At 49.2% G+C, this 72,089-nt stretch overlaps 1 protein-coding gene across 2 annotated transcripts; it reads left to right on the forward strand.

Moving 5' to 3' along the window:
• Positions 1 to 24,569: 24,569 nt before the first annotated feature.
• On the forward strand, positions 24,570 to 56,320 carry LOC134929532 (uncharacterized). 2 transcript variants are annotated; one of them, XM_063925129.1, is made up of 6 exons: positions 24,570 to 24,859; positions 26,918 to 27,040; positions 47,178 to 47,248; positions 54,329 to 54,482; positions 54,616 to 54,670; positions 55,272 to 56,320. In XM_063925129.1, exons 5-6 carry the CDS (start codon positions 54,632 to 54,634, stop codon positions 56,103 to 56,105), a joined length of 873 nt encoding a protein of 290 aa, XP_063781199.1. In that variant the 5' UTR covers positions 24,570 to 24,859; positions 26,918 to 27,040; positions 47,178 to 47,248; positions 54,329 to 54,482; positions 54,616 to 54,631; the 3' UTR covers positions 56,106 to 56,320. The 2 variants fall into 2 exon arrangements, with proteins under 2 accessions (XP_063781199.1, XP_063781198.1); XM_063925128.1 differs by lacking the exon at positions 54,329 to 54,482 and having other exon boundaries at positions 24,571 to 24,859.
• Positions 56,321 to 72,089: the final 15,769 nt, after the last annotated feature.

The following is a 72,089-nucleotide window of genomic DNA, read 5'->3' on the forward strand; positions in this document are numbered from 1 at the left end:
AGCACACTGAATGAGCCGACATTCACATTGTAGCACACTGAATGAGACAAAATTCACATTGTAGCACACTGAATGAGCCGACATTCACTTTGTAGAACACTGAATGAGCCAAAATTCACATTGTAGCACACTGACTGAGCCTAAATTCACATTATAGCACACTGAATGAGCCTAAATTCACATTGTAGCACACTGAATGAGCCGAAATTCACATTGTAGGACACTGAATGAGCTGAAATTGTGAAAGCAGGGACAGCCATAGTGACGACAGGGAGAGAAAGACAGTGACGACAGGGAGAGAGAGAGTGACGACAGGGAGAGAGACAGTGACGACAGGGAGAGAGAGACAGTGACAACAGGGAGAGAGAGAGTGACAACAGGGAGAGAGAGAGTGACGACAGGGAGAGAGACAGTGACAACAGGGAGAGAGAGAGTGACGACAGGGAGAGAGACAGTGACGACAGGGAGAGAGAGACAGTGACAACAGGGAGAGAGAGAGTGACAACAGGGAGAGAGAGAGTGACGACAGGGAGAGAGACAGTGACAACAGGGAGAGAGAGAGTGACGACAGGGAGAGAGACAGTGACGACAGGGAGAGAAAGACAGTGACGACAGGGAGAGAGAGAGTGACGACAGGGAGAGAGACAGTGACGACAGGGAGAGAGAGACAGTGACAACAGGGAGAGAGAGACAGTGACGACAGGGAGAGAGAGAGTGATGACAGGGAGAGAGAGAGTGATGACAGGGAGAGAGAGACAGTGACAACAGGGAGAGAGAGACAGTGACGACAGGGAGAGAGAGACAGTGACGACAGGGAGAGAGAGACAGTGACGACAGGGAGAGAGAGAGTGATGACAGGGAGAGAGAGACAGTGACAACAGGGAGAGAGAGACAGTGACGACAGGGAGAGAGAGAGTGATGACAGGGAGAGAGAGACAGTGACGACAGGGAGAGTGTTGACAGGGAGAGAGAGACAGTGACAACAGGGAGAGAGAGAGACGACAGGGACGACACGGAGAGTGACGACACGGAGAGTGACGACAGGGAGAGTGACGACAGTTACAGTGTGTGTGTTTGTAGGCAAAATACACAGACTATACATACACTCCACACACAAACATACATAACACAAACACAACACACACATACTGCACATATATGTACCTGGGTTGGAGAGGAGAGACACTGCCAGCCACAGAACAGCCACTGGAATGATGAGGACACACCACAGCATTGCACAGTAGCTCCCAGTATCTGCAGGTCACTATGCCGGCAATAGATCCCTCATCCCCGCAGAGGCAGCTGCGATCGCGGCTTTCTAAAATAAGGAATGCAGTCCATCAGGAGGAATTTCTGGGTGCCCATAACACCCCCCCTGCGTGTGCTACGGGGTATGGTGCATGGGGGGGCGGCAGTGAGAGAGTCGCGGCAGGCTGTGGAGGGGGGGGGGTAATATGGTTACTCTGATGAGTAACACATTGGAGGCTGCACTCGTAGCAGGGGGGGGCAGCAGGTAAACTGCCGGAATATGTCACTGGGGGGCTGGCTGGAATTCGCATATGGGCGCCGGAACTGAACCTGCACTCGTGGCAACAGGGGTAGGGGGACAGCCGTCCGCAATCACGGGGGGTGGGGTGGGGGGACACTCGCGGGAGCATAACCTCTGAGCCTGTGGAGGGGAGGGGGGGTGGCTAGAAGTAATATGCTGCACCCCCCAGTCCGCAATTCGCCATGGGAACAGGGGGGGGGGGTAGGGGGGAGACAAGACACATGCCAGAGCCGGCAATTGGTGGGAGGGGGAGAGATGGGTGCAGGCATCATGCTCGAGATCGGAGGGGCAGGGGGTGCAGGGATCAGTTTGAGAATGTTGTAATGGAGCGGGGGCCAGGTCAGGATTATGCAAGGCAAGGTGCTATCACTGGGGGGGGGGGGGGGGGGCGGCAGCAACTGAGCAGCTACAACATTTCTGCTCCTCATCTCTTACGGAAGAGCAGGAGAGAATAAAGAAAGCATGTTCTAATCATCTTATAGTGCCGCCCTCCAGCTGCCTAAAGCTGCCTAATGGTAGCGCCGGCCCTGCCTGTATACAGAGAGCACCAAGCGCGGCCCTGACCACACACATGTCCGTAGTACTGTCCTGTATACAGAGAGCACCAAGCGCAGCCCTGACCACACACACAATGCCACAGTGGCCCCTTTGTATCAGTAATCTCACACACAGATTCTTCATTCCCAGCTTACCTGCGATCCCCAGCTTCATTCACAGCTTTATCTGCGAACCCCAGCTTCATTCACAGCTTACCTGTGATCCCCAGCTTCATTCACAGCTTTATCTGCGAACCCCAGCTTCATTCACAGCTTACCTGTGATCCCCAGCTTCATTCACAGCTTACCTGCGATCCCCAGTTTCATTCACAGCTTACCTGCAATCCCCAGCTTCATTCACAGCTTTATCTGCTAACCCCAGCTTCATTCACAGCTTACCTGCAATCCCCAGCTTCATTCCCAGCTTTACCTGCGATCCCCAGCTTTATTCACAGCTTTACCTGCGATCCCCAGCTTTATTCACAGCTTTATCTGCGATCCCCAGCTTTATTCACAGCTTTATCTGCGATCCCCAGCTTCATTCACAGCTTACCTGCGATCCCCAGCTTCATTCACAGCTTTATCTGCGAACCCCAGCATCATTCACATCTTTATCTGCGATCCCCAGCTTCATTCACAGCTTACTTGTGATCCCCAGCTTCATTCACAGCTTACCTGTGATCCCCAGCTTCATTCACAGCTTTATCTGCGAACCCCAGCTTCATTCACAGCTTACCTGTGATCCCCAGCTTCATTCACAGCTTACCTGCGATCCCCAGTTTCATTCACAGCTTACCTGCAATCCCCAGCTTCATTCACAGCTTTATCTGCGAACCCCAGCTTCATTCACAGCTTACCTGCAATCCCCAGCTTCATTCACAGCTTTATCTGCGAACCCCAGCATCATTCACATCTTTATCTGCGATCCCCAGCTTCATTCACAGCTTACTTGTGATCCCCAGCTTCATTCACAGCTTACCTGCGATCCCCAGTTTCATTCACAGCTTACCTGCAATCCCCAGCTTCATTCACAGCTTTACCTGCGAACCCCAGCTTCATTCACAGCTTATCTGCGAACCCTAGCTTCATTCACAGCTTACCTGCGAACCCCAGCTTCATTCACAGCCTTACCTGCGATCCCCAGCTTCATTCACAGCTTTACCTGCAATCCCCAGCTTCATTCACAGCCTTACCTGCGATCCCCAGCATCATTCACAGCTTACCGGCGATCCCCAGCATCATTCACAGCTTTACCTGCGATCCCCAGCTTCATTCACAGCTTTACCTGCGAACCCCAGCTTCATTCACAGCCTTACCAGCAATCCCCAGCTTCATTCACAGCTTTACCTGCAATCCGCAGCTTCATTCACAGCTTTACCTGCGAACCCCAGCTTCATTCACAGCCTTACCTGCAATCCCCAGCTTCATTTACAGCCTTACCTGCGAACCCCAGCATCATTCACAGCTTTATCTGCGGTCCCCAGCTTCATTCACAGATTACCTGCGATCCCCAGCTTCATTCACAGCCTTACCTGCGATCCCCAGCTTCATTCACAGCCTTACCTACGATCCCCAGCATCATTCACAGCTTTATCTGTGATCCCCAGCTTCATTCACAGCCTTACCTGCAAACCCCAGCTTCATTCACAGCTTACCTGCGATCCCCAGCTTCATTCACAGCCTTACCTGCGAACCCCAGCTTCATTCACAGCTTTATCTGCAATCCCCAGCTTCATTCACAGCTTTATCTGCAAACCCCAGCTTCATTCACAGTTTACCTGCGATCCCCAGCTTCATTCACAGCCTTACCTGCAATCCCCATTATCATTCACAGCTTTACCTGCAATCCCCAGCTTCATTCACAGCTTTATCTGCGATCCCCAGCTTCATTCACAGCTTTATCTGCAAACCCCAGCTTCATTCACAGCTTTATCTGCAAACCCCAGCTTCATTCACAGTTTACCTGCGATCCCCAGCTTCATTCACAGCTTTATCTGCGATCCCCAGCTTCATTCACAGCTTTATCTGCAAACCCCAGCTTCATTCACAGTTTACCTGCGATCCCCAGCTTCATTCACAGCCTTACCTGCCATCCCCATTATCATTCACAGCTTTACCTGCAATCCCCAGCTTCATTCACAGCTTTATCTGCAATCCCCAGCTTCATTCACAGCTTTATCTGCAAACCCCAGCTTCATTCACAGTTTACCTGCGATCCCCAGCTTCATTCACAGCTTTATCTGCGATCCCCAGCTTCATTCACAGCTTTATCTGCAAACCCCAGCTTCATTCACAGTTTACCTGCGATCCCCAGCTTCATTCACAGCTTACCTGCCATCCCCATTATCATTCACAGCTTTACCTGCAATCCCCAGCTTCATTCACAGCTTTATCTGCGATCCCCTGCTTTATTCACAGCCTTACATGCGATCCCCAGCTTCATTCACAGCTTTACCTGCGATCCCCAGCATCATTCACACCTTACCTGCGAACCCCAGCTTCATTCATTCACAGCTTTACCTGCGATCCCCAGCTTCATTCACAGCTTTATCTGCGATCCCCAGCATCATTCACAGCTTTACCTCTGAACCCCAGCTTCATTCACAGCTTTATCTGCGATCCCCAGCGTCATTCACAGCTTTACCTGCAATCCCCATTATCATTCACAGCTTTACCTGCAATCCCCAGCTTCATTCACAGCTTTATCTGCGATCCCCAGCTTCATTCACAGTTTACCTGCGATCCCCAGCTTCATTCACAGCTTTATCTGCGATCCCCAGCTTCATTCACAGTTTACCTGCGATCCCCAGCTTCATTCACAGCTTTATCTGCGATCCCCAGCTTCATTCACAGCTTTATCTGCAAACCCCAGCTTCATTCACAGCCTTACCTGCCATCCCCATTATCATTCACAGCTTTACCTGCGATCCCCAGCTTTATTCACAGCTTTACCTGCGATCCCCAGCTTTATTCACAGCTTTATCTGCGATCCCCAGCTTTATTCACAGCTTTACCTGCGATCCCCAGCTTCATTCACAGCTTTACCTGCGATCCCCAGCTTTATTCACAGCTTTACCTGCGATCCCCAGCTTCATTCACAGCTTTACCTGCGATCCCCAGCTTCATTCACAGCCTTACCTGCGAACCCCAGCATCATTCACAGCTTACCTGTGATCCCCAGCATCATTCACAGCTTTACCTGCGATCCCCAGCTTCATTCACAGCTTTACCTGCGAACCCCAGCTTCATTCACAGCCTTACCAGCAATCCCCAGCTTCATTCACAGCTTTACCTGCAATCCCCAGCATCATTCACAGCTTTACCTGCAATCCCCAGCTTCATTTACAGCCTTACCTGCGGTCCCCAGCTTCATTCACAGCTTTACCTGCGAACCCCAGCTTCATTCACAGCCTTACCTGCAATCCCCAGCTTCATTTACAGCCTTACCTGCGGTCCCCAGCTTCATTCACAGATTTACCTGCGATCCCCAGCATCATTCACAGCTTTACCTGCGATCCCCAGCTTCATTCACAGCTTTACCTCTGAACCCCAGCTTCATTCACAGCTTTCCTGCGATCCCCATCATCATTCACAGCTTACCTGCGAACCCCAGCTTCATTCACAGCTTTACCTGCGATCCCCAGCTTAATTCACAGCTTTATCTGCGAACCCCAGCTTCATTCACAGCTTACCTGTGATCCCCAGCTTCATTCACAGCTTACCTGCGATCCCCAGCTTCATTCACAGCTTACCTGCGATCCCCAGCTTCATTCACAGCCTTACCTGCGAACCCCAGCTTCATTCACAGCTTTATCTGTGAACCCCAGCATCATTCACAGCATTATCTGCGAATCCCAGCATCATTCACAGCTTTATCTGCGAACCCCAGCATCATTCACAGCCTTATCTGCGAACACCAGCTTCATTCACAGCTTTACCTGCAATCCCCAGCTTCATTCACAGCTTTATCTGCGATCCCCAGCTTCATTCACAGCTTTACCTGCGATCCCCAGCTTCATTCACAGCCTTACCTGTGATCCCCAGCTTCATTCACAGCTTTACCTGCGAACACCAGCTTCATTCACAGCTTTACCTGCGATCCCCAGCTTCATTCACAGCTTTACCTGCAAACCCCAGCATCATTCACAGCTTTACCTGCGATCCCCAGCTTCATTCACAGCCTTACCTGCGATCCCCAGCATCATTCACAGTTTTACCTGCGATCCCCAGCTTCATTCACAGCTTTACCTGCGATCCCCAGCTTAATTCTCAGCTTTACCTGCGATCCCCAGCTTCATTCACAGCTTACCTGCGATCCCCAGCTTCATTCACAGCTTTACCTGCGAACCCCAGCTTCATTCACAACTTTACCTGCGAACCTCAGCTTCATTCACAGCTTACCTGCAAGCCCCAGCTTCATTCACAGCCTTACCTGCGATCCTTAGCTTCATTCACAGCTTACTTGCGATTCCCAGCTTCATTCACAGCCTTACCTTCAATCCCCAGCTTCATTCACAGCTTACCTGCGATCCCCAGCTTCATTCACAGCTTACCTGCAATCCCCAGCTTCATTCACAGCCTTACCTGCGATCCCCAGCTTCATTCCCAGCTTACCTGCGATCCCCAGCTTCATTCACAGCCTTACCTGCAATCCCCAGCTTCATTCACAGCCTTACCTGCGATCCTTAGCTTCATTCACAGCTTACCTGCAATCCCCAGCTTCATTCACAGCCTTACCTGCAATCCCCAGCTTCATTCACAGCTTACCTGCAATCCCCAGCTTCATTCACAGCTTACCTGCGATCCCCAGCTTCATTCACAGCTTACCTGCAATCCCCAGCTTCATTCACAGCTTACCTGCGATCCCCAGTTTCATTCACAGCTTACCTGCAATCCCCAGCTTCATTCACAGCTTACCTGCAATCCCCAGCTTCATTCACAGCTTACCTGCGATCCCCAGTTTCATTCACAGCTTACCTGCAGTCCCCAGCTTCATTCACAGCCTTACCTGCAATCCCCAGCTTCATTCACAGCTTACCTGCGATCCTTAGCTTCATTCACAGCTTACCTGCAATCCCCAGCTTCATTCACAGCCTTACCTGCGATCCCCAGCTTCATTCACAGCTTACCTGCAATCCCCAGCTTCATTCACAGCCTTACCTGCAATCCCCAGCTTCATTCACAGCTTACCTGCGATCCCCAGCTTCATTCACAGCTTTATTTGCAATCCCCAGTTTCATTCACAGCCTTACCTGCGATCCCCAGCTTCATTCACAGCTTACCTGCAATCCCCAGCTTCATTCACAGCTTACCTGCAATCCCCAGCATCAATTCACAGCTTACCTGCGATCCCCAGCTTCATTCACAGCTTACCTGCAATCCCCAGCATCACTCTCAGTTTCACCTGCGAACCCCAGCTTCATTTAAAGATTCACCTGCGATCCCCAGCATCACCTTATACCTCACGTGGGTCCCCAAGTATTATACAGCACTTCCATTCATATTTCATAGGCCCTCATTCCGAGTTGTTCGCTCGCTAGCTGCTTTTAGCAGCATTGCACACGCTAAGCCGCTGCCTACTGGGAGTGAATCTTAGCTTAGCAGAATTGCGAACAAAAGATTCGCAGAATTGCGAAAATAAATTTCTTTGCAGTTTCTGAGTAGCTCAAGACTTACTCTGCCACTGCGATCAGCTCAGTCAGTTTCGTTCCGGGTTTGACGTCACAAACACACCCAGCGTTCGCCCAGACAGTCCCCAATTTCTCCAGCCACTCCCGCGTTTTTCCCAGAAACGGCAGCGTTTTTTCGCACACACCCATAAAACGGCCAGTTTCCGCCCAGAAACACCCACTTCCTGTCAATCACACTCCGATCACCAGAACCAAGAAATTTCTTCGTTAAGCCGTGAGTAAAATACCAACTTTTTTGCAAATTTACTTGGCGCAGACGCACTGCGAATATTGCGCATGCGCAGTTTGCGACTAATCGCTCCGTTGCGAAAAAAAACTAACAAGCGAACAACTCGGAATGAGGGCCATAGTCCGGATTACTGGTTGTAACCAGTTGTGTACTTAATATTCACTTGTACAGAAAAGAGAAAGATCTTTCTTGCGCTTTACTAACAAATGTCAGCCTCTTAACCCACACAGAAAACCTTCACCGTGGTTTCACTTCAAGACCATACACCAATAAACGTGTGGAAAAGATGGCGCCACTTGTCACCCTTATAGACACACAGAAATGCTTACATCAAAAATGTTCCTACAGCAGTAAGAAGGTTGTATGAATTATAATCCACCTTCCATAAAGAGGATTCTCTAAATATAGTAAAAAGAGACAACAAACATAGTGTATTCCAATAAAATTGATTGATGTGTCTTTAATACTTCTTGGTCTCACTCACATGGTGGAATTTTTTCAATTCACATATAGAAATCCATAAATGTGATGAATCAACTTCATAGGTATGCAGGAAGCATAAACTCCATATGGTACATAAAAGAGAGAAATAGGAAAATAGTGCAATCCTGTCTGTGTATATTTCAAAGGGTATTTATTAAGGAAAACACTCACAAAACACAGACTTGACAATAGCATATAATAAATAGGAATTGCTTGGACATCAGGGTAAGGGAAAAGCAGCCACCGGCAGCATGGATTATAGTCACCACAAAGTCCCGGTTTACTCGAGGTGTCTCCGTGCCGTCAGGTCCGTTCTCCAAAGTTCCAGTCAGTCCAGCAAGAAAAACAAGAGTCCCCCGCTTAAGCGCTTTCGGATCAGATATCCTTCTTCAGAAGCGTAGGGGACAAACGCTATTACCTGCTTTAAATAGTGTCCTAATCCTGATCACTAAAAACAGCTGTTCACTGAATCCGCCCACGGAACAGATCAGTGTTGTGAAGGGTGACGTGTGCGTCTCAATGGACGGAAGTCGCGTCACCGGAAGTGACGCATGCGGAACTCAAATCGTGCAGTGTGCGTTCCATTTCAGCCCGTTTTCGTATATGGCTCATTTATAATGCATTATTCCATTCAGCGCTCCGTTAGTCACCCAAAATACAAAACAAATATAACAGGAGTAACTTATAACATACAATAACTTTAAACAGCCATTATTTCTTATAAAATAAATTTTTTTAAAAAATATTATTTGATAAAAGGTATCATCCAAAAAAACCAACAATTTTTAAAAACATGTAAGGTACATATATCCAGCCACAAACCACTTAAAAACCGCTAAAAGAGATTTAGAAATTCATCATAAAAACCATTTAAGTTCGAAATCACTGTTTAGTCCTGATGGAACTAAGGTTTTTAATTTGTATATCCATTTCATTTCTGTTTTGGATAATAAAATATCAGTTTGTTTATTCCTGGGGGTAGAATTAATCGTTTGGATACCCCAAAAAGATTTAAAGTGACAAGGTTTACAGGCATGTGTCAATTTAAAATGCTTTGAGACTGTGTGGGTATCTAAACCCTTTTTCACATTGCGGATGTGTTCGGATAATCTTATCTTTAAATTTCTACTTGTCTTTCCGACATATATCAATCCGCAATCACACTCTAGAGCGTAAATAACGTTACTAGAGTTAACATGTGATAAAATTCTTAATGGGATATGTATTCCCACCTACCGTGAACTCCTTAATTTTACTTGCACCTTTCGTGCATTTGCACATGGCGCAAAGTCCACATCGGTAGAACCCAGTACTTCTGATACTAGTTCTCTTAGACACCTCAATTGAACTATGGACTAACTTGTCCTTAATGGACTTGGATCTTCTATAGATAAACCTAGGTTTTGGGGGTAATATCGGGCCCAAAACTGGATCTTTCGTGAGTATCGTCCAGTGTTTTTTCATGATGAATTCTATTTCTCTGTGTTGTGAATTAAAATTAGTAATAAAAGACCACTGAGAGTCATTGTCTCTCGATATCTTCTGATTGTTCCCTTGTATAAGATCTTTCCTATCGATAGTTTTTATCCTCTCTTGAGCTTTTGTTAAAATTCACAACACAGAGAAATAGAATTCATCATGAAAAAACACTGGACGATACTCACGAAAGATCCAGTTTTGGGCCCGATATTACCCCCAAAACCTAGGTTTATCTATAGAAGATCCAAGTCCATTAAGGACAAGTTAGTCCATAGTTCAATTGAGGTGTCTAAGAGAACTAGTATCAGAAGTACTGGGTTCTACCGATGTGGACTTTGCGCCATGTGCAAATGCACGAAAGGTGCAAGTAAAATTAAGGAGTTCACGGTAGGTGGGAATACATATCCCATTAAGAATTTTATCACATGTAACTCTAGTAACGTTATTTACGCTCTAGAGTGTGATTGCGGATTGATATATGTCGGAAAGACAAGTAGAAATTTAAAGATAAGATTATCCGAACACATCCGCAATGTGAAAAAGGGTTTAGATACCCACACAGTCTCAAAGCATTTTAAATTGACACATGCCTGTAAACCTTGTCACTTTAAATCTTTTTGGGGTATCCAAACGATTAATTCTACCCCCAGGAATAAACAAACTGATATTTTATTATCCAAAACAGAAATGAAATGGATATACAAATTAAAAACCTTAGTTCCATCAGGACTAAACAGTGATTTCGAACTTAAATGGTTTTTATGATGAATTTCTAAATCTCTTTTAGCGGTTTTTAAGTGGTTTGTGGCTGAATATATGTACCTTACATGTTTTTAAAAATTGTTGGTTTTTTTGGATGATACCTTTTATCAAATAATATTTTTTTTAAAAAATTTATTTTATAAGAAATAATGGCTGTTTAAAGTTATTGTATGTTATAAGTTACTCCTGTTATATTTGTTTTGTATTTTGGGTGACTAACGGAGCGCTGAATGGAATAATGCATTATAAATGAGCCATATACGAAAACGGGCTGAAATGGAACGCACACTGCACGATTTGAGTTCCGCATGCGTCACTTCCGGTGACGCGACTTCCGTCCATTGAGACGCACACGTCACCCTTCACAACACTGATCTGTTCCGTGGGCGGATTCAGTGAACAGCTGTTTTTAGTGATCAGGATTAGGACACTATTTAAAGCAGGTAATAGCGTTTGTCCCCTACGCTTCTGAAGAAGGATATCTGATCCGAAAGCGCTTAAGCGGGGGACTCTTGTTTTTCTTGCTGGACTGACTGGAACTTTGGAGAACGGACCTGACGGCACGGAGACACCTCGAGTAAACCGGGACTTTGTGGTGACTATAATCCATGCTGCCGGTGGCTGCTTTTCCCTTACCCTGATGTCCAAGCAATTCCTATTTATTATATGCTATTGTCAAGTCTGTGTTTTGTGAGTGTTTTCCTTAATAAATACCCTTTGAAATATACACAGACAGGATTGCACTATTTTCCTATTTCTCTCTTTTATGTACCATATGGAGTTTATGCTTCCTGCATACCTATGAAGTTGATTCATCACATTTATGGATTTCTATATGTGAATTGAAAAAATTCCACCATGTGAGTGAGACCAAGAAGTATTAAAGACACATCAATCAATTTTATTGGAATACACTATGTTTGTTGTCTCTTTTTACTATATTTAGAGAATCCTCTTTATGGAAGGTGGATTATAATTCATACAACCTTCTTACTGCTGTAGGAACATTTTTGATGTAAGCATTTCTGTGTGTCTATAAGGGTGACAAGTGGCGCCATCTTTTCCACACGTTTATTGGTGTATTAATATTCACTTGTGACATTTATTGTTGGGTTGCACATTATTTGACTCTTATGATTTAATATAAACCCTCAAAGACATCTTCTGTTGTTGTGGTCACGCCCTCGGGCATCTGGTACTACTGCCTAGCGCACGTCTAGGAGTCCTCTCACCTCCTACATTCCGGTACCCATCAGCCCCTACAACTGAGGCTTCCAGTTACCGACACCAGCTCTCAGTTTTGACAGTTTGATTCTTTCACCAGTGGGAGTGGTGCCCAAGAAGGCTCCCATGGCCTTCTGCTGTCACCCACTGTCTTCTGCTGTCACCCACTGTCTCTGCCTGTCACCTTCTGCCTTCCACTGCCATCCTCTTCCTTCCCCTCTCCCCACCACCCTTTGCATCCCCATGTCACACACTGCCTTCTGCTGTCACCCACTGTCTTCTGCTGTCACCCACTGTCTCTGCCTGTCACCTTCTGCCTTCCACTGCCATCCTCTTCCTTCCCCTCTCCCCACCACCCTTTGCCTCCCCCTGTCACACACTGTCTTCTGTTGTCACCCACTACTTTCCTCTTTTGTCCACTACCTATCCCTGTCACCCACTTCCTTTCCTGTCTGCCACTGCCTGCCGCTGTCACCCTCTGCCTTCTGCTGTCAACCACTGCTTTTCCCTGTCTCCCTCTACCTTCTGCTGTCAACCACTTCTTTTCTCCCACTCCCTCTGCCTCTCCATCACCCACTGCCTTCCGCTACTCCCCACTGCCTTTCACTGTCTCTCTCTGCCTTTCGCTGTCTCTCTCTGCTTTCACTGTCACCCTCTGCCTATTGCTGTCATCCTCTGCCTTTTGCTGTCACCCTCTGCCTTCTGCTGTCTCCTCCTGCCTCTCCTTGTCACCCTCTACATCTACACCCCTTGCCTCTCCTTGTCACCCTCTACATCTACCTGTCACCCACTGCCTCTCCCTAGTGCACAGAGTTGGGGGGGGCATATTTTTGCAGCTGGGCCCACCATTCGCAAGTTCCACCACAGTGGTGAAGTAGAGTCCTATTAGAAGAAAGGGCTATGTAAATAACATTTATTGGGGGATACTTTTAATATTATTTCTACATGAAACATGGGAGTGGGGTGATGTAGATTCCTGGGGTACATGAAATGGGTTGGGTATGGGTGACCGGTGATTGGTATCCCGCTGGTCACCATACTAATGCTGGGATCCGGGGGTTTAGAATGCAGGCGTGGGGGGCAAGCGCAACGAAGCCCCTTGCGGGCTCAGTGGTGAGCTATGCTCGCCACAGGCTCTATTCCCACTGTATGGGAGGACACCCTAGAGTGGGAATAGTCACTGTTTGTTGGCATGCCGACTGTTGGGATTTTGAGGGGTCATGATGCATGCGTCGGTATTGTGACCGGCAGTCTCCGGACCACCAGTCACATAACTACATCCCATGAAACATGGAAGTTGGGTGATGTAGATTCCTGGGGGAACGGTAGTCGGCAGACTAAGTTCGTCAGCAAGATGGTGAAGCTGGAATTCAATGCAGGAACAAGGCAAAACCCACTGGACAGATGAACTGAGACCAGAGAGGAACCAGAGAGCAGAACACCGTATGGAGTAGCTATAACTGGCAAGGCGTCTTGGAATTGAGAGGCTTAAAAGAACAGGCTGGACCAATCAGCTGTGAGCACCAGACAGGCTCCTAGTAATTGATATATCATGCAGCTGCAGTGCAGACTGAGCAGGCTGACAAGCAGAATAGTAGGTTCCAGGTAACCAGCTGTAATTACAGAATGCAGACACCTGAGGAGTCAGTTGCTGAATGCAGGAGCTGAGGCACTGGGAGACAACTATGAAGGCAAAGGTAAATTATAAGAATAACTAGCAAAACATGAGTAATATTCTCAGGATTATAACAGCCACTGGTTTGGTTATATATGGAAAGAAGCAGAAATGCGCTTAATCTAATTCTTAACTTTTGAGATGTAACTTGTATTTAATTATATATTTTGTGCGGTAACCTGATTGGTTGGAGAAGACAGGGAGGGCTTACCCCCCTGTGGTACTGTGTGTAGGATTGAGATAAAAAGAGGAGGCCTGTGAGCTTCAGTGTATTATACCAGTTTCATTCTGCTGTAACATCTGCTGTATTGCTGAGCTTTTTTGAAGGCTGTATTTGGAATTAAACATCATCTGCCATCTTGTGACCTGCAGGGCTATGCCAAACCTAGCCCCGTTCTCCAGCTGTCCAGGGTGTAACCAGCGTCTCCAAGCTCCGCCTTCGGCCTGCTACCGTGCTGTGCTTGGGCAAGCAACGTTTGAGGATTCGTCAACACCACACAGGTGTGATAAGGCGGCGTGTCAACGCATACAGAGCAGAACCGTGGTTCCAAATGCCACGGCAGCTTAGGAGTTTGGTGGTGGCAGCGTAAACCCGCCCACTGCACAGTGGGTGGAGTCCGTAACAGGCGGTTGCTGACGGTAAGCGGGAATCCCCTATGTGGCCAGGTCTCGTGTGACCTAAACATCCATTATGTGTACTGGGGACGGGACGTGAAAGCGGTGAGGGCTTTCGTATGGGATCATCCGGTCACAGAAATTGGTGGCATAGCGGTGGGATAATCCCAGGCGGCTTTTCGGTCACCTGATTGGAGAAGCCGAGTTACTCAGGAGAGGAGTAACTGCAGCGCAGGAGAACGCACAAGATGGCGGACTTCAGCGGAATGTCTAAGGGCGATCTGGAGATCGTGTGCCAGGAGAAGGGTGCGGATATCCCTTTGAACACGTCCAGAAACGTCATGAAGGTGGCGATCATGATCTTGGAGGAGTCAAGTCGGGAGGAGGTGGAAAGCGCTGACGGCGTCGGCATCCAAGAGGACAACCCTACAGACAACCTTCTTACGGAACCAGTGAGACCAACAAGCCCCGCCCTCTCTAGCGGCAGCCATGTTTCCCAGCAATCCCTAGCAGGGCCGGAGATCCAACGTCCCAGAGGGGGCGGCACGGATACCCTAGCAGATCAGCTAGCGGAATTGGGGGAAAGGGCAACGGAGCAAGAACGCATACTTGTCATTCGGATGTGGCATGCGGAGCGGGCATCACAGGCCGTGGTGCTCCGGGAGCCGTTGTCAGCTGCTGAACACAGATCGGGACGCATTCAGTTTGCCAAGTTTGCAGACAGTGATGGGGACATTGATGGACATTTACAAGTTTTTGAGAGGACTTGCAAACTACATGAATTACCCAAGTTGGAGTGGGTGAGACACGTTGTGCCCACTCTGCATGGAGAGGCCTTGGAGGCCTATCGAGGAGTGGCCATGGAGGACTGTGGGGATTACGACGAAGTCGCGAAGGCCCTCCTCCAGCGATTCTTCATCACTCCAGAGTCGTACAGGAAGAAATTCTGGGACTTGCACAAGAAACCTAGCAGCACCCATGAGCAGTTCGCCACCCAGCTGTGGCAGTACGTGGTGAAGTGGGTGAAGGATTCTGAAGCCACTACATGGGACGCACTGATCGACCTGATCTGCAGGGAGAAGTTCTATTGCAGGTGCGCCCCAGAAGTGAAGGAGTGGGTTCTAGACCGGGAGCCACCCAGCTTAAAGATGGCTGCCCAGTTAGCCGACTAGTATGTGGCAATTCGGCCGCAGGGGCAGAAGCGCCAAGCCAGCAGCCAGCTCCAAAAGACTGTACCACCAGGGGGAACCCCCCTCTTCAGCTCATCACCCCCCAAAGCAAGCATCTTCCAACCCGGGTGCTCTTGGCCAGCAACCGCACCGCAGCATCCCTGCAACTGATCAGAGATCATCTGTGCCACGACTGGAGAAGAAGTGCTACGGCTGTGGGAAAATCGGACATCTGAGGATGAACTGTCCTGCATCCCAAGCACCCCAGACTCGCATTCCAAATCCGAGTGCTGGAACCCGGCTCGCTTGTTTGACGAGTGGAGATGAGCCTACAGAGACTGTTCCCCCTCCAGTCAGTCCGATGGAGTGTGACGAGAGACAGGTGCACTCTGCGGAGAGAGTCACCTGCATGGCCAAACAGCCCCTACACAATATGTGGAGGCACCTGCAGCCGGTCCATGTGGGACTCCTGCAGGGGGAAGGCCTAAGAGACTCTGGGGCCTCAATCACTGTGGTGAGTCCCCACCTTATAGATCCTGCTGCAGTATTGCAGGGTCGCACTGCCAAGGTCACCCTGGCAGATGGAATGGAGAAAGAGGTTCCCGTGGCAAGAGTCTGCCTGGACTGGGGAGCTGGACCAGAGTTGCGAGAAGTTGCCGTCATGAATGGTCTCCCAACTGATGTGGTCCTAGGAAATGATCTGGGTGGTGGGATCGTCGCTACGTTTGTTGGCGCCATTCCCCGGAGTCAAGTTCCACAACCACCGTTGACATCAGATACTCCAGCATAGCACAGCCCAGAGAAAAAGACTACAGCTGCTAGACATCTGCCACCACAGCCAACCACAGCATCAACCAGCCCAGAGGAAAAGATTACAGCGGCTAGATCGGTATATCGACCCCGCATGCCTTTTGCCTCTGGTATGCCTACGTCCCCTAGCAATGCAGAGGATGTTGGTTCCAGCTTGTTTGATCCTGTAGGGGTGCCCAATGATACTCCTCACCCAAGTGGTTTGCCAACTCCGGCGGTGAGTGTAAGAAACCACACTGACCTTTCCGTGACTGACCCCTACCAGACTGATCCTAGTAGTCCACCCCTAGATCCCCCTGTAGAGTGTCCAAATTTAGGAGAGATTGAGGGCCGCAGACAGGAGTTTAGGGAGGCTCAACTCTCTGACCCATCCCTGAAAGGCATGAGGCACCACTCTGGCAGCGGCCTTGACAGGGTTGGGGCAGGAAGTTTGACCTGTCGGGAAGGGTTAAGGTTCAGGGTAGACAGGAAAGTGGGAGGGGATAGACCAGATAGGGAACATGTCCAACTGGTCCCCCCAGGGAACTTTCCTGTGCAACCGGTGTCGGTTGCCAGTGAAACACCTTGGGACAGCCACTCAGAGATTAACAGTACCCTGAAGTGCTGACCCAGAGCTTACCCTGGTCTGGAATGTCGGATGACGCCCAGACCAACTGTAAGGCTGGTGCCATGTGTTGGCAGCTGGGGCACTCCAGCGGTTGTGTTGTCTCTGGGCCTCTGCCCATAGGGGAACCCTTGCAGCAAGTTGCTGTGGACATAGCAGGTCCCCTGCCTGTGCGCAGTAGATCGGGGAAGACACGCAGCCTCCCTGTAGTGGATGCCACACAGGATCCAGAGGCTGGTGGTCTGGCTGCCATCACTGTGGCACAGGTAGCGGACAAGGAGGAAAGAGCAGACCTAGGTGACAGGGTAGGTTTCCCGAGTCATAGGTCGACAGAGGAGGATTGGAGGGCAGGTCTGACAGTTAGAGCAGACAGTTGCCAGATAGGAATGACAAAGGTGCAGTGCCGTGTGGGAGGAGACAGGGGTAGGCCCAAAGCAGAGGTGACCAGAGGCTGTCCCCGGCCCACATCACCCAGACAGGTACTGACCTTAGAACCTGTAACGCCCTACGGACATGTTGTCACCGATTTTAGTTCTGTAGTGAACCCCTTTACAGAGATGACTAGGAAGGGCATCCCAAAGTCACTGGACTTTGCACCCGCTTGTGAGTTGGCATTCCAGTCATTGGAGGAGGCTCTGGTACCCGCTCCAATGCTGATGGCGCCCATTCTTGACCAGGACGTTGTGGTACGAACTACTGCGCCACTGCATGGACTGGGAGCAGTACTGAACCAGAAAGAGCCATATGGGCAGGAGCACCCTGTGGCCTGTTTGAGCAGAACACTGCTATGGTGGAAGGTGGGGTATGCCACAGTTGGGACACCTTGGGTGGCACTTGTGTGTACGTTGGACCAGTTTTTACTCTGTTCTTATAACTGGCCTCCCACAGTGGTGACTTTCCACCCACCTGTTAGGTGGTTGCAACCTTCCTTAGGGAAATCGGACAGACTTTTGTGGTGGAGCCTTGAACTTGGACTTCAGATGGACTATTTGAACATTGTGCACCCCCGAAGAAAGGCCTACTGCACTATGGATGAACTGTCTAGGCCGGATGTAGATTCCTGGGGTACATGAAATGTGGAAGAGGGGTGATGTAGATTCCTGGGGTACATGAAAGGTGGAAGTGTGGTGATGTAGATTCATGAGGGTACATGAAATGTGGAAGAGGGGTGATGTAGATTCCTGGGGTACATGAAATGTGGAAGAGGGGTGATGTAGATTCCTGGGGTACATGAAAGGTGGAAGTGTGGTGATGTAGATTCATGAGGGTACATGAAATGTGGAAGAGGGGTGATGTAGATTCCTGGGGTACATGAAATGTGGAAGAGGGGTGATGTAGATTCCTGGGGTACATGAAGGGTGGAAGTGGGGTGATGTAGATTCCTGAGGGTACATGAAATGTGGAGGAGGGGTGATGTAGATTCCTGGGGTACATGAAATGTGGAAGAGGGGTGATGTAGATTCCTGGGGTACATGAATGTGGAAGAGGGGTGATGTAGATTCCTGGGGTACATGAAATGTGGAAGAGGGGTGATGTAGATTCCTGGGGTACATGAAATGTGGAAGAGGGGTGATGTAGATTTCTGGGGTACATGAAAGGTGGTAGAGGGATGATGTTACAGTACATCACTGGGGGTACATGAAACTTGAAGAAGGATGATGTAGTTTCTTGGGGGAACATGGAAGAAGGGGGATGTAGATTCCTGGGGGTACATGAAACATGGAAGAAGGGTGTAGATTCCTGGGGTACATGGAAGAGAGATGATGAAGATTGCTGGGGGAACATGGAAGAAGGGTGATGTAGATTCCTGGGATAACATGGAAGAAGGGTGATGTAGATTCCTGGGAGAACATGGAAGAGGGGTGATGTAGATTGCTGGGGGTACATGGAAGAGGGTGATGTAGATTCCTGGGGGTACGTGGAAGAGGGGTGATGTAGATTGCTGGGAGAACATGGAAGAGGGGTGATGTAGGTTCCTGGGGTACATGGAAGGGGGTGATGTAGATTCCTGGGGTACATGGAAGAGGGTGACGTAGATTCCTGGGAGAACATGGAAGAGGGGTGATGTAGATTGCTGGGAGAACATGGAAGAGGGGTGATGTAGATTCCTGGGGGTACATGGAAGAGGGGTGATGTAGATTCCTGCGAGAACATGGAAGAGGGGTGATGTAGGTTCCTGGGGTACATGGAAGAGGGTGATGTAGATTGCTGGGGGTACATGGAAGAGGGGTGATGTAGATTCCTGGGGGTACATGGAAGAGGGGTGATGTAGATTGCTGGGATAACATGGAAGAGGGTGATGTAGATTCTTGGGAGAACATAGAAGAGGGGTGATGTAGATTCCTGGGAGAACATGGAAGAGGGGTGATATAGATTGCTGGGAGAACATGGAAGAGGGGTGATGAAGGTTCCTGGGGTACATGGAAGAGGGGTGATGTAAGTTCCTGGGGTACATGGAAGAGGGTGATGTAGATTCCTGGGGGTACATGGAAGAGGGTGATGTAGATTCCTGGGAGAACATGGAAGAGGGGTGATGTAGATTCCTGGGGGTACATGGAAGAGGGTGATGCAGATTCCTGTGGGTACATGGAAGAGGGGTGATGTAGATTGCTGGGATAACATGGAAGAGGGTGATGTAGATTCTTGGGAGAACATAGAAGAGGGGTGATGTAGGTTCCTGGGGTACATGGAAGAGGGTGATGTAGATTCCTGGGGTACATGGAAGAGGGATGATGTAGATTCCTGGGAGAACATGGAAGAGGGTTATGTAGATTCCTGGGAGAACATGGAAGAGAGGTGATGTACATTGCTGGGAGAACATGGAAGAGGAGTGATGTAGATTGCTGGGAGAACATGGAAGAGGGGTGATGTAGATTGCTGGGAGAACATGGAAGAGGGTGATGTAGATTCTTGGGAGAACATGGAAGAGGGGTGATGTAGGTTCCTGGGGTACATGGAAGAGGGGTGATGTAGGTTCCTGGGGTACATGGAAGGTGGTGATGTAGATTCCTGGGGTACATGGAAAAGGGTGACGTAGATTCCTGGGAGAACATGGAAGAGGGGTGATGTAGATTGCTGGGAGAACATGGAAGAGGGTGATGTAGATTCTTGGGAGAACATGGAAGAGGGGTGATGTAGGTTCCTGGGGTACATGGAAGAGGGTGATGTAGATTCCTGGGGTACATGGAAGAGGGTGATGTAGATTCCTGGGGGTACATGGAAGTGGGTGATGTAGATTCCTGGGAGAACATGGAAGAGGGGTGATATAGATTGCTGGGAGAACATGGAAGAGGGGTGATGAAGGTTCCTGGGGTACATGGAAGAGGGTGATATAGGTCCCTGGGGTACATAGAAGAGGGTGATGTAGATTCCTGGGGGTACATGGAAGAGGGTGATGTAGATTCCTGGGAGAACATGGAAGAGGGGTGATGTAGATTCCTGGGGGTACATGGAAGAGGGTGATGTAGATTCCTGGGGGTACATGGAAGAGGGGTGATGTAGATTCCTGGGAGAACATGGAAGAGGGGTGATGTAGGTTCCTGGGGTACATGGAAGAGGGTGATGTAGATTGCTGGGGGTACATGGAAGAGGGGTGATGTAGATTCCTGGTGGTACATGGAAGAGGGGTGATGTAGATTGCTGGGATAACATGGAAGAAGGTGATGTAGATTCTTGGGAGAACATGTAAGAGGGTGATGTAGATTCCTGGGAGAACATGGAAGAGGGGTGATGTAGATTGCTGGGAGAACATGGAAGAGGGTGATGTAGATTCCTGGGGGTACATGGAAGAGGGGTGATGTAGATTGCTGGGGGTACATGGAAGAGGGTGATGTAGATTCCTGGGAGAACATGGAAGAGGGGTGATGTAGGTTCCTGGGAGAACATGGAAGAGGGTGATGTAGATTCCTGGGAGAACATGGAAGAGGGTAATGTAGATTCCTGGGGGTACATGGAAGAGGGGTTATGAAGATTCCTGGGGGTACATGGAAGAGGGGAGATGTAATTTCCTGGGGTACATGGAAGAGGGTGATGTAAATTCCTGGGAGAACATGGAAGAGGGTGATGTAGATTCCTGGGGGTTCATGGAAGAGGGGTGATGTAGATTCCTGGGGTACATGGAAGAGGGGTGATGTAGATTCCTGGGGTACATGGAAGAGGGGTGATGTAGATCCCTGGGAGAACATGGAAGAGGGTAATGTAGGTTCCTGGGGTACATGGAAGAGGGGTGATATAGATTGCTGGGGGTACATGGAAGAGGGGTGATGTAGATTCCTGGGGGTATATGGAAGAGGGGTGATGTAGATTGCTGGGGGTACATGGAAGAGAGGGGATGTAGATTCCTGGGGGTACATGGAAGAGGGGTGATGTAGATTCCTGGGGGTACATGGAAGAGGGGTGATGTAGATTCGTGGGGTACATGGAAGAGGGGTGATGTAGATTTGTGGGGTACATGGAAGAGGGGTGATGTAGATTCGTGGGGTACATGGAAGAGGGGTGATGTAGATTCCTGGGAGAACATGGAAGAGGGGTGATGTAGATTCCTGGGGGTACATGGAAGAGGGTGATGTAGATTCCTGGGGGTACATGGAAGAGGGGTGATGTAGATTCCTGGGAGAACATGGAAGAGGGGTGATGTAGATTCCTGGGGGTACATGGAAGAGGGGTGATGTAGATTCCTGGGGTACATGGAAGAGGGGTGATGTAGATTGCTGGGAAAACATGGAAGAGGGGTGATGTAGATTGCTGGGGGTACATGGAAGAGGGGTGATGTAGATTCCTGGGGGTACATGGAAGAGGGGTGATGTAGATTCCTGGGGGTACATGGAAGAGGGTGATGTAGATTCCTGGGGGTACATGGAAGAGGGGTGATGTAGATTCCTGGGAGAACATGGAAGAGGGGTGATGTAGATTCCTGGGGGTACATGGAAGAGGGTGATGTAGATTCCTGGGGGTACATGGAAGAGGGGTGATGTAGATTCCTGGGGTACATGGAAGAGGGGTGATGTAGATTGCTGGGAAAACATGGAAGAGGGGTGATGTAGATTGCTGGGGGTACATGGAAGAGGGGTGATGTAGATTCCTGGGGGTACATGGAAGAGGGGTGATGTAGATTCCTGGGGTACATGGAAGAGGGTGATGTAGATTCCTGGGGTACATGGAAGAGGGTGATGTAGATTCATGGGGGTACATGGAAGAGGGGTGATGTAGATTCCTGGGGTACATGGAAGAGGGGTGATGTAGATTCCAGGGGGTACATGGAAGAGGGGTGATGTAGATTGCTGGGAGAACATGGAAGAGGGGTGATGTAGATTGCTGGGGGTACATGGAAGAGGGTGATGTAGATTCCTGGGGGTACATGGAAGAGGGGTGATGTAGATTCCTGGGGGTACATGGAAGAGGGGTGATGTAGATTCCTGGGGTACATGGAAGAGGGGTGATGTAGATTGCTGGGAGAACATGGAAGAGGGTGATGTAGATTCCTGGGGGTACATGGAAGAGGGGTGATGTAGATTGCTGGGGTACATGGAAGAGGGTGATGTAGATTCCTGGGGGTACATGGAAGAGGGGTGATGTAGATTCCTGGGGTACATGGAAGAGGGGTGATGTAGATTGCTGGGAGAACATGGAAGAGGGGTGATGTAGATTGCTGGGAGAACATGGAAGAGGGGTGATGTAGATTGCTGGGGGTACATGGAAGAGGGTGATGTAGATTCCTGGGAGAACATGGAAGAGGGGTGATGTAGATTCCTGGGGGTATATGGAAGAGGGGTGATGTAGATTGCTGGGGGTACATGGAAGAGAGGGGATGTAGATTCCTGGGGGTACATGGAAGAGGGGTGATGTAGATTCCTGGGGGTACATGGAAGAGGGGTGATGTAGATTCGTGGGGTACATGGAAGAGGGGTGATGTAGATTCGTGGGGTACATGGAAGAGGGGTGATGTAGATTCCTGGGAGAACATGGAAGAGGGGTGATGTAGATTCCTGGGGGTACATGGAAGAGGGTGATGTAGATTCCTGGGGGTACATGGAAGAGGGGTGATGTAGATTCCTGGGAGAACATGGAAGAGGGGTGATGTAGATTGCTGGGGGTACATGGAAGAGGGGTGATGTAGATTGCTGGGAGAACATGGAAGAGGGGTGATGTAGATTGCTGGGGGTACATGGAAGAGGGTGATGTAGATTCCTGGGAGAACATGGAAGAGGTGTGATGTAGATTCCTGGGGGTATATGGAAGAGGGGTGATGTAGATTGCTGGGGGTACATGGAAGAGAGGGGATGTAGATTCCTGGGGGTACATGGAAGAGGGGTGATGTAGATTCCTGGGGGTACATGGAAGAGGGGTGATGTAGATTCGTGGGGTACATGGAAGAGGGGTGATGTAGATTTGTGGGGTACATGGAAGAGGGGTGATGTAGATTCGTGGGGTACATGGAAGAGGGGTGATGTAGATTCCTGGGAGAACATGGAAGAGGGGTGATGTAGATTCCTGGGGGTACATGGAAGAGGGTGATGTAGATTCCTGGGGGTACATGGAAGAGGGGTGATGTAGATTCCTGGGGGTACATGGAAGAGGGGTGATGTAGATTCCTGGGAGAACATGGAAGAGGGGTGATGTAGATTCCTGGGGGTACATGGAAGAGGGGTGATGTAGATTGCTGGGAGAACATGGAAGAGGGGTGATGTAGATTGCTGGGGGTACATGGAAGAGGGGTGATGTAGATTGCTGGGAGAACATGGAAGAGGGGTGATGTAGATTGCTGGGGGTACATGGAAGAGGGTGATGTAGATTCCTGGGAGAACATGGAAGAGGGTGATGTACATTCCTGGGAGAACATGGAAGAGGGTGATGTAGATTACTGGGGTACATGGAAGAGGGGTGATGTAGATTCCTGGGGTACATGGAAGAGGGGTGATGTAGATTGCTGGGAGAACATGGAAGAGGGTGATGTAGATTACTGGGGTACATGGAAGAGGGGTGATGTAGATTCCTGGGGTACATGGAAGAGGGGTGATGTAGATTGCAGGGAGAACATGGAAGAGGGGTGATGTAGATTCCTGGGGTACATGGAAGAGGGGTGATGTAGATTGCTGGGAGAACATGGAAGAGGGTGATGTAGATTCCTGGGGGTACATGGAAGAGGGTGATGTAGATTCCTGGGGGTACACGGAAGAGGGGTGATGTAGATTCCTGGGAGAACATGGAAGAGGGGTGATGTAGATTGCTGGGGGTACATGGAAGAGGGGTGATGTAGATTGCTGGGGGTACATGGAAGAGGGTGATGTAGATTCCTGTGAGAACATGGAAGAGGGGTGATGTACATTCCTGGGAGAACATGGAAGAGGGTGATGTAGATTCCTGGGAGAACATGGAAGAGGGGTGATGTAGATTGCTGGGAGAACATGGAAGAGGGTGATGTAGATTCCTGGGGGTACATGGAAGAGGGGTGATGTAGATTGCTGGGGGTACATGGAAGAGGGTGATGTAGATTCCTGGGAGAACATGGAAGAGGGGTGATGTAGATTCCTGGGGTACATGGAAGAGGGTGATGTAGATTCCTGGGAGAACATGGAAGAGGGGTGATGTAGATTGCTGGGAGAACATGGAAGGGGGTGATGTAGATTCCTGGGGGTACATGGAAGGGGGTGATGTAGATTCCTGGGAGAACATGGAAGAGGGTGATGTACATTCCTGGGACACCTATTTTTGGCAGTGGGCAGGCCTCGTGCACCAGCAGCTGGTTCCAGTACCGTGTATTATGTATCACACTGGCCAGGCGCTGCTGGCGAATGTCGGGTTAACCAGTTACCAACCAGCTGCCAGCTCGCTAGCACTGCACGGGGAAGAGGGCAGCTGAGATCTTCACAATCCTCCAAATGAGTTAACAACGCAGTGATTACACATTCATGCTGACAGCAGGACTAAAGCCTCCCATCCCCCATCCTCTCAGCTTTCACCCCTCTCATCTCCTGGCTGCAGACTGCAAGCAGCAGGCACAGGCTGCAGAGGACCTGCTATCTGGGCCAAGGCTGGGTAAATATCCATATCCATATAGATGCCCTTACTGCCCTGGGCCTGTCGCTGAGTGTGAGTGTAGCAGTCCCTGTTAGACTCAGCAGCAAGTGAGCAGCATGGAGGGGGAGGGGGGGGGGGGTGTGCACAGAGGAGAGAGGGGGGGGGGAGAGTGTGCACAGGGGAGGGGGGCTCATCCTTTCCCTCTATTCCTGCTCCTATGATTTGCTGCTCTCCTGTCCTCAGACAACCCCAGATAGCTGGGAAACCAGATCCTGCTGCCTGTGTATGCGACCTGGCGGCACAGCCGTGTTACATGTGTCCTGTCTGTTGTACGGCAGTGTTACATGTGTCCTGTCTGTTGTACGACTGTGTTACATGTGTCCTGTCTGTTGTACGACTGTGTTACATGTGTCCTGTCTGTTGCACGGCAGTGTTACATGTGTCCTGTCTGTTGTACGGCAGTGTTACATGTGTCCTGTCTGTTGTACGACTGTGTTACATGTGTCCTGTCTGTTGCACGGCAGTGTTACATGTGTCCTGTCTGTTGTACGACTGTGTTACATGTGTCCTGTCTGTTGCACGGCAGTGTTACATGTGTCCTGTCTGTTGTACGGCAGTGTTACGTGGGTCCCGTCTGTTGTACGGCAGTGTTACGTGGGTCCCGTCTGTTGTACGGCGGTGTTACGTGGGTCCCGTCTGTTGTACGGCAGTGTTACGTGGGTCCCGTCTGTTGTACGGCAGTGTTACGTGGGTCCCGTCTGTTGTACGGCAGTGTTACGTGGGTCCCGTCTGTTGTACGGCAGTGTTACGTGGGTCCCGTCTGTTGTACGGCAGTGTTACGTGGGTCCCGTCTGTTGTACGGCAGTGTTACGTGGGTCCCGTCTGTTGTACAGCGCTTCACTTTTTCCACATTTTGTTATGTTACAGCCTTATTCCAAAATGGAATAAATTCATTTTTCCCTCAACATTCTACACACAATACCCCATAATGACAAAGTGAAAAAAAGTTTTTTTTTGTGATTTTTGAAAATGTATTAAAAATAAAAAACTAAGAAATCACATGTACATAAGTATTCACAGCCTTTGCAGTGAAGCTCTAAATTGAGCTCAGGTGCATCCTGTTTCCACTGATCATCCTTGAGATGTTCCTACAGCTTAATTGGAGTCCACCTGTTGTAAATTCAGTTGATTGGACATGATTTGGAAAGGCTCACACCTGGCTATATAAGGTCCCACACTTGACAGTGCATGTCTGAGCACTAACCAAGCATGAAGTCAAAGGAATGGTCTGTAGAACACAGAGACAGGATTGTCTTGAGGCACAAATCTGGGGAAGGGTACAGAAAAATATCTGTGCTTTGAAGGTTCCAATGAGGACAGTGGCCTCCATCATCCGTAGATGGAAGAATTTCGGAACCACCAGACTCTTCCTAGAGCTGGCCGGCCGTCTAAATTGAGCAATCGGGGGAGAAGGGCCCTAGTCAGGGAGGTGATCAAGAACCCGATGGGCACTCTGTCAGAGCTACAGCTTTCCAATCTGGAGAGAGCAGAACCTTCCAGAAGGACAAACACCTCTGCAGCAATCCACCAATCAGGGCTGTATGGTAGAGTGGCCAGACAGAAGCCACTCCTTAGTAAAAAATCACATGGCAGCCCACCTGGAGTTTGCCAAAATGCACCGGAAGGACTCTCAGACCATGAGAAACAAAATTCTCTGGTCTGATGAGACAAAGATTGAACTCTTTGGTGTGAATGCCAGGCGTCATATTTGGAGGAAACCAGGCACCGCTCATCACCAGGCCAATACCATCCCTACAGTGAAGTATGATGGTGGCAGCATCATGCTGTGGGGATGTTTCTCAGTGGCAGGAACTGGGAGACTTGTCAGGGTAGAGGGAAATATGAACGCAGCAATGTACAGAGACATCTTGGATGAAAACCTAGGTTTCTACGGGGCTGCTTACGGCAGAATTACCCAAGCTCTGAAATGCGCAGCTGATATACAATGTATATGTAAGAGTGAATTCCCTGGTGACAGTATAACGTGTAATTCCTGTAACCCACCCTCTGTCGCAGCATCACAGATTCCTGTAAGCGACACCTTCTCCTCTTACATGAAAAGCAAAGGACGGACCCCCAGATATGTCAAGTGTCGGAAGAACCCCCCGGAAAAACACCAGTGTAAAGATGGTCATCCAGGTGAGAAAATCCATCTTAGTAACAGTACTTATGTACATAGAGTATCATCAATAGGAACAGAACAACCAGTGTACACCTGAGCCTGCGGCTATTGTGTATGACGGAGATAACCTGCAGGAGACTGTCCTTCCTGCTGCTATTTTTGTATCAGCTTTATGGTCATGCAGAGTAATGTGGTAAAATGGTTTCAGTAGCAAGAGGAGGAATTTTTTTCAGTGTTGGAAGAGTTGGGTGAAGCTAGCAGAAGTGGTAGAGTTGCTTGGAGCTGGTTGGGGCTGAGTGGACCTAGTGGAGCTGGAGGAGATGGGTGGAGCTGGCAGAGATGATTTATTTGGTTGGAGCTGGTTATGGTTGAGTGGAGCTGGTGGAGTTGGTTGGAGCTGGTTAGCGCTGAGTGTACCCGATGTAGCTGGCAGAGATGGTGGAGTTGGTTGGAGATGGTTAGGGCTGAGTGGACCTGGAGGAGATGGCAAAGTTGGTTGAAGCTGGTTAGCGAAGTAGACCTGGCAGAGCTTGAGGATTTGGGAGGAGATGGTGGAGTTGGTTGGAGCTGGTAAGCACGGAGTGGACCTGGAGGAGATGGCGGAGTTTGTTGGAGCTGGCATAGCTGGAGGAGTTGGGGGGAGCTGGAGAAGTTTGGTAGAGCTGGCAGAGATGGTGGAGTTGGTTGGAGCTAGTAAGTGCTTAGTGGATCTGGCAGTGCTGGAAGAGTTGGGATGAACTAGAGGAGATGGAGTTGGTTGTAGCTGGTTAGGACTGAGTGGACCTGGTGAATTGGAGGAGTTGGGAGCTGGATGAGATGGTGGATTTTGTTGGAGCTGTTTAATGCTAAGTGGAGTTAGGGGGAGATTGGGGAGTTTGTTGGAGCTGGTTAGCGCTAAGTGAAAGTGAAGGAGTTTTGGAGAGCTGAAGCAATTAGGGGGAGCTCGAGGAGTTAGGAAAGTTGGAGGAACTGAGGGAGCTCGTGAAAGCCAGATGAATTGGGTGAAGCTGGAAAAGATGATGGAGTTGGTTGGAGCAGGTTAGGGCTAAGTGAAGCTGAAGGATTTTTGGAGAAGTTGGTGGAGGTGGTGGAGCTTGAAGATTTTGGTGGAGTGGTGGAGCTTGAAGAGTTGGGTGGAGCTGGAGGAGTTTTGTGGAGCTGAGGAGATGGGTGGAGGTGGTATAGCTTGAAGAGTTGGGTGGAGCTGGAGGAGTTTTGTGGAGATGAGGAGATGGGTGGAGGTGGTAAAGCTTGAAGAGTTGGGTGGAGATGGAGGAGTTGGATGGAGCTGGTGGAGTTAGGTTGAGCTTTAGGAGTTGGGTGGAGGTAGTCATGTAACTAATACAAAAAAACAGATTGTGTAAGGCCAGTCGGCACATACAACTTCTAATGGGGTTCTGTAGCCATTTGTGAGCCACTTATATGTTTACACCACCTGGCTTTTGGCTATAAGGTCCTATATGTGCCTATGTATTATGTAGGCATATTTCATGGCAAATGTCGCTTAATATTATGGATATAAATCAATTTAAATGATCTCCTAATACGTTTTCAGTTTTACCAACCAACATGCTACGATCTGGAAACTGTGATGTGAGTCTGATGTCTATAGTTTATGTACTTTAAGTTACTAATGGGTACATTACATTATACAGTACTTTCTCTATAGTCTTTAATGCAAAGTTTTCGTTCTTTGAGTTGATTTATTTTTTGGATCTTTTGGAAACAATGGGGTAAATTTACTAAGAATCGTATTTTCCCGTTTGAGGTCAAAGTTCAATCACGAATGACATCGAAAGTGTAAATATGCAACTTTTTGAATTGATTACGACTAATTTACTAAGCTGCCGTATTCTGCATTTTCGGTTTTTCCGATGTCGATGTCATTCGTTTTTTTAGGCAGTGTTTTACGTGAGTGACTTGTAAAACACTGCCGACTTTAATACAATGAATCTCGGCCGGATCTGAGAGATCCGTGCAGGGCTTCATTGTGCACCTTGTAAAAAAAATAAAAAATGTTTAAACTTTAAAAAAAAATTGCGTGGGGTCCCCCCTCCTAAGCCAAACCAGCCTCGGGCTCTTTGAGCCGGCCCTGGTTGCAAAAATATGGGGAAAAAATTGACAGGCTGATAGCCTTTGTTGAAAGTAGAGATGAGCGGGTTCGGTTCCTCGGAATCCGAACCCGCCCGAACTTCAGCTTTTTTTACACGGATCCGAGCGACTCGGATCTTCCCGCCTTGCTCGGTTAACCCGAGCGCGCCCGAACGTCATCATGACGCTGTCGGATTCTCGCGAGGCTCGGATTCTATCGCGAGACTCGGATTCTATATAAGGAGCCGCGCGTCGCCGCCATTTTCACACGTGCATTGAGATTGATAGGGAGAGGACGTGGCTGGCGTCCTCTCCATTTAGATTAGAAGAGAGAGAGTGAGATTGAGACAGAGACACTTGATTTACTGGAGCTTAGTAGTACTAGAGAGTGCAGAGTTTACTAGTGACTGACCACTGACCAGTGACCACCAGTGCAGTTTTATTTAATATAATCCGTTCTCTGCCTGAAAAAAACGATACACAGTGACTCAGTCACATACCATATCTGTGCTCAGCCCAGTGTGCTGCATCATCTATGTATAATATCTGACTGTGCTCACACAGCTTAATTGTGGGGGAGACTGGGGAGCAGTTATAGGTTATAGCAGGAGCCAGGAGTACATATTATTAAAATTAAACAGTGCACACTTTTGCTGCAGGAGTGCCACTGCCAGTGTGACTGACCAGTGACCTGACCACACTGACCACCAGTATAGTATACTATATTGTGATTGCCTGAAAAAGTTAAACACTCGTCGTGTGACTTGTGTGGTGTTTTTTTATTCTATAAAAAACTCATTCTGCTGACAGACAGTGTCCAGCAGGTCCGTCATTATATAATGTATACCTGTCCGGCTGCAGTAGTGATATATATATATTTTTTATATCATTATTTATCATCCAGTCGCAGCAGACACAGTACGGTAGTTCACGGCTGTAGCTACCTCTGTGTCGGCACTCGGCAGTCCATCCATAATTGTATACCACCTACCCGTGGTTTTTTTTTTCTTTCTTCTTTATACATACTACATCTCATTATCATCCAGTCTATATTAGCAGCAGACACAGTACAGTACGGTAGTCCACGGCTGTAGCTACCTCTGTGTCGGCACTCGGCAGTCCATCCATAATTGTATACCACCTACCCGTGGTTTTTTTTTTCTTCTTTATACATACTACATCTCATTATCATCCAGTCTATATTAGCAGCAGACACAGTACAGTACGGTAGTCCACGGCTGTAGCTACCTCTGTGTCGGCACTCGGCAGTCCATCCATAATTGTATACCACCTACCCGTGGTTTTTTTCTCTAACGTCCTAGTGGATGCTGGGGACTCCGTCAGGACCATGGGGAATAGCGGCTCCGCAGGAGACAGGGCACAAAAAGTAAGCTTTTAGGATCACATGGTGTGTACTGGCTCCTCCCCCTATGACCCTCCTCCAAGCCTCAGTTAGGTTTTTGTGCCCGTCCGAGCAGGGTGCAATCTAGGTGGCTCTCTTAAAGAGTTGCTTAGAAAAAGTTTTTAGGTTCTTTATTTTCAGTGAGTCCTGCTGGCAACAGGCTCACTGCATCGAGGGACTTAGGGGAGAGAAGTGAACTCACCTGCGTGCAGGATGGATTGGCTTCTTAGGCTACTGGACACCATTAGCTCCAGAGGGAGTCGGAACACAGGTCTCGCCCTGGGGTTCGTCCCGGAGCCGCGCCGCCGACCCCCCTTGCAGATGCTGAAGATTGAAGAGGTCCGGAACCAGGCGGCAGAAGACTTTCAGTCTTCATCAGGTAGCGCACAGCACTGCAGCTGTGCGCCATTGTTGTCAGCACACTTCACACAGCGGTCACGGAGGGTGCAGGGCGCGGGGGGGGGGCGCCCTGGGCAGCAATGTATAATACCTGTATGGCGAAAAATACATCACATATAGCCCTTGAGGCTATATGGATGTATTTAACCCCTGCCAGATATCACAGACTCCGGAGAAGAAGCCCGCCGAAAAGGGGGCGGGGCCTATTCTCCTCAGCACACAGCGCCATTTTCCCTCACAGAAATGCTGGTGGGAAGGCTCCCATGCTCTCCCCTGCACTGCACTACAGAAACAGGGTTAAAACAGAGAGGGGGGGCACTGATTTGGCGATATGAATATATATTAAAATGCTATAAGGGAGGAACACTTATATAAGGTTATCCCTGTATATATATAGCGCTCTGGTGTGTGCTGGCAAACTCTCCCTCTGTCTCCCCAAAGGGCTAGTGGGTCCTGTCCTCTATCAGAGCATTCCCTATGTGTGTGCTGTATGTCGGTACGTGTGTGTCGACATGTATGAGGAAAATGTTGGTGAGGAGGCGGAGCAAATTGCCTGTAATGGTGATGTCACTCTCTAGGGAGTCGACACCGGAATGGATGGCTTATTTATGGAATTACGTGATAATGTCAACACGCTGCAAGCCGGTTGACGACATGAGACGGCCGGCGAACAAATTAGTACCTGTCCAGGCGTCTCAAACACCGTCAGGGGCTGTAAAACGCCCATTTACCTCAGTCGGTCGACACAGACCCAGACACGGACACTGATTTCAGTGTCGACGGTGAAGAAACAAACGTATTTTCCTTTAGGGCCACACGTTAAGGGCAATGAAGGAGGTGTTACATATTTCTGATACTACAAGTACCACAAAAAAGGGTATTATGTGGGATGTGAAAAAACTACCTGTAGTTTTTTCCTGAATCAGATAAATTAAATGAAGTGTGTGATGATGCGTGGGTTTCCCCCGATAGAAAATTATTGGCGGTATACCCTTTCCCGCCAGAAGTTAGGGCGCGTTGGGAAACACCCCTTAGGGTGGATAAGGCGCTCACATGCTTATCAGAACAAGTGGCGGTACCATCTACAGATAGGGCCGTACTTAAGGAGCCAGCTGATAGGAGGCTGGAAAATATCCTAAAGTATACACACACATGCTGGTGTTATACTGCGACCAGCGATTGCCTCAGCCTGGATGTGCAGAGCTGAGGTGGCTTGGTCGGATTCCCTGACTAAAAATATTGATACCCTTGACAGGGACAGTATTTTATTGACTATAGAGCATTTAAAGGATGCATTTCTATATATGCGAGATGCGCAGAGGGATATTTGCACTCTGGCATCAAGAGTAAATGCGATGTCCATATCTGCAAGAAGATGTTTATGGACACGACAGTGGTCAGGTGATGCAGATTCCAAACGGCACAAAGATGTATTGCCGTATAAAGGGGAGGAATTATTTGGGGTCGGTCCATGGGACCTGGTGGCCACGGCAACTGCTGGAAAATACACCGTTTTTTACCCTAAGTCACATCTCTGCAGAAAAAGACACCGTCTTTTCAGCCTCAGTCCTTTCGTCCCTATAAGAGTCATATCTGCCCAGGGATAGAGGAAAGGGAAGAAGACTGCAGCAGGCAGCCCATTCCCAGGAACAGAAGCCCTCCACCGCTTCTACCAAGTTCTCAGCATGACGCTGGGACCGTACAGGACCCCTGGATCCTACAAGTAGTATCCAAGGGGTACAGATTGGAATGTCGAGACGTTTCCCCCTCGCAGGTTCCTGTAGTCTGCTGTACCAATGTCTCCCTCCGACAGGGAGGCAGTATTGAAAACAATTCACAAGCTGTATTCCCAGCAGGTGATAATAAAATTACCCCTCCTACAACAAGGAAAGGGGTATTATTCCACACTATATGGTGGTACTGAAGCCAGAAGGCTAGGTGAGACCTATTCTAAATCTGAAATATTTGAACACTTACAAAGGTTCAAATCCAGATGCAGTCACTCAGAGCAGTGATAGCGAACCGGGAAGAAGGGGACTATATGGTGTCCCGGGACATCAGGGATGCTTACCTCCATGTCCCAAAATTTGCCTTTCTCACCAAGGGTACCTCAGGTTCGTGGTACAGAACTGTCACTATCAGTTTCAGACGATGCCGTTGGATTGTCCAAGGCACCCCGGGTCCTTACCAAGGTAATGACCGAAATGAGGATTCGTCTTCAAAGAAAATGGACGACCTCCTGATAAGAACAAGGTCCAGAGAACAGTTGGAGGTCGGAGTAGCACTATTTCAAGTAGTTCTACGACAGCACGGGTGGATTCTAAATATTCCAAAACCGCAGTTGTTCCGACGACACGTCTGCTGGTCCTAGGGATGATTCTGGACACAGTCCAGAAAAAGGTGTTTCTCCCAGAGGAGAAAGCCAGGGAGTTATCCGAGCTAATCGGGATCCTCCTAAAACCAGGAAAAGTGTCAGTGCATCATTGCACAAGAGTCCTGGTAAAAATGGTGGCTTATTACGAAGCGATTCCATTCGGCAGATTTCACGCAAGAACTCTTCAGTGGGATCTGCTGGACAAATGGTCCGGATCGCATCTTCAGATGCATCAGCGGATAACCCTATATCCAAGGACAAGGGTGTCTCTCCTGTGGTGATTACAGAGTGCTCATCTTCTAGAGGGCCGCAGATTCGGCATTCAGGATTGGATGCTGGTGACCACGGAGGCCAGCCTGAGAGGCTGGGGAGCAGTCACACAGGGAAAAAAAAAAAAAATTTCCAGGGAGTGTGATCAAGTCTGGAGAATTCTCTCCACATAAATATACTGGAGCTAAGAGCAAATTTATAATGCTCTAAGCTTAGCAAGACCTCTGCTTCAAGGTCAGCCGGTATTGATCCAGTGGGATAACATCACGGCAGTCGCCCACGTAAACAGAAAGGGCGGCACAAGAAGCAGGAGGGCAGTGGCAAGACTGCAAGGATTTTTCGCTAGGCGGAAAATCATGTGATAGCACTGTCAGCAGTGTTCATTCCGGGAGTGGACGATTGGGAAGCAGACTTCCTCAGCAGGCACGACCTCCACCCGGGAGAGTGGGAACTTCATCGGGAAGTTTTCCGCATGATTGTGAACCGTTGGGAAAGACCAAAGGTGGACATGATGGCGTCCCGCCCGAACAAAAAACGGGACAGGTATTGCGCCAGGTCACGAGACCTTAAGGCGATAGCTGTGGACGTCCTGGTAACACCGTGGGTGTAACAGTCGGTGTATGTGTTCCCTCCTCTGCTTCTCATAACCAAGGTATTGAGAATTATAAGACGTAGAGGAGTAAGAACTATACTCGTGGCTCCGGATTGGCCAAGAGGGACTTGGTACCCGGAACTTCAAGAGATGCTCACAGAGGACTAATGGCCTCGGGAGCTAAGAAGGGACTTGCTTCAGCAAGTACCATGTCTGTCCCAAGACTTACCACGGCTGCGTTTGACGGCATGGCGGTTGAACGCCGGATCCTAAGGGAAAAGGCATTTCGGAAGAGGTCATACCTACCCTGGTCAAAGCCAGGAAGGAGGTGACCGCACAACGTTATCACCACATGTGGTGAAAATATGTTGCGTGGGTGAGGCCAGGAAGGCCCCACGAAGAAATTTCAACTAGGTCGATTTCTGCACTTCCTGCAAACAGGAGTGTCTATGAGCCTCAAATTGGGGTCCATTAAGGTTCAAGTTTCGGCCCTGTAGATTTTCTTCCAGAAAGAATTGGCTTCGGTTCCTGAAGTCCAGACGTTTGTCAAGGGAGTATTGCATATACAGCCCCTTTTGTGCCTCCAGTGGCACCGTGGGATCTCAACGTAGTGTTGGGATTCCTCAAATCATATTGGTTTGAACCGCTCAAATCTGTGGATTTGAAATATCTCACATGGAAAGTGACCATGCTGTTGGCCCTGGCCTCGGCCAGGCGATTGTCAGTATTGGCGGCTTTGTCTTACAAAAGCCCATATTTGATTTTCCATTCGCACAGGGCAGAACTGCGGACTTGTCCCCAGTTTCTTCCTAAGGTGGTGTCAGCGTTTCACCTGAAACAACCTATTGTGGTGCCTGCGGCTACTAGGGACTTGGAGGACTCCAGGTTGCTAGATGTTGTCAGGGCCCTGAAAATATATATATATATATATATATATATAATTCCAGGACGGCTGGAGTCAGAAAGTCTGACTTGCTGTTTATATTGTATGCACCCAAAAAGCTGGGTGCTCCTGCTTCTAAGCAGACTATTGCTCGTTGGATTTGTAGTACAATTCAACTTGCACATTCTGTGGCAGGCCTGCCACAGCCAAAATCTGTAAATGCCCATTCCACAAGGAAGGTGGGCTCATCTTGGGCGGCTGCCCGAGGGGTCTCGGCTTTACAACTTTGCCGAGCAGCTACGTGGTCAGGGGGGAACACGTTTGTAAAATTCTACAAATTTGATACCCTGGCTGAGGAGGACCTGGAGTTTCTCTCATTCGGTGCTGCAGAGTCATCCGCACTCTCCCGCCCATTTGGGAGCTTTGGTATAATCCCCATGGTCCTGACGGAGTCCCCAGCATCCACTAGGACGTTAGAGAAAATAAGATTTTACTTACCGATAAATCTATTTCTCGTAGTCCGTAGTGGATGCTGGGCGCCCATCCCAAGTGCGGATTGTCTGCATTACTTGTACATAATTATTGTTACAAAAATCGGGTTGTTATTGTTGTGGGCCATCTTTTCAGAGGCTCCTTCGTTGTTATCATACTGTTAACTGGGTTCAAATCACAGGTTGTACGGTGTGATTGGTGTGGCTGGTATGAGTCTTACCCGGGATTCAAGATCCTTCCTTATTGTGTACGCTCGTCCGGGCACAGTACCTAACTGAGGCTTGGAGGAGGGTCATAGGGGGAGGAGCCAGTACACACCATGTGATCCTAAAAGCTTACTTTTTGTGCCCTGTCTCCTGCGGAGCCGCTATTCCCCATGGTCCTGACGGAGTCCCCAGCATCCACTACGGACTACGAGAAATAGATTTATCGGTAAGTAAAATCTTATTTTTTCTTTCTTCTTTATACATACTACATCTCATTATCATCCAGTCTATATTAGCAGCAGACACAGTACAGTACGGTAGTCCACGGCTGTAGCTACCTCTGTGTCGGCACTCGGCAGTCCGTCCATAATTGTATACCACCTACCCGTGGTTTTTTTTTCTTTCTTCTTTATACATACTACATCTCATTATCATCCAGTCTATATTAGCAGCAGACACAGTACAGTACGGTAGTCCACGGCTGTAGCTACCTCTGTGTCGGCACTCGGCAGTCCATCCATAATTGTATACCACCTACCCGTGGTTTTTTTTTCTTTCTTCTTTATACATACTACATCTCATTATCATCCAGTCTATATTAGCAGCAGACACAGTACAGTACGGTAGTCCACGGCTGTAGCTACCTCTGTGTCGGCACTCGGCAGTCCGTCCATAATTGTATACCACCTACCCGTGGTTTTTTTTTCTTTCTTCTTTATACATACTACATCTCATTATCATCCAGTCTATATTAGCAGCAGACACAGTACAGTACGGTAGTCCACGGCTGTAGCTACCTCTGTGTCGGCACTCGGCAGTCCGTCCATAATTGTATACCACCTACCCGTGGTTTTTTTTTCTTTCTTCTTTATACATACATACTACATCTCATTATCATCCAGTCTATATTAGCAGCAGACACAGTACAGTACGGCAGTCCACGGCTGTAGCTACCTCTGTGTCGGCACTCGGCAGTCCGTCCATAATTGTATACCACATACCCGTGGTTTTTTTTTCTTTCTTCTTTATACATACATACTACATCTCATTATCAACCAGTCTATATTAGCAGCAGACACAGTACAGTACGGTAGTCCACGGCTGTAGCTACCTCTGTGTCGGCACTCGGCAGTCCATCCATAATTGTATACTAGTATCCATCCATCTCCATTGTTTACCTGAGGTGCCTTTTAGTTGTGCCTATTAAAATATGGAGAACAAAAATGTTGAGGTTCCAAAATTAGGGAAAGATCAAGATCCACTTCCACCTCGTGCTGAAGCTGCTGCCACTAGTCATGGCCGAGACGATGAAATGCCAGCAACGTCGTCTGCCAAGGCCGATGCCCAATGTCATAGTACAGAGCATGTCAAATCCAAAACACCAAATATCAGTAAAAAAAGGACTCCAAAACCTAAAATAAAATTGTCGGAGGAGAAGCGTAAACTTGCCAATATGCCATTTACCACACGGAGTGGCAAGGAACGGCTGAGGCCCTGGCCTATGTTCATGGCTAGTGGTTCAGCTTCACATGAGGATGGAAGCACTCAGCCTCTCGCTAGAAAAATGAAAAGACTCAAGCTGGAAAAAGCACAGCAAAGAACTGTGCGTTCTTCGAAATCCCAAATCCACAAGGAGAGTCCAATTGTGTCGGTTGCGATGCCTGACCTTCCCAACACTGGACGTGAAGAGCATGCGCCTTCCACCATTTGCACGCCCCCTGCAAGTGCTGGAAGGAGCACCCGCAGTCCAGTTCCTGATAGTCTGATTGAAGATGTCAGTGTTGAAGTACACCAGGATGAGGAGGATATGGGTGTTGCTGGCGCTGGGGAGGAAATTGACCTGGAGGATTCTGATGGTGAGGTGGTTTGTTTAAGTCAGGCACCCGGGGAGACACCTGTTGTCCGTGGGAGGAATATGGCCGTTGACATGCCTGGTGAAAATACCAAAAAAATCAGCTCTTCGGTGTGGAAGTATTTCACCAGAAATGCGGACAACATTTGTCAAGCCGTGTGTTCCCTTTGTCAAGCTGTAATAAGTAGGGGTAAGGACGTTAACCACCTCGGAACATCCTCCCTTATACGTCACCTGCAGCGCATTCATAATAAGTCAGTGACAAGTTCAAAAACTTTGGCCGACAGCGGAAGCAGTCCACTGACCAGTAAATCCCTTCCTCTTGTAACCAAGCTCACGCAAACCATCCCACCAACTCCCTCAGTGTCAATTTCCTCCTTCCCCAGGAATGCCAATAGTCCTGCAGGCCATGTCACTGGCAATTCTGATGATTCCTCTCCTGCCTGGGATTCCTCCGATGCATCCTTGCGTGTAACGCCTACTGCTGCTGGCGCTGCTGTTGTTGCTGCTGGGAGTCGATGGTCATCCCAGAGGGGAAGTCGTAAGCCCACTTGTACTACTTCCAGTAAGCAATTGACTGTTCAACAGTCCTTTGCGAGGAAGATGAAATATCACAGCAGTCATCCTGCTGCAAAGCGGATAACTGAGGCCTTGACAACTATGTTGGTGTTAGACGTGCATCCGGTATCCGCCGTTAGTTCACAGGGAACTAGACAATTTATTGAGGCAGTGTGCCCCCGTTACCAAATACCATCTAGGTTCCACTTCTCTAGGCAGGCGATACCGAGAATGTACACGGACGTCAGAAAAAGACTCACCAGTGTCCTAAAAAATGCAGTTGTACCCAATGTCCACTTAACCACGGACATGTGGACAAGTGGAGTAGGGCAGGGTCAGGACTATATGACTGTGACAGCCCACTAGGTAGATGTATGGACTCCCGCCGCAAGAACAGCAGCGGCGGCACCAGTAGCAGCATCTCGCAAACGCCAACTCTTTCCTAGGCAGGCTACGCTTTGTATCACCGGTTTCCAGAATACGCACACAGCTGAAAACCTCTTACGGCAACTGAGGAAGATCATCGCGGAATGGCTTACCCCAATTGGACTCTCCTGTGGATTTGTGGCATCGGACAACGCCAGCAATATTGTGTGTGCATTAAATATGGGCAAATTCCAGCACGTCCCATGTTTTGCACATACCTTGAATTTGGTGGTGCAGAATTTTTAAAAAAACGACAGGGGCGTGCAAGAGATGCTGTCGGTGGCCAGAAGAATTGCGGGACACTTTCGGCGTACAGGCACCACGTACAGAAGACTGGAGCACCACCAAAAACTACTGAACCTGCCCTGCCATCATCTGAAGCAAGAAGTGGTAACGAGGTGGAATTCAACCCTCTATATGCTTCAGAGGTTGGAGGAGCAGCAAAAGGCCATTCAAGCCTATACAATTGAGCACGATATAGGAGGTGGAATGCACCTGTCTCAAGCGCAGTGGAGAATGATTTCAACGTTGTGCAAGGTTCTGATGCCCTTTGAACTTGCCACACGTGAAGTCAGTTCAGACACTGCCAGCCTGAGTCAGGTCATTCCCCTCATCAGGCTTTTGCAGAAGAAGCTGGAGACATTGAAGGAGGAGCTAACACGGAGCGATTCCGCTAGGCATGTGGGACTTGTGGATGGAGCCCTTAATTCGCTTAACAAGGATTCACGGGTGGTCAATCTTTTGAAATCAGAGCACTACATTTTGGCCACCGTGCTCGATCCTAGATTTAAAGCCTACCTTGGATCTCTCTTTCCGGCAGACACAAGTCTGCTGGGGTTGAAAGACCTGCTGGTGAGAAAATTGTCAAGTCAAGCGGAACGCGACCTGTCAACATCTCCTCCTTCACATTCTCCCGCAACTGGGGGTGCGAGGAAAAGGCTCAGAATTCCGAGCCCACCCGCTGGCGGTGATGCAGGGCAGTCTGGAGCGACTGCTGATGCTGACATCTGGTCCGGACTGAAGGACCTGACAACGATTACGGATACGAACATGTCGTCTACTGGCACTGCATATGATTCTCTCCCCATTGAAAGAATGGTGGAGGATTATATGAGTGACCGCATCCAAGTAGGCACGTCACACAGTCCGTACTTATACTGGCAGGAAAAAGAGGCAATTTGGAGGCCCTTGCACAAACTGGCTTTATTCTACCTAAGTTGCCCTCCCACAAGTGTGTACTCCGAAAGAGTGTTTAGTGCCGCCGCTCACCTTGTCAGCAATCGGCGTACGAGGTTACATCCAGAAAATGTGGAGAAGATGATGTTCATTAAAATGAATTATAATCAATTCCTCCGCGGAGACATTGACCAGCAGCAATTGCCTCCACAAAGTACACAGGGAGCTGAGATGGTGGATTCCAGTGGGGACGAATTGATAATCTGTGAGGAGGGGGATGTACACGGTGATATATCGGAGGATGATGATGAGGTGGACATCTTGCCTCTGTAGAGCCAGTTTGTGCAAGGAGAGATTAATTGCTTCTTTTTTGGGGGGGGGGTCCAAACCAACCCGTCATATCAGTCACAGTCGTGTGGCAGACCCTGTCACTGAAATGATGGGTTGGTTAAAGTGTGCATGTCCTGTTTATACAACATAAGGGTGGGTGGGAGGGCCCAAGGACAATTCCATCTTGCACCTCTTTTTTCTTTTATTTTTCTTTGCGTCATGTGCTGTTTGGGGAGGGTTTTTTGGAAGGGACATCCTGCGTGACACTGCAGTGCCACTCCTAGATGGGCCCGGTGTTTGTGTCGGCCACTAGGGTCGCTTATCTTACTCACACAGTCAGCTACCTCATTGCGCCTCTTTTTTTCTTTGCGTCATGTGCTGTTTGGGGAGGGTTTTTTGGAAGGGACATCCTGCGTGACACTGCAGTGCCACTCCTAGATGGGCCCGGTGTTTGTGTCGGCCACTAGGGTCGCTTATCTTACTCACACAGTCAGCTACCTCATTGCGCCTCTTTTTTTCTTTGCGTCATGTGCTGTTTGGGGAGGGTTTTTTGGAAGGGACATCCTGCGTGACACTGCAGTGCCACTCCTAGATGGGCCCGGTGTTTGTGTCGGCCACTAGGGTCGCTTATCTTACTCACACAGTCAGCTACCTCATTGCGCCTCTTTTTTTCTTTGCGTCATGTGCTGTTTGGGGAGGGTTTTTTGGAAGGGACATCCTGCGTGACACTGCAGTGCCACTCCTAGATGGGCCCGGTGTTTGTGTCGGCCACTAGGGTCGCTTATCTTACTCACACAGTCAGCTACCTCATTGCGCCTCTTTTTTTCTTTGCGTCATGTGCTGTTTGGGGAGGGTTTTTTGGAAGGGACATCCTGCGTGACACTGCAGTGCCACTCCTAGATGGGCCCGGTGTTTGTGTCGGCCACTAGGGTCGCTTATCTTACTCACACAGTCAGCTACCTCATTGCGCCTCTTTTTTTCTTTGCGTCATGTGCTGTTTGGGGAGGGTTTTTTGGAAGGGACATCCTGCGTGACACTGCAGTGCCACTCCTAGATGGGCCCGGTGTTTGTGTCGGCCACTAGGGTCGCTTATCTTACTCACACAGCTACCTCATTGCGCCTCTTTTTTTCTTTGCGTCATGTGCTGTTTGGGGAGGGTTTTTTGGAAGGGACATCCTGCGTGACACTGCAGTGCCACTCCTAGATGGGCCCGGTGTTTGTGTCGGCCACTAGGGTCGCTTATCTTACTCACACAGCGACCTCGGTGCAAATTTTAGGACTAAAAATAATATTGTGAGGTGTGAGGTATTCAGAATAGACTGAAAATGAGTGGAAATTATGGTTTTTGAGGTTAATAATACTTTGGGATCAAAATGACCCCCAAATTCTATGATTTAAGCTGTTTTTTAGGGTTTTTTGAAAAAAACACCCGAATCCAAAACACACCCGAATCCGACAAAAAAAATTCGGTGAGGTTTTGCCAAAACGCGGTCGAACCCAAAACACGGCCGCGGAACCGAACCCAAAACCAAAACACAAAACCCGAAAAATTTCCGGCGCTCATCTCTAGTTGAAAGTAATTAATATTGTTTTTAGTAGCAGTACTACAAGTCCCAGCAAGCCTCCCCCGCAAGCTGGTACTTGGAGAACCACAAGTACCAGCATGCGGCAGAAAACCGGGCCCGCTGGTACCTGTAGTACTACTACTAAAAAAATACCCCAATAAAGACATTACACACACACCTTGAAAGTATAACTTTAATGCATACATACACACCACCATATACACATACTTACCTTATGTTCACACGAGGGTCGGTCCTCTTCTCCAGTAGAATCCATGGTGTACCTGTTGTAAAAATCCTACTCACCAAATCCAGTGTAGAGGGCTCCTCGGATAATCCATTTGTAATCCACGTACTTGTAAAAATAAAAAAAACGGGACACCCGACCACGAACTGAAAGGGGACCCATGTTTTCACATGGGACCCCTTTCCCCGAATGCCAGAAACCCCCTCTGACTGATGTCTAAGTGGGTTTCTTCAGCCAATCAGGGAGCGCCACGTTGTGGCACCCTCCTGATCGGCTGTGTGCTCCTGTACTGTCTGACAGGCGGCACACGGCAGTGTTACAATGTAGCGCCTATGCGCTCCATTGTAACCAATGGTGGGAACTTTGAGGTCAGCGGTTGACCGAAAGTGACCTCACCGCTGACCACAAAGTTCCCACCATTGGTTACAATGGAGCGCATAGGCGCTACATTGTAACACTGCCGTGTGCCGCCTGTCAGACAGTACAGGAGCACACAGCCGATTAGGAGGGTGCCACAACGTGGCGCTCCCTGATTGGCTGAAGAAACCCACTTAGACATCAGTCAGAGGGGGTTTCTGGCATTCGGGGAAAGGGGTCCCATGTGAAAACATGGGTCCCCTTTCAGTTCGTGGTCGGGTGTCCCGTTTTTTTATTTTTACAAGTACGTGGATTACAAATGGATTATCCGAGGAGCCCTCTACACTGGATTTAGTGAGTAGCATTTTTTCAACAGGTACACCATGGATTCTACTGGAGAAGAGGACCGACCCTCGTGTGAACATAAGGTAAGTATGTGTATATGGTGGTGTGTATGTATGCATTAAAGTTATACTTTCAAGGTGTGTGTGTAATGTCTTTATTTGGGTATTTTTTTAGTAGTAGTACTACAGGTACCAGCGGGCCCGGTTTTCCGCCGCATGCTGGTACTTGTGGTTCTCCAAGTACCAGCTTGCGGAGGAGGCTTGCTGGGACTTGTAGTACTGCTACTAAAAACAATATTCATTACTTTCAACAAAGGCTATCAGCCCCCCATCCGCAGCCCATTGGATGGGGGGGGACAGCCTCGGGCTTCACCCCTAGCCCTTGGGTGGCTGGGGGGGGGGACCCCTTGATTGAAGGGGTCCCCACTCCCCCAGGGTACCCTGGCCAGGGGTGACTAGTTGGATATTTGATGCCACGGCCGCAAGGCACTGTATAAAAGTGACCCCCGGCTGTGGCATTATCTGTCCAGCTAGTGGAGCCCGGTGCTGGTTTCAAAAATACGGGGGACCCCTACGCTTTTTGTCCCCCGTATTTTTGGAACCAGGACCAGGCGCAGAACCCGGTGCTGGTTGTTTAAATATGGGGGAACCCCTGTCAATTTTTTTCCCATATTTTTGCAACCAGGGCCGGTTTAAAGAGCCCGAGGCTGGTTTGGTTTAGGAGGGGGGACCCCACGCATTTTTTTTTTTTAAAAATTAGAACATTTCCCATCCCCTTCCCACTGAAAAACATGCACGGATCTCATGGATCCGTGCATGCCTATACAAACACGGGATAAAAAAGCAGGTCTGTTTTTTTTTAGCACTTTTTCACGATTTGTATTTTTGCACGGCAGTGTTTGGCTATTGTCGGCAGTGTTTGTGTTTTGCACTTTTTAGTAAATGACCGATTTCTACCAAATTGCTGGCGTATTTGACCGATGGTGTATTGATTCGTGATTTTTTCCTAGGACTTCCAAAATATTACGAATGCCCTCATCACTGCCGTGATTTTTGCTTAGTAAATTACCGAGATGACACTTTGAAGAAAAAACGGCATCTCAGTCAAAATCGGGACCTTAGTAAATATACCCCAATGTAGGAAATCCTGATTGTAGTTTTCTTTCAAGGTCAAATCAATATCATTTTGATCCATTGTCGCCGGGCTCATAGGCCGGTGCCTACTCTGTCTATATGGTAAACCGGCAGTTCCTATATGTGCAAAGTTTTTATGTTCTACCCATTAATCACAGGGCTGTTGTTGTTGTTGTTGTTATTATTAGCATTTATTAATGACGCCACAAATTTCTGCAGCACCATACAAAGCGAAAAAATAACAAGGTAAACATAACATATAATGATAGTTACAGTGTAGGCATGAAATAGTGGGCCTATGGGGAGCGATGAAACAAGGAGGAGGGCCCTGCTCACGAGAGCTTACATTCTGTAAGGGAAAGGGAAGGAGTTGCGATATTGGGATTATCGTAAGGAAGACCACATCAGGGGGAAACATAGGTTTTCATGCACCTGGGGCAAAAAGTTCACACACACACACACACACACACACACACACACACACACACACATCTACACACACACACACATCTACACACACACACACACACACACACACACACACACACACACACACACACACACACACACACACACATACACACACACACACACACACACACACACACACATACACACACACACACACACACACACACATACACACACACACACATCTACACACACACACACACACACACACACACACACACACACACACACACACACATCTACACACACACACACACACACACACACATACACACACACACACACACACACACACACACATCCACACACACACACACACACACACACACACACACACCTACACACACACACACACACACACACACCACACACACACACACACACACACACACATACACACACCTACACACACACACATCTACACACACACACACACACACACACACACACACACACACACACACATCTACACACACACACACACACACACACACACACACACACACCTTTCTTCTTAAAGTGGATAAGAAAGTCATTATCATGTCATCAGGTGTTCCGTTATGCCCCACAGACCTCCCCACCCTGTCCCAGATGTCCACCAGGTCTCATCACATGTCATCAGCAAAGCTCTCACCTCACTGCTCTATCTGACCCCTAACGCTGGTGCTGCAGCTGCTATCACTGCTGGGGGCCATTAAACTGGCGAGAAAAAAAATCTTAAATGGCCAACACACTGCTCAGACCTCCTCACATGCCCATCAGACTTCCGCACATATCAATCAGACCCCATCCACATGCCCATCTGCCCCCTAACATGCCCATCAGACCACTTTACATGCCCATCTGCCCCCTAACATGCCCATCAGCCCCCATCCACATGCCACCAGACCTCTTTACATGCCCATCAGACCATCTCACATGCCCATCAGACCTCTTTACATGCCCATCTGCCCCCTTACATGCCCATCAGACCTCTTTACATGCCCATCAGACCATCTCACATGCCCATCAGACCATCTCACATGCCCATCAGCCCCCATCCACATGCCATCAGACCTCCTCACATGCCCATCAGCCCCGCTCACAGGCCCATCAGCCAACTAACATGCCCATCAAACCTCCCACATGCCCATCACACTTCCTCACATGCCCATCAGTCCTCCTTACATGCCCATCACACTTCCTCACATGGCCATCACACTTCCTCACATGCCCATCACACTTCCTCACATGCCCATCACACTTCCTCACATGCCCATCAGTCCTCCCTACATGCCCATCACACTTCCTCACATGCCCATCACACTTCCTCACATGCCCATCACACTTCCTCACATGCCCATCAGTCCTCCCTACATGCCCATCACACTTCCTTACATGCTTATCACACTTCCTCACATGCCCATCACACTTCCTCACATGCCATCAGACCTCCTCACATGCCCATCAGACTTCCTCATATGCCCATCTACCCCCTAACATGCCCATCACACTTCCCCACATATCGATCAGACCCCATCCACATGCCCATCTGCCCCTTAACATGTCCATCAGACCTTCTTACATGCCCATCATACTTCCTCATTTGCCCATCAGACCTCTTTACATCCCCATCAGACTTCCTCACATGCCCATCTGCCCCTATCATGCTCATCGGACCTCCCCACATGTCAATCAGATCCCATCCACATGCCATCAGACCTCTTTACATGCCCATCTCTCCCTAACATTTCCATCAGACCTCCTTACATTTCCATCAGACCTCCTTACATGCCCATCAGCCCCCTAACATGCCATCAGATCTCCTCACATGCCCATCAGACCTCCTTATATGCCCATCCATCAGACCTCACCACATGCCCATCAGCCCTCCTCAAGTGCCCACGGAAGTTCTCACATGTCCTTCAGTCCACATCCACATGCCATCAGACCTTCTCACATGGCCATCAGACCTCCTTACATGCCATTTGCCAACTCACATACCCATCAACCCCTAACATGCCCATTAGACCTCTCCATGTGTCCATCAGATTCCATCCACATGCGTTCTGACCCCTGACATGGCCATCAGACCTCCTCACATGCCCTGCAGACCTCCCTGCATGTACTTCATACCCTATCCACATGCCCATCATTCCTCCTCATATGCCCATCAGACCTCCCTGCATGTACTTCATACCCCATCCACATGCCCATCATTCCTCCTCATATGCCCATCAGACCTCCCTGCATGTACTTCATACCCCATCCACATGCCCATCATTCCTCCTCATATGCCCATCAGACCTCCCTGCATGTACTTCATACCCCATCCACATGCCCATCATTCCTCCTCATATGCCCATCAGACCTCCCTGCATGTACTTCATACCCCATCCACATGCCCATCATTCCTCCTCATATGCCCATCAGACCTCCCTGCATGTACTTCATACCCTATCACACGTGCCCATCATTCCTCCTCATATGCCCATCAGACCTCCCTGCATGTACTTCATACCCTATCCACATGCCCCTCATTCCTCCTCATATGCCCATCAGACCTTCCCACATTCCCATCAAACATCCTCATATGTCCTTCAGACCTCCCCATGTTTATCGGACATCCCACACAATCCAAATGACTTCCCCACATGCTGTTAGACCCCCCACATGTCCATCAAAACCTATACACATACCATCAGACCTCCTTCCATGTGCCATCTGTTATTCTCCACAAGTAAAGCATGTGACTGTTTATATATCTTACCTCCCACTATTCACGTTGTGTACTGGGATTACTGGCAGGGCTGACCAAAGAGAACTTTGCAGTAGGGATTGTGGAGTTTGGAGACATAGAAGGGAGACTGTAAGACCTTTGTACAGTAGGTCAGTGTGAGGCATTTAAATGGTATCCTGTAGGAGATACAGGGTCCATGTAGGTATTGGATTTTATACATATGTAGACATACTGATTGCAGTGGGATGTTTCCTGTCTTATCACAGGACACAGAAGAACCTTTACCACCATCCATAGTCCGAGTGACCATACCGAAAGTGCCTCTGACAAAGAAAAGGTGAGATCCTGCCACCGGCGCACTGGAAACTACCTACAGAGAACGAAGGGCCTAATTCAGACCTGATCACAGCAGCAAATTTGTTAGCTAATGGGCAAAACCATGTGCACTGCAGGGAGTGTTGGGGGATGAAGGGGGGGGGGGGGGGCGGCAGATGTAACGTGCAGAGAGAGTTAGATTTGGGTGTGGTGAGTTCAAACTGAAATCTAAATTGCAGTGTAAAAATAAAGCAGCCAGTATTGACCCTGCACAGAAACAATATAACCCACCCAAATCTAATTCTCTCTGCACATGTTACATCTGCCCCGCCTGCAGTGCACATGGGGGGGGCATTCCGAGTTGTTCGCTCGCAAGCTGCTTTTAGCAGCATTGCACACGCTAAGCCGCCGCCTGCTGGGAGTGAATCTTAGCTTATCAAAATTGCGAACGAAAGATTTGCAATATTGCGAAAAGACTTCTCTGTGTAGTTTCTGAGTAGCTCGAGACTTACTCTGCCAGTGCGATCAGTTCAGTGCTTGTCGTTCCTGGTTTGACGTCACAAACACATTCAGCGTTCGCCCAGACACTCCTCCGTTTCTCCAGCCACTCCCGCGTTTTTCCCAGAAACGATAGCGTTTTTTCAAACACTCCCATAAAACGGCCAGTTTCCGCCCAGAAACACCCACTTCCTGTCAATCACACTCCGATCTCCAGAACGAAGAAAAAACCTCGTAATGCCGTGAGTAAAATACCAATTTTCATAGCAAATTTACTTGGCGCAGTCGCAGTGCAAACATTGCGCATGCGCAAATAGCGGAAAATCGCTGCGATGCGAAGAAAATTACCGAGCGAACAACTCGGAATGACCACCATAGTGTTGCCCATTAGCTAACAAATTTGCTGCTACGATCAGGTCTGAATTAGGCCAATGGGGGTCATTCCGAGTTGTTCGCTCGGTGCCGATTTTTGCAACGGAGCGATTAATGCGAAAATGCGCATGGTACGCAGTGCGCATGTGCTAAGTATTTTAGCTCAAAACTTAGTAGATTTACTCACGGCAGAACGAAGAATTTTCATCGTTGAAGTGATCGGAGTGTGATTGACAGGAAGTGGGTGTTTCTGGGCGGAAACTGACCGTTTTCAGGGAGTGTGCGGAAAAACGCAGGCGTGCCAGGATAAAACGCGGGCGTGTCTGAAGAAACGGGGGAGTGGCTGGCCGGACGCTGGGCGTGTGTGTGACGTCAAACCAGGAACGAAACGGACTGAACAGATCGCAGTGTAGGAGTAAGTCTGGAGCTACTCAGAAACTGCTAAGAATTTTCTAATCGCAATTCTGCTAATCTTTAGTTCGCAATTCTGCTAAGCGAAAATACACTCCCAGAGGGCGGCGGCCTAGCGTGTGCAATGCTGCTAAAATCAGCTAGCGAGCGATCAACTCGGAATTACCCCCAATGTGTCTTCTACTAAAGGGATGTTTATCCCAAACAGAAAGAGGGGGAAATGTATCAAAGTGTGGAAAGAGATAAAGTGCCAGCCAATCAGCTCGTGACTGCCATGTTACCGGCTGTGTTTGAAAAATGTCAGGAGCGTATGACTGGTACTTTATCCCTCTCCAAGCTTTGGTGCATCTGCCCCAGATTCCCCTCACACCACACAGATGAGTCTCCTACACAATAACTAGGACACTGCTGCAATAACTACAGGTATAATATATAGCACCAGGAAAATGCACATCAGCAAGAATAATATTATCATATATATTATATGAGTCTCCGACAGCGGCACCGTGATGCACAGAATCTTGAACCTGCTATGTAAGTATTCTTCCCCTCTTCCCCTCCCCCCTAACCCTAACCCTCCCCCCGCAGTCTTACTGTAACCACCCTATTTAGTGACTAACGCCGCCCGTGCAGCCTAACCCTCCCCCCCGCAGTCTTACTGTAACCTCCCTATTTATTGCCTAACGCCCCCTGCGCAGCCTAACCCTCCCCCCGCAGTCTTACTGTAACCACCCTATTTATTGCCTAACGCCCCCTGCGCAGCCTAACCCTCCCCCCGCAGTCTTACTGTAACCACCCTATTTATTGCCTAACGCCCCCTGCGCAGCCTAACCCTCCCCCCGCAGTCTTACTGTAACCACCCTATTTAGTGACTAACGCCGCCCGCGCAGCCTAACCCTCCCCCCGCAGTCTTACTGTAACCTCCCTATTTAGTGACTAACGCCCCCTCCCCCCTAACCCTCCCCCCGCAGTCTTACTGTAACCTCCCTATTTAGTGACTAACGCCCCCTCCCCCCTAACCCTCCCCCCGCAGTCTTACTGTAACCACCCTATTTATTGCCTAACGCCCCCTGCGCAGCCTAACCCTCCCCCCGCAGTCTTACTGTAACCACCCTATTTATTGCCTAACGCCCCCTCTGCCCCGCAGCCTAACCCTCCCCCCCGCAGTCTTACTGTAACCACCCTATTTAGTGACTAACACCCCCTGCGCAGCCTAACCCTCCCCCCCGCAGTCTTACTGTAACCACCCTATTTAGTGACTAACGCCCCCTGCGCAGCCTAACCCTCCCCCCCGCAGTCTTACTGTAACCACCCTATTTAGTGACTAACGCCCCCTGCGCAGCCTAACCCTCCCCCTGCAGTCTTACTGTAACCACCCTATTTAGTGACTAACACCCCCTGCGCAGCCTAACCCTCCCCCCCGCAGTCTTACTGTAACCACCCTATTTAGTGCCAAACGCCCCCTGCGCGGCCTAACCCTCCCCCCGCAGTCTTACTGTAACCTCCCTATTTAGTGCCTAACACCCCCTGCGCAGCCTAACCCTCCCCCCGCAGTCTTACTGTAACCACCCTATTTATTGCCTAACGCCCCCTGCGCAGCCTAACCCTCCCCCCGCAGTCTTACTGTAACCACCCTATTTAGTGACTAACGCCCCCTGCGCAGCCTAACCCTCCCCCCCGCAGTCTTACTGTAACCACCCTATTTAGTGCCTAACCCTCCCCCTGCGCAGCCTAACCCTCCCCCCCGCAGTCTTACTGTAACCTCCCTATTTAGTGACTAACGCCCCCTGCGCAGCCTAACCCTCCCCCCCGCAGTCTTACTGTAACCACTCTATTTATTGCCTAACGCCCCATGCGCAGCCTAACCCTCCCCCCGCAGTCTTACTGTAACCACCCTATTTAGTGCCTAACCCTCCCCCTGCGCAGCCTAACCCTCCCCCCGCAGTCTTACTGTAACCTCCCTATTTAGTGCCTAACACCCCCTGCGCAGCCTAACCCTCCCCCCGCAGTCTTACTGTAACCACCCTATTTAGTGACTAACGCCGCCCGCGCAGCCTAACCCTCCCCCCGCAGTCTTACTGTAACCACCCTATTTATTGCCTAACGCCCCCTGCGCAGCCTAACCCTCCCCCCGCAGTCTTACTGTAACCACCCTATTTAGTGACTAACGCTCCCCCTGCGCAGCCTAACCCTCCCCCCGCAGTCTTACTGTAACCACCCTATTTAGTGACTAACGCCCCCTGCGCAGCCTAACCCTCCCCCCCCGCAGTCTTACTGTAACCACCCTATTTAGTGACTAACGCCCCCTGCGCAGCCTAACTCTCCCCCCCGCAGTCTTACTGTAACCACCCTATTTATTGCCTAACGCCCCCTGCGCAGCCTAACCCTCCCCCCGCAGTCTTACTGTAACCACCCTATTTAGTGACTAACGCCCCCTGCGCAGCCTAACCCTCCCCCCCGCAGTCTTACTGTAACCACCCTATTTAGTGACTAACGCCCCCTGCGCAGCCTAACCCTCCCCCTGCAGTCTTACTGTAACCACCCTATTTAGTGACTAACACCCCCTGCGCAGCTTAACCCTCCCCCCCGCAGTCTTACTGTAACCACCCTATTTAGTGCCAAACGCCCCCTGCGCGGCCTAACCCTCCCCCCGCAGTCTTACTGTAACCTCCCTATTTAGTGCCTAACACCCCCTGCGCAGCCTAACCCTCCCCCCGCAGTCTTACTGTAACCACCCTATTTATTGCCTAACGCCCCCTGCGCAGCCTAACCCTCCCCCCGCAGTCTTACTGTAACCACCCTATTTAGTGACTAACGCCCCCTGCGCAGCCTAACCCTCCCCCCCGCAGTCTTACTGTAACCACCCTATTTAGTGCCTAACCCTCCCCCTGCGCAGCCTAACCCTCCCCCCCGCAGTCTTACTGTAACCTCCCTATTTAGTGACTAACGCCCCCTGCGCAGCCTAACCCTCCCCCCCGCAGTCTTACTGTAACCACTCTATTTATTGCCTAACGCCCCATGCGCAGCCTAACCCTCCCCCCGCAGTCTTACTGTAACCTCCCTATTTAGTGCCTAACACCCCCTGCGCAGCCTAACCCTCCCCCCGCAGTCTTACTGTAACCTCCCTATTTAGTGACTAACACCCCCTGCGCAGCCTAACCCTCCCCCCCGCAGTCTTACTGTAACCACTCTATTTATTGCCTAACGCCCCATGCGCAGCCTAACCCTCCCCCCCGCAGTCTTACTGTAACCACCCTATTTAGTGCCTAACCCTCCCCCTGCGCAGCCTAACCCTCCCCCCCGCAGTCTTACTGTAACCTCCCTATTTAGTGACTAACGCCCCCTGCGCAGCCTAACCCTCCCCCCCGCAGTCTTACTGTAACCACTCTATTTATTGCCTAACGCCCCATGCGCAGCCTAACCCTTCCCCCGCAGTCTTACTGTAACCACCCTATTTAGTGCCTAACCCTCCCCCTGCGCAGCCTAACCCTCCCCCCCGCAGTCTTACTGTAACCTCCCTATTTAGTGACTAACGCCCCCTGCGCAGCCTAACCCTCCCCCCCGCAGTCTTACTGTAACCACTCTATTTATTGCCTAACGCCCCCTGCGCAGCCTAACCCTCCCCCCGCAGTCTTACTGTAACCACCCTATTTATTGCCTAACACCCCCTGCGCAGCCTAACCCTCCCCCCGCAGTCTTACTGTAACCACCCTATTTATTGCCTAACGCCCCCTCTGCCCCGCAGCTTAACCCCCCCCTGCAGTCTTACTGTAACCACCCTATTTAGTGCCTAACGCCCCCTGCGCAGCCTAACCCTCCCCCCCGCAGTCTTACTGTAACCACCCTATTTATTGCCTAACGCCCCCTGCGCAGCCTAACCCTCCCCCCGCAGTCTTACTGTAACCACCCTATTTAGTGACTAACGCTCCCCCTGCGCAGCCTAACCCTCCCCCCGCAGTCTTACTGTAACCACCCTATTTAGTGACTAACGCCCCCTGCGCAGCCTAACCCTCCCCCCCCGCAGTCTTACTGTAACCACCCTATTTAGTGACTAACGCCCCCTGCGCAGCCTAACTCTCCCCCCCGCAGTCTTACTGTAACCACCCTATTTATTGCCTAACGCCCCCTGCGCAGCCTAACCCTCCCCCCGCAGTCTTACTGTAACCACCCTATTTAGTGACTAACGCCCCCTGCGCAGCCTAACCCTCCCCCCCGCAGTCTTACTGTAACCACCCTATTTAGTGACTAACGCCCCCTGCGCAGCCTAACCCTCCCCCTGCAGTCTTACTGTAACCACCCTATTTAGTGACTAACACCCCCTGCGCAGCTTAACCCTCCCCCCCGCAGTCTTACTGTAACCACCCTATTTAGTGCCAAACGCCCCCTGCGCGGCCTAACCCTCCCCCCGCAGTCTTACTGTAACCTCCCTATTTAGTGCCTAACACCCCCTGCGCAGCCTAACCCTCCCCCCGCAGTCTTACTGTAACCACCCTATTTATTGCCTAACGCCCCCTGCGCAGCCTAACCCTCCCCCCGCAGTCTTACTGTAACCACCCTATTTAGTGACTAACGCCCCCTGCGCAGCCTAACCCTCCCCCCCGCAGTCTTACTGTAACCACCCTATTTAGTGCCTAACCCTCCCCCTGCGCAGCCTAACCCTCCCCCCCGCAGTCTTACTGTAACCTCCCTATTTAGTGACTAACGCCCCCTGCGCAGCCTAACCCTCCCCCCCGCAGTCTTACTGTAACCACTCTATTTATTGCCTAACGCCCCATGCGCAGCCTAACCCTCCCCCCGCAGTCTTACTGTAACCTCCCTATTTAGTGCCTAACACCCCCTGCGCAGCCTAACCCTCCCCCCGCAGTCTTACTGTAACCTCCCTATTTAGTGACTAACACCCCCTGCGCAGCCTAACCCTCCCCCCCGCAGTCTTACTGTAACCACTCTATTTATTGCCTAACGCCCCATGCGCAGCCTAACCCTCCCCCCCGCAGTCTTACTGTAACCACCCTATTTAGTGCCTAACCCTCCCCCTGCGCAGCCTAACCCTCCCCCCCGCAGTCTTACTGTAACCTCCCTATTTAGTGACTAACGCCCCCTGCGCAGCCTAACCCTCCCCCCCGCAGTCTTACTGTAACCACTCTATTTATTGCCTAACGCCCCATGCGCAGCCTAACCCTTCCCCCGCAGTCTTACTGTAACCACCCTATTTAGTGCCTAACCCTCCCCCTGCGCAGCCTAACCCTCCCCCCCGCAGTCTTACTGTAACCTCCCTATTTAGTGACTAACGCCCCCTGCGCAGCCTAACCCTCCCCCCCGCAGTCTTACTGTAACCACTCTATTTATTGCCTAACGCCCCCTGCGCAGCCTAACCCTCCCCCCGCAGTCTTACTGTAACCACCCTATTTATTGCCTAACACCCCCTGCGCAGCCTAACCCTCCCCCCGCAGTCTTACTGTAACCACCCTATTTATTGCCTAACGCCCCCTCTGCCCCGCAGCTTAACCCCCCCCTGCAGTCTTACTGTAACCACCCTATTTAGTGCCTAACGCCCCCTGCGCAGCCTAACCCTCCCCCCCGCAGTCTTACTGTAACCACCCTATTTATTGCCGAACGCCCCCTCTGCCCCGCAGCTTAACCCCCCCCCCCCCCTTTCCCCACGGCCTATCCCTACCCAGTCCCGGTATACTTACAGTTTGTTCGGCATTGTGAGCTGTGTTGGAGTACTGCTTTTCTGACCAGTGTTAGGATTCTGCGTCAGTATATCTGCTACAGGCATCCGGAACGCCAGTATGCGGAATGTACCCTCTTCCATCCACAGCTCATACCCCCAGTTATGGAGATCTAAGCTGAGTCAGAAGGTCTAGCAGGATCTAGGGGTGCACCATCCAGACTCCAGGATGACCAGATGTTTGCTGTGATTTCTATCTCGTCCTGATCATTGCGTTGTGCTTGTCCCCTGGGTCTTCCAGTAGGTACGCCATATGGGCAGCCTGGCCTTCTGGGCTTCAAGCAGAACCCTCTGCTCTTATTCTAAGCACTTATCTCATCTGCCTAGGTGATGGTGCGACCAGTGTTACATCACTAACGCGTTTCTTTCTTCTCCAGCAAACATAAAGAGCCCATGGCGCTAATCAGGAGGAAGACGCTCGCCAAGGATCAGGTAAGTGCCAGCGGGACAGGAAATGAGACAGGTGGATAGATTACCTGCAGGATCACAGCTACCTACCTGTATTATGTCCCATCAATGTGGAGAAGGGACTTGTACGCTGGCTGAGTTAGTATAAGTGCCTACTGATGAAGACGGCACTTAATGTAATGCCGACACAAGAATGTCAAGTGTTGTGATGTCGACAATAGACTTGTTAAGGTTAGGTTTAAGATTGGTTGTCAACATTGTCGCCATGTTGACGTGTTGCTTTCGACCATGTGAATGTCAACGTGTTGTCTTATGGCATGTTGACTATGTCAGCGATATGCTGTTGACAGAATGAACTCCATGGTGGTTTCCACATAATGTAACAAACCTTTGTTACAATGGATTAGTCATCAAATATTGTGATATTGAATTCTACCTGATCATAATAATAATTTATATAATATTCTGATGTTCTTCTTCACCATTGCTGGTGATGGATAGTAGAAGCTAGACCGACATGAAAAAGATACAGGCGATTGTAATTCAGTTCCAGCGCCGGAATTGGAGAATTGGAAGTCCAAGTGGACCTGAAATAAACCAGTTAAAGTGATTTGTTTTCTTCTAGGAGATCCAGGAGATCCAGATCTTTGGATATGGAGATGCCGACTTCGACGCACAGGACAGGAACCTGCAAATGCAGTCACCCCTATGTAAGACGCTCACACAGGGGGGTGAACCCTGCGCCAGGCTGCAGAAGAATGAGGTTGCGACTCAGACCTCGCCGGTCTTCTGCTTCAGCTCCGTAGGCGAGATTGTAGAGTTTCTGAATAGCTGCAGCAGAGTAGAGGACCACAGCCCCAGAGCACCGTCCTTTGCTGATGACCCTCTGGATGAGTCAGTAGAGGAGGTACTGACTAAGGAGGACCACATGCGAACACTGAAACTGGAAATGGAGGAGGAAGATGATGATGAAGATGATAACCAACCTATTGTCTCTCATCTTTACCCTAACCCTCCTGTAAGATATGCCTCAAGCTCCAGTGCTCGCTTCCCCATCATCAAACGCCGGAGAAAGCAGCGTTTCCACTGTGACTGGCAGGGTCCTGCAGCCGTCATCAGTTCCCCAAACATACCAGCTCAAGCCATGGAGCTGAGGGTGGACGAAGACCTCGCTTTGTCTATTCGACGACAAGTTGACATTAACAACCCAGGACCTTTTGGCTGGCAGCTTGCAAAATTGTTGTTTACCGAGGAGGAACTTTATGGGCATAATTTTAATGGGACGGATCAGAAGATGCCCCTCAGCCCGAGGCGCGTCCATGCAATCCAGCATGCCTTCCACGATTACTTCCCCAAAGACATTGCTGACGAGGCCCTGGCCAAGGGTCGCACAGCCATCAACCAGGGGATAAGGAATATGTTTTATGTCCGCAACCGCAGGGATGGAGATAATTCCTAGTCCATACAGGTTCTGTCTGACTGCGGCTCTACAGACTCCCCGGCCCCATATACAGTGATCTCACATATTCTATGGACCAGTGCCCTATTGCCAGTGACTGATACAGGGCTCTCTACGGGGACTTGCGGACAGTCCATTATAATGTAAAACCTGTAGCTGTATACAGAGGATTATGCTCTCCTAATATTGTAATGACATAAATGATTCTCATTGTCCACAGAGCTCTCCCCACTTACTGACCGATCTCCCATCTCCCCATAGCACTCCACCCTATTACACTCCACACCACCCTATTACACTCCACCCTATTACACTCCTATAACACTCCACCCTATTACACTCCTATAACACTCCACCCTATTACACTCCACTCCACCCTATTACACTCCACTATTACACTCCACCCTATTACACTCCACTCCACCCTATTACACTCCACTATTACACTCCACCCTGTTACACTCCACTCCACCCTATTACACTCCACTATTACACTCCAACCTATTACACTCCACCCTATTACACTCCACCCTATTACTTTCATCCAAAAGGAATTACAATCCATAAAGCCCATCCTCCGCGTCTGTCTCACACTGTAACTCACATCCTCCACATCTGTCTCACACTGTAACTCCCATCCTCCACGTCTGTCTCACTCTAACTCCCATCCTCCACATCTGTCTCACACTGTAACTCCCATCCTCCACGTCTGTCTCACACTGTAACTCCCATCCTTCATGTCTGTCTCACTCTGTAACTCCCATCCTCCACATCTGTCTCACTCTGTAACTCCCATCCTCCACATCTGTCTCACATTGTAACTCCCATCCTCCACATCTGTCTCACTCTGTAACTCCCATCCCCCACATCTGTCTCACACTGTAACTCCCATCCCCCACATCTGTCTCACATTGTAACTCCCATCCTCCACGTCTGTCTCACACTGTAACTCCCATCCTCCGTGTCTGTCTCACTCTGTAACTCCCATCCTCCACATCTGTCTCACATTGTAACTCCCATCCTCCGCGTCTGTCTCACACTGTAACTCCCATCCTCCCTGTCTGTCTCACACTGTAACTCCCATCCTCCACATCTGTCTCACACTGTAACTCCCATCCTCCACATCTGTCTCACACTGTAACTCCCATCCTCCATGCCTGTCTCACTCTGTAACTCCCATCCTCCATGTCTGTCTCACTCTGTAACTCCCATCCTCCACATCTGTCTCACTCTGTAACTCCCATCCTCCACATCTGTCTCACACTGTAACTCCCATCCTCCACATCTGTCTCACTCTGTAACTCCCATCCTCCATGTCTGTCTCACATTGTAACTCCCATCCTCCACATCTGTCTCACTCTGTAACTCCCATCCTCCGCTTCTGTCTCACATTGTAACTCCCATCCTCCATGTCTGTCTCACTCTGTAACTCCCATCCTCCACGTCTGTCTCACTCTGTAACTTCCATCCTCCACATCTGTCTCACATTGTAACTCCCATCCTCCGCGTCTGTCTCACTCTGTAACTCCCATCCTCCACATCTGTCTCACTCTGTAACTCCCATCCTCCACGTCTGTCTCACTCTGTTACTCCAATCCTCCACGTCTGTCTCACTCTGTAACTCCCATCCTCCACGTCTGTCTCACTCTGTAACTCCCATCCTCCACGTCTGTCTCACTCTGTAACTCCCATCCTCCACATCTGTCTCACTCTGTAACTCCCATCCTCCACGTCTGTCTCACACTGTAACTCCCATCCTCTGTGTCTGTCTCACTCTGTAACTCCCATCCTCCACATCTGTCTCACACTGTAACTCCCATCCTCCACATCTGTCTCACACTGTAACTCCCATCCTCCCTGTCTGTCTCACACTGTAACTCCCATCCTCCACATCTGTCTCACACTGTAACTCCCATCCTCCACATCTGTCTCACACTGTAACTCCCATCCTCCATGCCTGTCTCACTCTGTAACTCCCATCCTCCATGTCTGTCTCACTCTGTAACTCCCATCCTCCACATCTGTCTCACTCTGTAACTCCCATCCTCCACATCTGTCTCACACTGTAACTCCCATCCTCCACATCTGTCTCACTCTGTAACTCCCATCCTCCACATCTGTCTCACTCTGTAACTCCCATCCTCCACGTCTGTCTCACTCTGTAACTCCCATCCTCCGCATCTGTCTCACACTGTAACTCCCATCCTCCGCATCTGTCTCACTCTGTAACTCCCATCCTCCGCATCTGTCTCACTCTGTAACACCCATCCTCCACGTCTGTCTCACTCTGTAACTCCCATCCTCCGCATCTGTCTCACTCTGTAACTCCCATCCTCCGCATCTGTCTCACTCTGTAACTCCCATCCTCCATGTCTGTCTCACTCTGTAACTCCCATCCTCCACATCTGTCTCACACTGTAACTCCCATCCTCCGCATCTGTCTCACTCTGTAACTCCCATCCTCCACGTCTGTCTCACACTGTAACTCCCATCCTCCACATCTGTCTCACACTGTAACTCCCATCCTCCGCATCTGTCTCACACTGTAACTCCCATCCTCCGCATCTGTCTAACTCTGTAACTCCCATCCTCCACATCTGTCTCACTCTGTAACTCCCATCCTCCATGTCTGTCTCACATTGTAACTCCCATCCTCCGCGTCTGTCTCACTCTGTAACTCCAATCCTCCGCATCTGTCTCACTCTGTAACTCCCATCCTCCGCATCTGTCTCACTCTGTAACTCCCATCCTCCACATCTGTCTCACACTGTAACTCCCATCCTCCCCGTCTGTCTCACACTGTAACTCCCATCCTCCACATCTGTCTCACACTGTAACTCCCATCCTCCACATCTGTCTCACACTGTAACTCCCATCCTCCATGCCTGTCTCACTCTGTAACTCCCATCCTCCACATCTGTCTCACTCTGTAACTCCCATCCCCCACATCTGTCTCACATGGTAACTCCCATCCTCCGTGTCTGTCTCACTCTGTAACTCCCATCCTCCATGTCTGTCTCACATTGTAACTCCCATCCTCCGCATCTGTCTCACACTAACTCCCATCCTCCACATCTGTCTCACGCTGTAACTCCCATCCTCCACATCTGTCTCACACTGTAACTCCCATCCTCCATGTCTGTCTCACTCTGTAACTCCCATCCTCCACGTCTGTCTCACACTGTAACTCCCATCCTCCGCATCTGTCTCACACTGTAACTCCCATCCTCCGCATCTGTCTCACTCTGTAACTCCCATCCTCCACATCTGTCTCACTCTGTAACTCCCATCCTCCACATCTGTCTCACTCTGTAACTCCCATCCTCCACGTCTGTCTCACTCTGTAACTCCCATCCTCCATGTCTGTCTCACTCTGTAACTCCCATCCTCCACATCTGTCTCACACTGTAACTCCCATCCTCCGCATCTGTCTCACACTGTAACTCCCATCCTCCGCATCTGTCTCACTCTGTAACTCCCATCCTCCACATCTGTCTCACTCTGTAACTCCCATCCTCCACATCTGTCTCACTCTGTAACTCCCATCCTCCACATCTGTCTCACTCTGTAACTCCCATCCTCCACGTCTGTCTCACTCTGTAACTCCCATCCTCCGCATCTGTCTCACACTGTAACTCCCATCCTCCGCATCTGTCTCACTCTGTAACTCCCATCCTCCGCATCTGTCTCACTCTGTAACACCCATCCTCCACGTCTGTCTCACTCTGTAACTCCCATCCTCCGCATCTGTCTCACTCTGTAACTCCCATCCTCCGCATCTGTCTCACTCTGTAACTCCCATCCTCCATGTCTGTCTCACTCTGTAACTCCCATCCTCCACATCTGTCTCACACTGTAACTCCCATCCTCCGCATCTGTCTCACTCTGTAACTCCCATCCTCCACGTCTGTCTCACACTGTAACTCCCATCCTCCACATCTGTCTCACACTGTAACTCCCATCCTCCGCATCTGTCTCACACTGTAACTCCCATCCTCCGCATCTGTCTAACTCTGTAACTCCCATCCTCCACATCTGTCTCACTCTGTAACTCCCATCCTCCATGTCTGTCTCACATTGTAACTCCCATCCTCCGCGTCTGTCTCACTCTGTAACTCCAATCCTCCGCATCTGTCTCACTCTGTAACTCCCATCCTCCGCATCTGTCTCACTCTGTAACTCCCATCCTCCACATCTGTCTCACACTGTAACTCCCATCCTCCCCGTCTGTCTCACACTGTAACTCCCATCCTCCACATCTGTCTCACACTGTAACTCCCATCCTCCACATCTGTCTCACACTGTAACTCCCATCCTCCATGCCTGTCTCACTCTGTAACTCCCATCCTCCACATCTGTCTCACTCTGTAACTCCCATCCCCCACATCTGTCTCACATGGTAACTCCCATCCTCCGTGTCTGTCTCACTCTGTAACTCCCATCCTCCATGTCTGTCTCACATTGTAACTCCCATCCTCCGCATCTGTCTCACACTAACTCCCATCCTCCACATCTGTCTCACGCTGTAACTCCCATCCTCCACATCTGTCTCACACTGTAACTCCCATCCTCCATGTCTGTCTCACTCTGTAACTCCCATCCTCCACGTCTGTCTCACACTGTAACTCCCATCCTCCGCATCTGTCTCACACTGTAACTCCCATCCTCCGCATCTGTCTCACTCTGTAACTCCCATCCTCCACATCTGTCTCACTCTGTAACTCCCATCCTCCACATCTGTCTCACTCTGTAACTCCCATCCTCCACGTCTGTCTCACTCTGTAACTCCCATCCTCCATGTCTGTCTCACTCTGTAACTCCCATCCTCCACATCTGTCTCACACTGTAACTCCCATCCTCCGCATCTGTCTCACACTGTAACTCCCATCCTCCGCATCTGTCTCACTCTGTAACTCCCATCCTCCACATCTGTCTCACTCTGTAACTCCCATCCTCCACGTCTGTCTCACTCTGTAACTCCCATCCTCCACGTCTGTCTCACTCTGTAACTCCCATCCTCCACGTCTGTCTCACTCTGTAACTCCCATCCTCCACATGTCTCACACTGTAACTCCCATCCTCCACATCTGTCTCACTCTGTAACTCCCATCCTCCATGTCTGTCTCACACTGTAACTCCCATCCTCCATGTCTGTCTCACTCTGTAACTCCCATCCTCCACATCTGTCTCACACTGTAACTCCCATCCTCCGCATCTGTCTCACACTGTAACTCCCATCCTCCGCATCTGTCTCACTCTGTAACTCCCATCCTCCACATCTGTCTCACACTGTAACTCCCATCCTCCATGTCTGTCTCACTCTGTAACTCCCATCCTCCACATCTGTCTCACACTGTAACTCCCATCCTCCGCATCTGTCTCACACTGTAACTCCCATCCTCCGCATCTGTCTCACTCTGTAACTCCCATCCTCCACATCTGTCTCACTCTGTAACTCCCATCCTCCACGTCTGTCTCACTCTGTAACTCCCATCCTCCACGTCTGTCTCACTCTGTAACTCCCATCCTCCATGTCTGTCTCACTCTGTAACTCCCATCCTCCACATCTGTCTCACACTGTAACTCCCATCCTCCGCATCTGTCTCACACTGTAACTCCCATCCTCCGCATCTGTCTCACTCTGTAACTCCCATCCTCCACATCTGTCTCACTCTGTAACTCCCATCCTCCACATCTGTCTCACTCTGTAACTCCCATCCTCCACGTCTGTCTCACTCTGTAACTCCCATCCTCCACGTCTGTCTCACACTGTAACTCCCATCCTCCATGTCTGTCTCACTCTGTAACTCCCATCCTCCACATCTGTCTCACACTGTAACTCCCATCCTCCGCATCTGTCTCACACTGTAACTCCCATCCTCCGCATCTGTCTCACTCTGTAACTCCCATCCTCCGCATCTGTCTCACTCTGTAACTCCCATCCTCCACGTCTGTCTCACTCTGTAACTCCCATCCTCCACATGTCTCACACTGTTACTCCCATCCTCCACATCTGTCTCACTCTGTAACTCCCATCCTCCATGTCTGTCTCACATTGTAACTCCCATCCTCCACATCTGTCTCACACTGTAACTCCCATCCTCCATGTCTGTCTCACTCTGTAACTCCCATCCTCCACATCTGTCTCACACTGTAACTCCCATCCTCCACATCTGTCTCACTCTGTAACTGCCATCCTCCACATCTGTCTCACACTGTAACTCCCATCCTCCATGTCTGTCTCACTCTGTAACTCCCATCCTCCACATCTGTCTCACACTGTAACTCCCATCCTCCGCATCTGTCTCACACTGTAACTCCCATCCTCCGCATCTGTCTCACTCTGTAACTCCCATCCTCCGCATCTGTCTCACTCTGTAACTCCCATCCTCCACATCTGTCTCACTCTGTAACTCCCATCCTCCACATCTGTCTCACTCTGTAACTCCCATCCTCCACGTCTGTCTCACTCTGTAACTCCCATCCTCCACATCTGTCTCACACTGTAACTCCCATCCTCCGCATCTGTCTCACACTGTAACTCCCATCCTCCGCATCTGTCTCACTCTGTAACTCCCATCCTCCACATCTGTCTCACTCTGTAACTCCCATCCTCCACATCTGTCTCACTCTGTAACTCCCATCCTCCACGTCTGTCTCACTCTGTAACTCCCATCCTCCATGTCTGTCTCACTCTGTAACTCCCATCCTCCATGTCTGTCTCACTCTGTAACTCCCATCCTCCACATCTGTCTCACTCTGTAACTCCCATCCTCTGCATCTGTCTCACACTGTAACTCCCATCCTCCGCATCTGTCTCACTCTGTAACTCCCATCCTCCACATCTGTCTCACTCTGTAACTCCCATCCTCCACATCTGTCTCACTCTGTAACTCCCATCCTCCACGTCTGTCTCACTCTGTAACTCCCATCCTCCACATCTGTCTCACATTGCAACTCCCATCCTCCGCGTCTGTCTCACTCTGTAACTCCCATCCTTCACATCTGTCTCACACTGTAACTCCCATCCTCCGCGTCTGTCTCACTCTGTAACTCCCATCCTCCACATCTGTCTCACACTGTAACTCCCATCCTCCACGTCTGTCTCACATTGTAACTCACATCCTTCGCGTCTGTCTCACTCTGTAACTCCCATCCTCCACATCTGTCTCACACTGTAACTCCCATCCTCCGCGTCTGTCTCACTCTGTAACTCCCATCCTCCACATCTGTCTCACACTGTAACTCCCATCCTCCGCGTCTGTCTCACTCTGTAACTCCCATCCTCCACGTCTGTCTCACTCTGTAACTCCCATCCTCCGCATCTGTCTCACACTGTAACTCCCATCCTCCACATCTGCCTCACACTGTAACTGCCATGTGTGTATTTATGGCGGTCTCTGGTGTCAGCGTGGCATTGCAGGTGCTACATACAGACCTGTCTCTGTGATGGCGTCATGGTCACATTATTTAGCAATGTGAGGTCAGTGACACGTGGCTGAGTATTTTCCTTACACGTCTGTCCGTGGTCACCTACCGTACAGTCAGCGTCATTAAATTTCTTGGTCAGAGCTTCACTACCCGGCCCCTCAGTATAAGGCTGGATATAAGAGTATATAACCGGGATACATTACTCTTAGGCCGGGTACACATCTGAACAATGCGACGGGGCGACATACACACCATCGGATGGAAATGATGCGACAGCAGCGGACGTCCCTATGCTCAGGTTAGCTTCTGCGCATATTAGCATATAGCCATGATTGCGTGCGCCAAAAGGTGGCGGCAGCAGCAGAAAGAGCATCCGCACCTGAATCAGACCAGATCATGTATCGTGCCGATATTGCTCCAGTGTCCCCCCGGCCTTATGCTGGTCATACACTAGGTCGGGTGTAGTATGGTATGCCGGCGGCCGGGCTCCCGGCGACCAGCATACCGGCGCCGGGAGCCCGACCGCCGGCATACCGACAGTGTGGCGAGCGCAAAGAGCCCCTTGCGGGCACGGTGGCGCGCTATTCTCCCTTTAGGGGGGTCATGGACCCCCACGAGGAAGAATATCTGTCGGTATGCCGGGTGTCAGGATCCCGACATTCGGCATACTGAAGACCACCCACTAGGTCAATATTGTGTATGAATACACAATATCCACCCGTCATTCCACCCATCGCAGGCACATTGTGCATGTTCTGGATGCAAATACGACGCGTGGCCCCGCCGGTCGTACATCGCATCCACTGATTGTATGTGCTGCACATGTGATCACTTAATCCCGGCCACCGACAAAGGTACGATAGATTGTACGGTACAGAAGTATAATCTATGGCGCGCCGGAAGCTGATATGGGGGGAGGCGGGATTAGTAACTCTACATACATTAGGGCGACTTGCATTAGATGCGCTCAGTCCTGATGTATAGGCAGCATTAGAGCTAGGTTTATCTGAGCTTCTACGTACTAAGCTGTGGAGAGCGCTAACGTACCAGCCAATCACCTGCCATGTCACAGGCTGTGCGTGAAAACTGACAGACAGGAGCTGGTTAGCTGGTACTTTATCTCTCTCCACTTTATCTCTTAGGGCCTAATTCAGACCTGATTGTAGATGTGTGCCCCTAAAATGGAGGGCCGACACCCACAAAACGCAGGGTCGACGCCCTGTTCCCGCCCCCCTCAAGGTCCAAAACTGCATTCTGAAGAGAACGCAGTCTAGGACCTTGCACATCAGCGTCAGGGTCTGAATCGGCCCCTTAGTACAGCTGCTCCGAAAACATGGTGGCATTGCCCCTAGCAACCAACCAAAGTCTAGCTATCATTTCTCTATTGCATGCTTAGACAGAATCTCATTGGTTGATATGGGTAACAGCACCACTTGTCATTTGGAGATGCTCCTCATATATGAAGCATGGGGGCCAAATGCTACAAAGTGGCCCTGGCGCACTGAGATCTAAAAATGGAGTGACAAATACCTGTAGGTGTGGTTTCTCTAGCGTGGGCGTGGTTTCCCTGATGTGGGTGTGGTTTCCCTAATGTGGGCATGGTTTCTCTAATGTGGGTGTGGTTTCTCCAATATGGACATGGTTTCTCTAATGTGGGTGTGGTTTCTCTAATGTGGGCGTGGTTTCTCTAATGTGAGCGTGGTTTAAAAGTGAGATGTCACAGAGCTATAATCAAATACAACCAATATCAGCCCATTCTGACTAACCTGACGCTATCCTAATGCCCTCAGCATATACACAGAGCATTATAGCCACCTCTGTACAATACAGGGAACATTCCAGTAACAAGTCTACTATGTTATACCAACGCTTGGATCCCGAACGCCGGCATGCCAGCAGTGGGGCGAGCGTAAAAGAGCCACTACGCTATTTACTCTCCCTCCAGGGGTGTCGTGGACAGCCCAAGAGGGAGAATAGTTGTCGGTATGCCGGCTGCTGAGATTCCGGCGTCGGTACGCTGAGCGCCGGGATCCCGACAGCCGGCATATCGAATGCCTCCCTCCAGTAACAAATACATAGTTCTTGCCACTAATACACAATACAGGGACCAAACTAATCCCTATACAAAGCACTCTGGTAACCACCATACAAGGAGCATAACAGTGACAGAATACAATACAGGTAGCACTCTGGTAACCACCATACAAGGAGCATTATAGGGAGAGAATACAATACAGGTAGCACTCTGGTAACCAACATACAAAGAGCATTATAGGGACAGAATACAATACAGGTAGCACTCTGGTAACCAACATACAAGGAGCATTATAGGGACAGAGTACTTGGACCAGTGCTTTTTAATATCTTTATTGGTGACATTGCAAATGGCATTAGAGGGAAAGTATGCCTTTTTGCAGATGACACAAAGGTATGCAACAGGGTAGACACACCAGGTGGGGTAAAACAAATGATTGAGGATCTAGGTAGACTAGAGGAATGGTCAAGAGTCTGGCAATTACAGTTTAATGCCAAAAAATGCAAAATCATGCACTTGGGTCTCAAAATTCCAAAGGCTAAATATAGTATTAATGGATTAATATTAATGGCGCTATACTGGAACTACTGAGGAGGAAAGGGATCTAGAAGTCACTATTTCAGGTGACATAAAGGATAAATATAGTATTAATGGCACTATACTGGGAGCTACTGAGGAGGAAAGGGATCTAGGAGTCACTATTTCAGGTGACATAAAGGATAAATATAGTATTACTGGCACTATACTGGAAACTACTGAGGAGGAAAGGGATCTAGGAGTCACTATTTCAGGTGACATAAAGGATAAATATAGTATTACTGGCACTATACTGGATACTACTGAGGAGGAAAGGGATCTAGGAGTCACTATCTCAGGTGACATAAAGGATAAATATAGTATTAATGGCGCTATACTGGAAACTACTGAGGAGGAAAGGGATCTAGGAGTCACTATCTCAGGTGACATAAAGGATAAATATAGTATTAATGGCACTATACTGGAACTACTGAGGAGGAAAGGGATCTAGGAGTCACTATTTCAGGTGACATAAAGGATAAATATAGTATTAATGGCACTATACTGGAAACGACTGAGGAGGAAAGGGATCTAGGAGTTACTATTTCAGGTGACATAAAGGATAAATATAGTATTAATGGCACTATACTGGGAACTACTAAGGAGGAAAGGGATCTAGGAGTCACTATCTCAGGTGACATAAAGGATAAATATAGTATTAATGGCACTATACTGGAAACTACTGAGGAGGAAAGGGATCTAGGAGTCACTATCTCAGGTGACATAAAGGATAAATATAGTATAATGGCACTATACTGGAAACTACTAAGGAGGAAAGGGATCTAGGAGTCACTATATCAGGTGACATAAAGGATAAATATAGTATTAATGGCGCTATACTGGAAACTACTGAGGAGGAAAGGGATCTAGGAGTCACTATTTCAGGTGACATAAAGGATAAATATAGTATTAATGGCACTATACTGGAACTACTGAGGAGGTAAGGGATCTAGGAGTCACTATTTCAGGTGACATAAAGGATAAATATAGTATTAATGGCACTATACTGGAACTACTGAGGAGGAAAGGGATCTAGGAGTCACTATCTCAGGTGACATAAAGGATAAATATAGTATTAATGGCTCTATACTGGGAACTACTGAGGAGGAAAGGGATCTAGGTGTCACTATCTCAGGTGACATAAAGGATAAATATAGTAGTAATGGCACTATACTGTGAGCTACTGAGGAGGAAAGGGATCTAGGAGTCACTATCTCAGGTGACATAAAGGATAAATATAGTATTAATGGCACTATACTGGAACTACTGAGGAGGAAAGGGATCTAGGAGTCACTATTTCAGGTGACATAAAGGATAAATATAGTATTAATGGCACTATACTGGAAACGACTGAGGAGGAAAGGGATCTAGGAGTTACTATTTCAGGTGACATAAAGGATAAATATAGTATTAATGGCACTATACTGGGAACTACTAAGGAGGAAAGGGATCTAGGAGTCACTATCTCAGGTGACATAAAGGATAAATATAGTATTAATGGCACTATACTGGAAACTACTGAGGAGGAAAGGGATCTAGGAGTCACTATCTCAGGTGACATAAAGGATAAATATAGTATTAATGTCACTATACTGGAAACTACTGAGGAGGAAAGGGATCTAGGAGTCACTATTTCAGGTGACATAAAGGATAAATATAGTATTAATGGCACTATACTGGGAACTACTGAGGAGGAAAGGGATCTAGGAGTCACTATCTCAGGTGACATAAAGGATAAATATAGTATTAATGGCACTATACTGGAAACTACTGAGGAGGAAAGGGATCTAGGAGTCACTATTTCAGGTGACATAAAGGATAAATATAGTATTAATGGCGCTATACTGGAAACTACTGAGGAGGAAAGGGATCTAGGAGTCACTATCTCAGGTGACATAAAGGATAAATATAGTATTAATGGCACTATACTGGAGACTACTGAGGAGGAAAGGGATCTAGGAGTCACTATTTCAGGTGACATAAAGGATAAATATAGTATTAATGGCGCTATACTGGAAACTACTGAGGAGGAAAGGGATCTAGGAGTCACTATTTCAGGTGACATAAAGGGTAAATATAGTATTAATGGCGCTATACTGGACACTACTGAGGAGGAAAGGGATCTAGGAGTCACTATCTCAGGTGACATAAAGGATAAATATAGTATTAATGGCACTATACTGGAACTACTGCGGAGGAAAGGGATCTAGGAGTCACTATTTCAGGTGACATAAAGGATAAATATAGTATTAATGGCACTATACTGGAGACTGCTGAGGAGGAAAGGGATCTAGGAGTCACTATCTCAGGTGACATAAAGGATAAATATAGTATTAATGGCACTATACTGGAACTACTGCGGAGGAAAGGGATCTAGGAGTCACTATTTCAGGTGACATAAAGGATAAATATAGTATTAATGGCACTATACTGGAACTACTGCGGAGGAAAGGGATCTAGGAGTCACTATTTCAGGTGACATAAAGGATAAATATAGTATTAATGGCACTATACTGGAAACTACTGAGGAGGAAAGGGATCTAGGAGTCACTATCTCAGGTGACATAAAGGATAAATATAGTATTAATGGCACTATACTGGAAACTACTGAGGAGGAAAGGGATCTAGGAGTCACTATCTCAGGTGACATAAAGGATAAATATAGTATTAATGGCACTATACTGGAAACTACTGAGGAGGAAAGGGATCTAGGAATCACTATCTCAGGTGACATAAAGGATAAATATAGTATTAATGGCGCTATACTGGAAACTACTGAGGAGGAAAGGGATCTAGGAGTCACTATTACAGGTGACATAAAGGATAAATATAGTATAATGGCTCTATACTGGAAACTACTGAGGAGGAAACGGATCTAGGAGTCACTATTTCAGGTGACATAAAGGATGAATATATAGTATTAATGGCACTATACTGGAACTACTGCGGAGGAAAGGGATCTAGGAGTCACTATTTCAGGTGACATAAAGGATAAATATAGTATTAATGGCACTATACTGGAACTACTGCGGAGGAAAGGGATCTAGGAGTCACTATCTCAGGTGACATAAAGGATAAATATAGTATTAATGGCACTATACTGGAAACTACTGAGGAGGAAAGGGATCTAGGAGTCACTATCTCAGGTGACATAAAGGATAAATATAGTATTAATGGCACTATACTGGAACTACTGCGGAGGAAAGGGATCTAGGAGTCACTATTTCCGGTGACATAAAGGATAAATATATTATTAATGGCACTATACTGGAAACTACTGAGGAGGAAAGGGATCTAGGAGTCACTATCTCAGGTGACATAAAGGATAAATATAGTATAATGGCACTATACTGGAAACTACTGAGGAGGAAAGGGATCTAGGAGTCACTATATCAGGTGACATAAAGGATAAATATAGTATTAATGGCGCTATACTGGAAACTACTGAGGAGGAAAGGGATCTAGGAGTCACTATTACAGGTGACATAAAGGATAAATATAGTATAATGGCTCTATACTGGAAACTACTGAGGAGGAAAGGGATCTAGGAGTCACTATTTCCGGTGACATAAAGGATAAATGTCACGATCCGGGTATCTGGACGCCATTTCTTACCCATCAGATGCCTCCTAAGGCTGGCTCAGCGCTCCAGGACCGGATCCCATCTGTTATCCTAATGTTCACATTCCTGCATCCTCTCCTGTCTCTCTGAGACGCTGTCACAGTAACGCCTTATTACATCTGGCATGGCGTCTCCCGCGGCCTCCGCCGCCGTCCCTGAGCTTCTGCATGCAGAGTGTCAGAGTGGCGATTACGTCAGCCGCGGCCTCCGCTGTGTCCGCGTGGTTGGATGTGCACTTGTCAGCCTGGCGTCTCCTGTCTCCAGTGGCCAGCGCCGCCATTACTGTTTTCATTACCACATGGATTACAAACCAAACTTCCCTCCAAGTGTCTGCATGGGCGCAGCCATCTTGGATTCTGTCAGCTGATCATTTCCTCCAATCTGTTGTCAGTATTGTTAATCTGCATAATTGCCTAGCCAATCCCTTCCTTGCTGCAGGTATAAATACACTGTGCCTGAGCAAGGAAGGCGTCAGTGCTTTGGTTGTCAAACCTAGTTCCTGTTTGTCTCTCTCCTGTGATTGTCTTCCAGGTTCCAGCTCCTGTCTCAAGACTTCCACCATAGAGACCCGCACCAGCATTCCACCTGCGGTGTAGCCTGACTCTCCAATCCATTGTGGATTCATCTGTTTCCAGCTACAACATTACCTGCTTCCAGCTCAGCTTCCAGCAGAGTACAGCTTCCCTTAAAGGGCCGGTGTCCTTTCTACACTTTACCACTCTCCACCGGTATTATTATTTCTCCGCTCTCAAGTTCTACATTTCAGTTCATATTTCATCGCTCCCAAGTTCATTTATTATTTAACTGGTTCCAGCCAGTATCCACTCCGTGCTAACAACAGTCTGGTTCCAGCCAGTATCCACAGCAGCTGTTTTATCTTCAGCAACCCAGCTTTTCCTGGAACACCAGCTGGCACAATCCTGGGTTATCTCCATTGCTACAGTCGGGCCTGGTAAGGACTTTCCATCTAGAAGATCATAAGAACTATCTCACACTACCAGTGCCCTGTGGCTCCTGCCATCCTGTAGTACCCAGGAACTGTATTTATTCTTTGCTGACTTTTACGTTTTCTTTTACTGCTGCTGTGTTGCGGAGTTGTCATAATAAACATCATTGACTTTTATCCAAGTTGTCGTGGTCACGCCTTCGGGCAGTTATTATTCATGTTACTTACATGTCCAGGGGTCTGATACAACCTCCCAGGTTCCGGTACATCTCAGCCCCTACAACTGAGGCTGCCTCCCGTCAGCTCAGGCCCTCAGTTGTGACAGTAAGCACTGACCTAATGAATCCAGCCGGAGACCAGGATCAAGCGGCCAGGCCGATGCAAGAACTGGCAGCCCGACTAGAACATCAGGAGGCTGCACAGGGCCACATCATCCGCTGTCTCCAGGATCTCTCTACTCGGCTGGATGGGATTCAGACAACTCTCCGTGGATCAGGCGCGTCTGGTGCGTCAACCACAGTGACTCCAGCTATAACCCCACCCACCTTACCCATTTCTGCTCCACGTCTTCATCTTCCAACGCCAGCAAAATTTGACGGATCTCCAAGATTCTGCAGGGGATTTCTCAACCAGTGTGAGATTCAGTTTGAGCTACAACCTGGCAATTTTCCCAGTGACCGTACAAAAATTGCCTACATTATTTCTCTTCTCAGTGGCTCAGCCCTTGATTGGGCATCACCGTTATGGGAGAGGTCCGACACCCTGCTATCTTCCTACACTGCCTTCGTGTCAACATTCAGGCGCATCTTCGACGAGCCAGGCCGGGTAACCTCAGCTTCATCCGAGATTCTCCGTTTACGCCAGGGGTCACGTACTGTAGGACAATATCTGATACAGTTCCAGATCCTGGCATCCGAACTGGCATGGAACGACGAGGCCCTGTATGCTGCATTCTGGCATGGCTTATCTGAGCGTATTAAAGATGAGTTAGCTACCAGAGACTTACCTTCTAAGTTAGATGAGCTAATCTCACTCTGCACGAAAGTTGATTTACGTTTCAGAGAGAGAGCAACTGAGCGTGGAAGATCATCTGCTCCAAAATCTTCTGCTCCTCCTCCTCGTCAACTGTCACCATCTAAAGATGAGCCCATGCAACTTGGCCGTTCCCGTTTAACTCCTGCTGAGCGCCGAAGACGTCTCTCCGAGTTTCTCTGTCTCTATTGTGCAGCTCCGTCTCACACCATTAATGCCTGTCCCAAACGTCCGGGAAACTCCAAATCCTAGCTCGCCAAGGAGAGGGCCGGCTAGGAGTAATGATCTCCTCTCCATCTCCTCAAGATTGTAATCTCCCAGTCTCGCTTCAAGTTGCTCAAC

This window comes from Pseudophryne corroboree, chromosome 5 (assembly GCF_028390025.1).
Source record: "Pseudophryne corroboree isolate aPseCor3 chromosome 5, aPseCor3.hap2, whole genome shotgun sequence".
Classification (NCBI taxonomy): domain Eukaryota; kingdom Metazoa; phylum Chordata; class Amphibia; order Anura; family Myobatrachidae; genus Pseudophryne; species Pseudophryne corroboree.

Coding starts and splice junctions, on each gene's coding strand:
- LOC134929532 (XM_063925128.1), top strand. CDS start 26,984: ATGTCAAGTGTCGGAAGAACCCCCCGGAAAAACACCAGTGTAAAGATG. Junction 27,041..47,177: donor GTGTAAAGATGGTCATCCAG/GTGAGAAAATCC, acceptor GTCTTATCACAG/GACACAGAAGAACCTTTACC. Junction 47,249..54,615: donor GTGCCTCTGACAAAGAAAAG/GTGAGATCCTGC, acceptor TTTCTTCTCCAG/CAAACATAAAGAGCCCATGG.